Here is a 72,089-nt window from a genome sequence, read left to right as displayed (position 1 = left end):
CTAGAGGCACACAAACAGTGCACATTTAGCATGTTTCCCTTATCTGACCCATATATTTCTAGTCTTGGAGTCTATACTAACAAGCTAATGAGTTGATTCAGGTGTGATTGATTGGGAAGAGTTGGAAAATGTGTAGTGTTTCCCAAATGGGTTGGGAAACACTGGCCTAAGGTACAGTTCAAAAGTTAGGTCAGTAAGTTGTAATAAGAAATGTTTCTTGACACCAAATCAGCATATTATAATGATTTCTGATGGATCATGTGACACTGAAGACTGGAGTAATGATGCTTAAAATTCAGCTTTTCATCACAGGAATGAATTACATACTAAAGTAATTAATGAATACATTAAAATGTATTAAAATAGAACACATTTCACTATATTTCACAGTAATACTTTGTGCAATTTAAAAAACAAGTCACCCTCATATTTAATAATATGTAGTAGATATATACAATGTGTAGGAGGTTATAAAAAGTAAACAGAAAAAATGAATGATTATAAACAGTATATATAGCTCCCTCCATAATTATATTCACTTTTTATAACCCCCTGTTTTTCTTTATTATATTAAATTGCACTGACCTCCTTTAAAAAAAAAAATCTCTCTCTTTTGAATTAATATTTTAGTTTACTGTTGTAAAATCATGTGATTTTGAAGGTAATTTGATTCCCCTCCATGACTTAGTTCAGCTCTGTAATTTCATCCATGTAAGCGTTTATGTCCATCTAACAGCGTAATTTTTTTAAATGATCACTGATGATTACCTTTGTACAAAGCCTGATTGTACTTAAAGTTCCAAAAAACAAGTTTAATTCGTCCCCAGTGCGACCTAAATCAGGGAGATGGATTGATTTTGATGTTGCAGGTCACAAATGGATCTAAATTGCCTTGACTAAATCGGTTACATTTTCGAAACGGCGGACAGTTCCTGACAGATTGCGGGTCGTGCCGTGGGCAGCTGCGGTCCTCCAGATGTGCTTTCTGGGATGATGGGATCAAAGTTAAACACTAGCAGATGTTTCCGCGCCCTCCTGGACAGGCACAGCAGGAGGAAGGAAAGGTTGTCCTCCTACATCCACCCATTCCAGGGGGAGCGAGAAACATGGAACCCTGGACTGCGGTGTGGTTCTCATGTCAGCGTGCTCCCTAAACATTTAAATCACTTGCATTTTAAAATCCCTCTGAAAGCCGGAGAGATGGATGCGGAGAGAGTCGAGAGCAGGGTGAGATATGGGTTACTGCACTGGAGAAGAGGAGGAATAAAAGGAAATGAGAGGTATAAAAGCTGTGGAAAGAAAAGAAAAAGAGAGAGGCTCAGGGAAGGGAGAGATGGGCTGGGGTGAGATAGGGAATATGGAACAGAGAATGGAGAGAAAGAAAGGAGGGGAAACAGAAAGGCTTAGGTGAAGGATAGCATTTACCTTTTCTCCTGGAGAGATAATGGGTTCTCTGGGGCGCTATAAAAGTTTCATTCTGTCCCACCTCCTGGCAGCCAAGAGTAATGACAGTGGTGTTTGGGTCGACGGGGTCACGGCACTGAAAAGTTGCAGTGCTGTAACCACCAGAGAGAGCCGCTTGATGACGAATGTTTTGACAATGTTTTTACAATGTCCTCACAGAGTCCAGTGTGTATAAATTCACTGATAGCATGACTTGTGTTGGTAAAATCTCCCCTGGCACGAACCCTTCACCTATAGCAGAGACCACAGTCCGACACAGCAATCAAATGAGGGAAAGAATGAGTGAATGGTATGAAACCCCTTGAAATTAAGAATTACCTCACGTCTCAGAGCTCAGCTCATTTAAACTGCTGTCTATTTACTGTCAAGACTTTAAATAGAGAGGCATTCTAAAGAATGGGACAGTTTACTCAGAAATAAAAATGATGGCATCTTTTATGTATCCTCATGATGTACCAAACATGAGTGACTTTCTTTCTGAACACTCACTCACTCACTAAATTAAATGATGACAGGGGCTGTCAAGCTCCAAAAAAACAAAAAAACAAAACAAAAAAAAGTACTGTAAACATATCATAAAAGTGGCCGATATGGCTTGCGTTCCAAGCCATACAATAGTGTTATGTGAGGAAATGAGTTGTTAATCTTTTCAATAAATCAGTTGATGCAGTTTAAAATCTGCGATTACGACTCAGAAAGCAGAGGTTAAAAGCTTACTGGATTGAATAATTTTCTGTGAATAAATTAAAGTTCCAACTGGTCCTCACACTTAGGGGCTGTTTACACCTGGTCACTTCATGCGTTTTCTGTGATCGGATAGCTATCCGATCGTGAAAAGACCAGGTGTAAATGCCCTCCGAAACGCATTCGAGACGGATTTGAATCCGATCGCTCAAACCACTTCAGGAGGTGGTCTGGGCCGCATTCCAGACGAAACTTGACAAGTGTAAATGCATCTGGTTGTTGAAACCACATATGTAAATTGTACTCCTCCCAAAAATGCTACAAAAATAAACGTGTGAGAGCGTGTTATAGGCTATATGTAATGTTATAGCCAGATATGACGACGCTATGGAACACGCATCACCGCAGATGAGAAGCTGAGCATCTATTCATTAGGCCAACGTGCAAACTATCGCAAATCAAAGTGAAAGTAAGTCGCAGACGCTTAACACACAGTCATCATTAAAAGTAAAGAAACGAAATGATCTTACCAGGGCTGTTGCCGCTCCCTCTTATTGCGGTCTTTGATTTTGAAATTTTAGCTGATGATCAATAAAATGCAGCTCATATCTGTTGCTTTCGGTGACGTGCACTCCATTAAATCTGCATATAGCGCGGGAATTGAAGATCGGATTTAAATCCGTTTCGCAAAAACACATTTATGTGACCAGGTGTAAATGGAATCGTTTTGATAAATCAGATAGCTATCCGATCTAAGAAAATGCATGAAGTGGCCAGGTGTAAACAGCCCCATACTGTACGTTCACACCGCCGCCGACTTGAGCTTCCAAAGTTACCGGAAGTCATTCATTTTCAATGGAAGCTGGCTTCTCTCAGCTGCAAGGAGCGTCAAATCCATCGGCGTTGTGTTTTGGGCGTTTTGAGCGTTTTGAGCGTCAATCAGAAAGTTGAAAGTAGCTAAACTTTATGGTAATGAGCTATGACGCGGTTCAGCGGCAAGCAGCGGCAAAACGCCAGAAACCAATCAGAATATAGACGTCCTTCGCGCTGGCTGATTCCGGAGAAACATACGATGTAAACTTTCGTTCCTACCAAAAACCGAGAAAATGGAGGAGAAGCTGATCATCGCCGTTGCTGGGTTTCTTATCATTATCGGATTAATTGCACAGTTTAACCATAGAGTGAAAGTTTATCATTTGCATGTGTTTTTAAGTCCTGTCAGTTTAACAGGGCGCGCTTGACAGGGCATATGTAAGAACGAGCAGAGAGAGAGAGAGCCCCGGCCGCGCGCGCGCATGCACTCACTATTAATAATAATAATAGCTAATTATAATTTTTTCCCGACCAAATGTGAGCAAAACGGTTATAAAAATGCTGTCATTATAACATTTCATGGTGTGACACAGACTTCAGAGCGGCCAAAGCGTCAACAAGCTTCTCCGTACTTTTTGACAAGCGTCCTTGACAGGGCGGCCAGAGCTTCTTTGCAGCTCAAGTCGGCGGCGGTGAGAACGTACAGTAAGATATTGTATATGACGTATAAAACTGTGCAAGTCAAATAGGCCACTTATGGAATACATTTATAAATGTATAAATTTTCATTATATTTGCAGGTAAAAGAGTGACCAGCTTTGACCTTTAAAATGTCTTTGTGTGTGTGCGTGCGTGTGTGTGTGTGTGTGTGTGTGTGTGTGTGTGTGTGTGTGTGTGTGTGTGTGTGTGTGTGTGTGTGTGTGTGTGTGTGTGTGCGTGCGTGTGTGCGTGCATGCAATTGTTCATTGAAAGAAAGAAAGAAAGAAAGAAAGAAAGAAAGAAAGAAAGAAAGAAAGAAAGAAAGAAAGAAAGAAAGAAAGAAAGAAAGAAAGAAAGAAAGAAAGAAAGATGGCTTTACGATATAAGGGTGAGTAAATGAAGAGTATTCATTTGCATGTTCAAAACATCAACCAAAGGATTTTTTGCATGTCAGCTAGTCAGTGGATGTTTCATGCTGAGAAATGTCAGGTAGAACATTTTCATGATTCTATATTCTTTTGCACAGTTCTGTCTCTCTCTCTCTCTCTCTCTCTCTCTCTCTCTGAGGAAAAGAAACAATATCTATAAATAAATGTAATTAGACACAAACTCTCACATACCCGGTGCAAAAGTACTAGTGATCATTTTTACACATTATTAGAATGTCTGGCGAGAAGCTATTGATTTCTGTGGAAAACACTCTACAGTGTTACAAACAGAGCTCACAAAGCTCATGACTCTTAACGGCTCTGACAAGAGCTAAAATAGAGACACACAATAGCTGCTGCCAGTGAACATGCAGGTGGATACAATGAGTGTCACAAAGATCATCTATGACCCGACCGTTAAGTTCTGTTTGGAGTGGCCCGTTGAGGGCTTCTCTTCTTGATTGTCAATGCAAGTACTGTATGTTCAAAGAAGCTGTGAACGCTGTGGACCTTTTTGGGGAGGGAGAGGGAGAATGGTCTATTTAAAAATGAAATAAAAATGCATTACTCAAACTCATTGTGTAATAGAAAGCTGCACTGACCTAGATTATTTGTGTTCCTAATTTATAAACAGTAGATAATCCAAGCATCAAAAATAATAATAATAATAATAATAAGGCAATAGCTATTTGCACTAAGTGCAAATAATGATGTACACCAGGTGTAAATAACAACAAAAAGTATTTTCTTTTTGTAAATAGTTGTTAGATGATATTTATACTTAATGCAAATAGCGTCAGATACTATTTACACCTCAGTGTATTGTATATTATAAAACAGTGTGCAATAATAACAACATATTCAGTGTACATGATTATATTTATTAAAATCATAAACACATGCTGCCCGCAAAGCTGGCTATTTGCACTAGGTGAAAATATACCCTCCGTAATAGTTATACAAATAATAATAATTAGTAGTATTGTTTCTTAAAAATAAAATAACTTGTCAATTTTATTTTGTTAAGAAATTATTTGTTGATGTTTTTGTTTCTTAAAAATAAGATTTTCTTTTTTCACATATTCATTAGTAGGAACACAACGTTCTAGTAATTTTATTTATTTATTTATTATTTTAATTAATATGTATTCTAAGGATCATAGGTATACATAACAAACATTTAGAAAATCGATTTTTTTAATTTGTGAATCGATTCGAATCTGTAGAAGATAGAATCTTGATTTATATGTGAATCGATTTTTTCCCTCACCTTTAGTACACAAGTATCATGTAGTTGTTTGTTGTTGGCATGCTATGTGTCCTTCCATATTTTATATATCGTACACTCAAAAAAATGCTGGGTTGTTTCTGTAAACAAATTGTTGGGTTGATTGTGCTGGGTCAAAAAGTTGGGTTGTTTGGGGTACTGTAAACACATTATTGGGTTGCGTATGCTGGGTCAAATGAGTTGTAAGGGGGTCATTCACAAATGAACCGCTGGTTGGGTTATTTTAACCCAGCAACTGGTTACCTTTTTCATTCTTTGCGGAACTTTCTGGATTCTTCTTCACTTCTGACTCGAGGAGCACACCACTCGACTCGGAGCAGGCAGTGTTTTATGGTAAGTTAATATGAATGTTTACCTATATTTTTAATAAGTTGTGGTGGTAGCAGCAAGCTAATTTCACTGTTCAACATACAGTCTTTGATATGGAAGTGTGAGGGGTAACGTATTTATTCTGTGAAACATTAATTAGCCACAGCTAGCCGGTTAGAATTTTTGACAACATGCTGCATCGTTAAATCCTTAGTTGAAATTAAACCAGCTATATCAGCAGCCTTTTTGAAAATTTAAATTCTAAATTCATCATGTAATAATCGTAGGCCTATTCATTGTGGACGTTGCATATTTAAAAGTGAGAAAAGCGTTTTGTATGAAATCCCTACGCGCAGTTTCCCTCACAGGGCTCGCACGTAAAATCAGCGGGAAATGAGTCTCTATATAGGAGGATCTTTGTTGACATCTTTATACGCATGCGCGAGTGGTTGTGTGGCAACAAAACAAACAGTATTGCGGGCAGTAAAGACGCGACGAGCACTTTCAAGAGAGTTAGCGGGCGAAATCCACAATATAAGCACTTTAACATCTGAAGACCGGAGGAGGTTTGGAGAGAAGCTCAAAATTTGTATTGGTGACAAAATCGAAGTTATTCAAAGCCCATATGAGATCTGGGATGACAAAAAACGTTGGTCCGACTTGCCCGTGTCTTGGCCACCAATCTGCTGGGGAGACATTTATTCTTATTTAATAGAAACCCCTGGACCCTTCACTCATGAAAGATTAAAGGCTTTCAAAAGTCTGGAGGCCTATGATTATTTTGTTTTTTCAAAAAGTTGGGCCGATCTTTTCTGCCAAACAGAAAGCAGTGATCGTGCTAAAAGCAGAGGTTAGAACAGCCTTTTCTTTTGCTTTTAAGTTTTGAGATCCAGAATAGCCCATTTTGATGTGAGGAACATAGTCTGGGTGCTGTGGATCGCGGTTTGGGACACCTGAATCAGAACGCGAAAACATATGACTCGGTTGATTTGACTCAGTTTTATTATTTTTTTTATTCAATCTTCTATAAATACATAGTCACTAAGACTTAGGCCTACCATGAACAAAATGAGCCTCACAAACTCGATCAGTAACGTTAGCTGCAGGAATCCAGGCTTTCTTCGGAGCGTCCAGGTTCAATCGCCTAATTGCACGCAACCATTTCTTTCGTTTTTCGCGATCCTTTTCGGAGGGAATTCGAAAAAAACTTTTTATCAGGCCCCCAACGAGCCGTACTCGACCACACAGCAAGAGTGAACCATCCTCTTCTCTAAATCCTCCTCCAAACGTGCAAAACAATCAAATTAGAGGTATCTAGCGGTGTTTCCTGCCACACGATTCCCATGATGCAACGCGACAAACATAAACAATGACGTCACAAAAGATCCGCCTATAGGCTACGTTAGGCTAGCTAGTGAGTTGTGAGTGAAAAGTCTGCTGGCGTAGTTTTAGAAATACCCGTCTGAAGAAGTGACTGAGGTAAGTTCCAGCACAGTCTGCGTGTGTCTTCTGTAATGTCTCGAACCACCGTTTCTGCCAAAAAAAAAAGGCTTTCAAGAGCTTGATATAGCCTTTTTTTTTTAAGTAAATGTATGACTTTCAATCTTTATAAACATCGACTGAGGAAAGGAGAAATAAATGGACAGGCGCCAGTTTTGAGAAGAAAAGTATACCCGTAGTTGAACGAATGATCGCCAATATTTAAAACTTAGAAAATTGTAAACTTACATGATAGCCTACCCTACCACCATGCATGTCATCTTTCATTTTATTGTGTGCAAGTTAACATCTAAACGAGGCGATCATCAGCGCTGCCAGTCAGGAGATTAAGCAGCTTTGTGGGTTTGTGAGTTTTAATGTTAAAGACACTATATCAACATTACAGTAATATTTTACTTTTAATAATAATGTTTTATTTTAATGCCTTAATGTTGATAATATTTGTCCAAATTACTCTTTTATTACTATTACTATAATTCAGTTTGCAAATACTACACATTTTGTTTGTTTTTCACATTTGGTCATTTGGTAATGTTTGCAATAATTTTAATTGCATATTCAATAATAAATTGATACTTAACAAGAAAAAAAGCTTAACTTGCATGTCAGTTTTATAGCAAAACTCGAAGTGATTGTCCGGGAAGCAGACACACTCTGTCAGTTTAAATCTAGAAAAACGCATCTCTTTTACCTGGCATTCATATAGAACATTATACATTTCTATTATTCAAATCAGTTAAATGATTATTAGGCTGCATAGGCCAGCCGGAACCGGGGACACTTTCCTATAACACCTGATGTACTCATTATTTAATAAGAAAAATGGCCTCTATGCTAATGTATGTCTTTCTGTTCATTCTAAAGTTTACTGAAGTCAGCCGGATCCAGGCCGTATCCAGATCAGAAGGTGGACCTGCGCCTGGACCCATCCATGACGCATCCCTGAAGGGCCAACCTCATCAGCCCTGTGAAGGCCTCATCGACACGACTGATCCTCAACAAATTCGTCTCCATACCGGTGTGATGACTCCGACTTCCAACCAGATGGAACTGGATAAATATTCTGAATGTTCTGATCCAATCTGACCTCTGACCTGTAACGCTGCCTGGATCATAATCATACACTGTTCACTCGTTGGCCAGAGGAGAACTGAGCGACTGAGACTGGGTTCTCCCAAGGTTTTTTCCTCCATTCTGTCACTGATGGAGTTTTGAGGGGGACATGTCAGACCTTTGACATTGATTAACATTTGTATTTGATAAAGAAAAGTATTAAAGAAATGTATAAAATAAAAAATGAGATTGAAATCATACAGTGGCCTCTCTGGTTTATTGTATTACAGAGATAATAATTATTTTACATTCATAATATAACAAATATTTGTTAATGGTTCTAATTTTATTAAGGCAATGCAACAAAAAATAACCCAGCACATGAGTAAGACTTAACCCAGCAAGAGGGCTGATTTCACCCACTGGTTGAGTCAAATGAATGACCCAGAAATATGGGTTAAATGGTAAAACCCAGCACTTGGGTCAAACCAACCCAGCGCGTGTTCTGTCCAATAGTGACCCAGCGGCGTGGTTAAGGTTGGGTTATTTTTTAACCCAGCAGTTTTTAGAGTGTAGGATGACTTTATCAAAAATATTTTATCAAGTGTCATATGTTCTCACATACCTGTATACTAGTACCTGTGTTTTGTGCATTAAAGTTACTTGGTCAGACAGTGTCTGCTAAGAAAATGCAAACATTTCTTTGGCAAACAGATTATTATATATTTTTTTATATATATATATACATTTTTTTTTTTTCATGAGAGTTTATTTTGAGCTTTCCTGCACTCAGTCAGCAGCACAAGTTGGTGGTCCGGAAAAAATGTAGTGGATCATTTGATCTGCGCTTTAGGCCACAACTAAGATAAAGGATGCTGCCTTTATGGGGTTCACAATTTGTGTGCCGCTAGCAGTGTAATTAGGATGATAACTGCTTTTGTGGGATCATCTGTTGCCGTGATACAGTCTAATTAACCTATTTCTAGCTGGCCCGGTGCATTTATGGCCCTAATGAGCACTTCCAACGACAACAGAGGAAAAATCATTGACAAAGCCCAAATCCCTAGTGGCCTGATTTAACAGATATAGTGGGGTGATGTTTCATGCTCACTATCCACCATAAGAGAGAGAAGACAGCTAATGAGGAAATTTGGTCATTTCAGTACCACCTTCATCTCGTTATATGGTCCCAAATGCACACGGTTATTGTAACCTGCGATGTCTCCCAGAGCGAGTGCAGATTGAAAAAAAAGTGGATGTGTGACAGAAACAAAAGAGAAAAGTGCAACACACAGCAAATACACCGCTAATGAGACCACGAAGGCACCAGACAAAGCACGTGTTTGTGCTTGCAAAATATAGATTTGAGATTCTGTAGATTTAATGTATTTAGACATATGTGATGAATTTACACAATTTCTTTTTCTCAGTTTTGCCTGGACTGGTAAGCAAATTACTTAAGAGTTTTCCACTTTTAATGTTGTATTGATCTTCCTCTAATTGGCTCTTTTAATGAGAGGAGATATGGAAGTGATGTATTTTAAAGCAAAGCATTTGCTCAGCCACTGAGTCATTTTAATGAATGGAGACGAGGTCATCTATTTACTTTCTGACCATTTTTTTATTAATTGTTGAAATTAATTCGTAGTTACCGGTATTGGGCTTATTCAAACATTTATAGCAATGACATGTCACTGGGTTTCAGTTTAGCCATTTATGTATTAGTAATTTTGAACTCATAATATGACCTAGAATATAAAATGATGTCTGTGCAATACTGATATTCATTCTTTATGCACAAAGATGACTTTATGCTCTATCTATCTATCTATCTATCTATCTATCTATCTATCTATCTATCTATCTATCCGTCCGTCCGTCCGTCCGTCCGTCCGTCCGTCCGTCCGTCTAATCTGAAACAAGAAGTAACAAACAGAACTCACTCAACCTCATCATGTTAAAATATATTAGAAAATTTTAGTTGCCATTAAATAGTCTGTAAAATGACTTTGCTAAATCCAACGTTGTTTAAAATTTCTAAGAATTGCTGGAAAAAAAAAAGAATGTCCTCATTAATAAATAAAGGAGTAATGTCCTCATATTGAAAAATAACATAATTATAACATGAGCAGAGCCCTCTGTGGTTTATAAAGAGGCTACAACATTTGCAGACCATATTGTGAGCATAGTGATCAAGCAGCTATTAGAGGCATTGACCAACAAACAAGAACAAAGTAAACGGTGTACAAAAGAATAAGAGAAGCACAGATCTGTGTGAGCCAATGTAGACAAAGTGAAGCACAAATGTTTTTGTTTTTTTTCATCTGTTTAGATGGTCAAAATAGTCTGTCAGTTGCATTATTAAGGGACCAAAGCACTGCATTGTGTCTCTCCTGATTGTCCAGTCAGGGTTGTCATTTGGGTCAAATGGCTCTTTTTGTCCAGCTCACTGAAACGGCTTTATACTTGTGTCTGTTTCTGAAGCAAATAAATAGTGATGGTAATGAGGGTCTAAGCTCTCTGTTACAGATCTGCATGAATGAAGAAAATTGATGAACTTGTCTGTTGTATACTGTCATTATAGACAAAACCATCATCAACTAATGTGAGTGAGAGCAAAGGTGAGATATTTTAAAGCAATACTTCTCATTTCCTCTGTCACATCATGTTTACACTGACACCCTGAAACGACATTGTTAGGGAACAATTAGCTAATATGATCAACATTTCAACAAGAGCTACAAAGTATAATGTGTTTACACATTCTCACCCCAAATCGTCACTTTTTCGTCACTTTCAACCATGCTTCAATATCCGACGCACAAAGCACCCTTTAGCGTCCATATGTGACGCTTCGGTTATGGGTACTGTAGGTTTAGGCGTCATGTAACTGACGCTTTCGAAAGTTCGTCAATATCCGACGCACAAAGCACCCTTTAGCGTCCATATGTGAAGCTTCGGTTATGGGTAGGTTTAGGTATGTGGTAGGGTTATGCGTCTCATATGGACGCTAAAGGGTGCTTTGTGCGTCGGATATTGAAGCATGGTTGAAAGTGACGAAAAAGTGATGATTTGGGTATGAGAACGGGCTGGTTTAAAATGTATTTATTTATTGATCCTCAGAAATGATTGGATTTACAATATTTCAGTTATAGCTTATGGTTCATTTCTTGAAAAAAAAAATGCATAGTAACATTATGCATGTTTGTTTGTTTGTTTTAGCCAAATATCTTAATACTCACAAGCCTCGTAATTTCCATGTTTAATTCTAACTTTTTGTGATCTTGGATACAAAATAAAGGTATTTCTGTAACTTAATATTTTTTAGCTGCATGCATGCACAATTGTTAGCAGCATCTATTATTTATTTAAAAACGAATATCTACATCAAACAAAATGTGTTATATTATGAAAGATTTTATCATTTGTGAAGTGATTTAATGTGCCCATTTTTAAATAATCATAAAGCATTAGTTTAGGCATTGCAGTTGGTCACATAACGCTATACTTACATTACAGACTTTGCTCTAAAACTTATCTAAAGTCTCCCTTCTGTAGGGACTTGTTTGTTGTTTGTTGTTTTCCTCTATATGATAAACAGGCCCTGAAAGCTTTCAGGCAGCATCATTAACAATGTACGACGATGCTCATGCCCCTCAAACTGCACAAATTAATCATTTTAATCTAATCCTATCGTCCTAATCAAAGGCCCCGGCTTCTGTTTTATTTATTGCGCCCTTAACCTTAGTAATTAACTTATGCATGAATTTATTATTCAAGATTATCCCTGAATGGGCCTATTTAACCAGATGCAAATAATCATTTGGGCGTCAGATTTTGTGTTCGTTCAGTCTTGGGAGGCAGAGACTCCTTCTAGTGACACTTGAGGGTGACACTGTCTGAATTCATTCCTTTACATTTATAAAATAAAATAAAATAAAATAGCTAGAGGCATCTGTGTTCGTCTACATTATGCAGATATTAGTCTTCATGATTTTTTTTAACATTTGTTTACTTAAATACAGGCATATTAGTGAGAGCTTTACAGTAATACTAGAAAAGGATGGCTTATAAGCAGGAAAATTAATCAAGTTTGGGTAAAACCAAACAGATTGGCCCAGTTTAAGATTACCTGGTGAGCAAGATTTTTAATATGCATACCTTTGTCTGACTTTTTTCATTTATCTGTTATGTTTTTGTATATGAAATGTATATTGTATATCTGCATGTATTTATGTAATATTTAATTTACAAGGCCTTCAGTACACCTTTCACTTACATGTTTACTGTTCAAATGTTAAAAAAGGAAAAAACATTATCACATAATTAAAATTCGGCATACTGCAGTATCTATGCTGTAAAACCTTTGCCCTGCGGTTTTGATTATTGCATTTAATTTGCAGCATTTGCACAGTCAAACATTCATGTCTCATACATGTACAACAAACAAACACACACATTGAAAAAAAAAAGACTTAAAGCATGAAGATATATATTCTGTTTACTCTCATAACAAGCTGTATTTTACACTAAGTTCTGCATATTCTCCATAAAAATATAGCATAAATGCAGTTGGCACTGCCAACATATGACCAAAACATACTGGATATTGCTGTTACCACCACATGTCTCATATATACACAGTATTGTATAAACTTCGGCATTGCTTATTCTTTTTCGTTAACTGAGATGTTTGTGTTTGACCGCCAAATTCATTTCAGACTCAGAGACAGTTTTCCATGACTTGGACATTATTAACGTGGAACATTAATGAATATTCCCCCCAGTACCCATGCATTTTTGAAGATTTCATTATTATCAATACTACATTTTTTTCTGTTTGTCATTAAATGCGTACTTTTTTAAAGGTTTTAGCCCCCACTCCTCTCCGCATCTAAATTGGCTGAGAAAATGTCATCAGCAGTCAGCTGGGCTGAGCGCTGTCAGTCTGACGGGACAGTGTCACCCCGGGGCAGAATATGTCCTCTCTTCTGATAATAAAGGGGACTCTGGAATGTGAGCTGGCACTCAAGGGAAGAACTGCAGAGGGTCACTTAGAAATGACTTCAGCCTTTTCCTTATATCCGCACTATCTCTAGGAATGCTATTTATCGACAGCTCTCCATTATATCTTGCCTTAAAATAATGATTTTGTGAAACTATCTAAGGAAGGACTGGTATAATGAGATATGGTGCAATGATGTATTAGGTGTCTATGTAAGTGACGCTTGAAATTAATGGAATTGATATATGGAGTATAAACAGATCTTCACTTGTTTCTGTGATGTTAAGGTGGATGAACCGTATTGTGCTGCTGTGCTTTTCTAGGAATCTGTGCCTCAGTTAATCATTTGGTTGCTGCCCTTAGTGTAAAGAGCTTTTGTCTTCTACAAAGTTTGCGTTATTCACACATCTTGTGACTTACACAGCGCTCTGGAATACAGTACTTGATTCTTTTTGGTCAGTTGCAGCATTCTGTGGATAATAATTGTGTATAACGCTCTGCAAACTCAACATTTCACAGTTGTCCCTATCCTACCGTGCTAGCTTCATGACTCATACAACTAATAGACAGTATGAAATATTGACTAAATTTAAAAGATATACTACCGTTCAAAAGTTTGGGGGCAGTAAGATTTTTTTTTTATTATTAATAATTTTATTCAACAAGTATTCAGTTAATCAATTGTGACAGTAAAGACATTTGTAATGTTACTTTTTTTTTTTTAACTGTTCTTTTGAACTCTCTATTGATCAAATCCCCTGATAAAGAAGTATCACAGTTTCTGGAGTAATGGCTACTGAAAATTTTGAGATTTTTTCAATTGTAACCATTTTTCACAATATTATTTTTGTTCAAAGAAATGCAGCTTTGGTCGAGCATAAAAGACTACTTTTTAAAAACATTAAAAGATCTTCTCAAAGTTTTGAACGGTGGTGTATTTTCTTGAAAAGACAAATTATGATGATTTTTTTTGCAGTACATTTTGCAGTGATGTACATTCAGTCGGTCATTAAATCCACCCCTCTGTCTTGCAATGTATGATTTTTCTTTAGCTTTATATTGGCAAATCTGATAATCATGATATTTTTTGTTTTATTTCAAACATTGTCAACAGGTTTTAAATATACTGTAGTTTACCTAAGTTTTAAATCCACAATTAACTTGCTTTTGATTTCATCCAAATTTCTGTCTTCTTACTCAAGAGCTCTTGATCTTTGACTTCCCGTTCCTGATACACAAGCTCTCTCATCATTAAGCATTCAGGTGATGCTTTCTCTCCTCGGTGCAGCTTTGCGGCAAGAGGCTCTCACATTTAAAAGGCTTTTTGAAGTTGTTGGGAACTGCTGTCACTTCCTTTTAGTTGCTTTCCCAGAACAGTACACCTTGCTTTCCATCTAATAATAAGGCAATGCATTTGCTCCAAACACACTCTCCATGAATTAATTCAAAAGTGTTATGACCCTGAAGGACCGTTAAATCTGCTTTTGAATTTGCCCAGGCCCCCTCATAATGTACCGGCCCCCACTGTTTCTTCTCAGAGCGGCCATTTTCAATTAATCCCACTGCATAATGCATGACTACATTTAACAATCCAATGGACTGATATGGGTTCTTTGGCTGCAGAGGAACTCTGTTAATGGTTGTAAAATAGAGTTATACCACTCCGAATGAATTCATTAGTTTACTTAGTGACTCAGAAGGTATGATGCTTTTTGGGTCCGGGGCAGCTTTTGGCAGTCACTTGATAATGTTTATTTTGTTTTCTGTAGAGAATTATAATGAGGCCTGCATCTTTTGCTGCCACTTGTGGAAGGAACATCTGAGATAATTAGAGGATATTTTTAAAGCACACCATTAACCCTAATGATAGTGAGATATGGTTTTGGGGATATAGTCAACTTTATATATATATAAATTAAAGATAATTTACTCCAAATATAAGAAAATAGGAGACAAGAAAGAAAATCGTGGGACTTGGTTGAATGCTATTCAGTTAATTCTGGATGTGAAAGAATTATGTTGAGAATCATTTCAGCTTTCAGACAAATGATACACTCTAAACAAAAATGGTGCTAAATAGCACTGAAAGTGGTTCATTGGCTTGTAATCATAAGGGAACCACTTTAAGTGCCATATAGCACCTACCTTTGTCAAATGGTGCTATGTAGAACCATAAGAGGTGCCATATAGCACCTTAACCACCCCAAAGAACCGCTAAAGAACCGCTGAAGAACCAAACTGGGCTTAACAGGTTCTTTAAATGGTAGTGGTGCTATATAGCACCTTAACCACCGCAAAGAACCCCTGAAGAACCGCTGAAGAACCTTTTTTTTTTTAGTGTGTAGTGTGATATGGTTTGGGGATACAGTCAGTATTTTAAAATATCTACAAGCTCATTTACTCCTAAGAGAAATATGAAAGGAAAAAGAAAAATGTAGGATTGGTTCCCAATTACTGTAATTCCAAATGTGAATTAACTTAACAGTTTAAGCTTTAACAAATGATACTGAGATGTGGTTTGGGAAAAAATATCTAAATATAAGCTATTTTACTCATATTGCGAAATTAGGAATGTGTCATGAGTTTACCGGTCCTCCTTCACTGCTACACCTGCACTCATTCAGCCATCAGCTGCATCACTGATTATCACCTCATCAAGACACACACATAAGCACACACCTCGGCTACCCTTATCCTTATTACCCTACTCCTTGTCATATGTGTATACCTGCCTTCATCACAATATCTTCTCCTCAAGTCATTGTGTATACCCACAATACCAAGAACTCTAGTTGAGTCTGCCATCTTGCCTGCTATCCAGAGGTGTAAAATACTTGAGTAATTTTACTTGATTACTGTACTTAAGTATTATTTTGGGGGATTTTACTTTACTTTTTACTCCTTACAATTTTATTTATAGTCAAAAAGTAGTTCTTTTTTTGGAGATCACGTCATTCTATTTTCCCTTGCTATTACCAAACCAACTGAATTGCGCTGATGCCCAGTTTAATTTAAATGTCATTTGTTCTGCCAATGAGATTCGTTTTCACATTCCATGAAATTGGTCAGTAATGTTCATTGGTCCTTTGGAAGTGACGTCATGTCGCATCTATTACCACAATACACAGCACCTTGACCTGGAAATTAGAGAAATTATAACAGTCAGTAAGTGGAAGAAAATGTAGGAAGAACGTGATTCAGCTGCGAGCACAGTCCAAAATCAGCCACAGGATCAAGAGCAGCCGTGGCCGTACCATAGCGAATTTTCTTTTCTTTTAGTGGTAAAAGCATGTTTAGTGGATTGTTTAAAGCATGTTGCATACTGGCATTAGATAGTAGTCTTATAGTTTGATAATTAAATACAATTAAATACAAACAGTTCTAAAGCAGGATAAAACCTTGTATGTGGTTCATTCACTTCATGTTTTTAGAGATTAAAAGCTTAAACAAGAATCTCTAGGTTTCATTCTTGCTGTTACTTTTACTTCTTTAATACTCAAATACAATTTTAATGTGGTACTTTTTTACTTTTACTCAAGTACGATTCTGGCCAGATACTTTTACTTTTAATTGAGTAAAATTTTCCCTCAGTACTTGTACTTTCACTTGAGTAACATTTTTGAGTACTTTTTACACCTCTGCTGCTATCTGCTTTTTTCTGTTTAATAAACATCTGTCACCTGCATTCCTGTTGTCTGTACCTCTGTTACATGACAGAGTGAAGGATAAATGAAAATCGTGGGACTGGGTCGAACTCTTTCCAATTAATTCCGTATGAGAATGAATGACGTCAAGAACCGTTTTAGCTTTAACATAAAGGTTCTTGGGAGAAATTGATAGATAAATCTGGAGAGATGGAGAGCTGGTTCCTCTCCCCTCAGGCCATTAGAGTGACACACTTTTCAGGTCTTCTCTCTGCTCTCATTATTTTTCCTTCTCTCCACAGACTTTTCCCTAGCGCCAATAAAAGCCAATTTTGCGCTGCACCTGTCAAGAGAGCGTCTCTTCCCTACAGTCATGCAACTGCACACTAACTAAACACCTTCACTGGTGACTAAAGTATGACCACTGTAGATCTTCAGAGACCATTGTCTAACTCCACTGACTAGACGTGTGCAACACTGGGGCTTTTTCTTTCTCCATAGAATGTTAAACTGCTCCGCACCAAACCTGGAAAATGGTAGGAGAGGAAACGTTCCAGTTGAGTGTTCAGAAACCGGTGCCTGCACACGCACAAACTCGCCGCCTTATAGCTTACATATATTTCGCAAGCAGCCTGAGGGCATCAAAAGCTGCAGATCAGAGAGGTGAAACATGAGCAGCCCAGAAATGAGCAGGATTTGAGGTGAGATCGAATGGGAAAGGCAATTTCTCAAACTTTCGTGAAATGGACCCAAGTTCAGATGCAGGTCAAGTGTGCTGTACAATTTTGCTCCTCTTATAAATGTCCATCAGCAGATCATATAAGTCACAGTGTTTGGCAGGGTTTTACAGTGGATGCAGTGAAAACCAAGGTTTTCATTAGTATATATTACCAGCTGTATGTCGGCCAGCTAAGTGGATCTATTAATAAACTGAATCAGAGTGCACTCACCGGCTATGGAGAAGTAAGGTTTGATTTCAGCTGTGCTAGATGTCTGTTCACAGAGCGCACATCGCCATCATCTTTCCATTTTTAGTTCTACTTCCGGCTGAGCTGTCCATCATTTTAATGACCAGTCTGTATGTGTCAGAGCAATCCATCTTCAGTGACACGGTTAGACTTGCTTGCTTGGAGTTGATTCAAGTGCAGGAATAAGATAATGTTCTGACAGACATCCAGACCTGTTGTCAGGCCTGTCTTGATTTATGGTGTACTAAATAAGGGTGTATTTTGAGGTAAATTTTTGTAGTGCACTATATAATCATAACAAAAGAAAAAAGAATGCACTTAGCATGTTGATGATTTGAATTTCTTTTATTCTATTTTTGTTGGAATAGCACATTTGAAAGAAGCTGCCCGTCAGTCAGACAGTCCTTGACTACTCTGTACTACCGATACTGCAGATAGACTGGTACTGGTTTTTTTTCCCCGTTTTATTTGTATTTTTTATTATTGACTTTGTCGTAAAGAAACAATACTTATTGCATCCCTACTTGGAAGAAATAAGTTAAATTCTGGTAATTCAGCTTGATTAAAGGTGACATAGTATGCCCCTTTTCACAAGATGCAATACGAATTTGAAGTATAGTGTCCCCAGAATGTGTCTTAAAATACCCCCCAGATCATTCATTATCGCTGGTCAAATTTGCCCCATTTTGGGTGTGAGCAAAAATGCGCCATTTTTGTGTGTGTCCCTTTAAATGCAAATGAGCTGCAGCTGCCCGCCCCCGTTCAGAACAGGACCGATCCTTTACACGAGCTTCGGATACTCCGGCAATAACAAAACACACGAAATTAGTGAATCTCACTCATCCAAAATATCAGAAATAACCAGTAGCTGAGTGCAGCTTTACGGAGAGACTCTTTTAAACAACGTTTGAGACAACTTTTAGACTGCAACTGGACGTTAGTGGATACATTTATGTAGTTGTTGTGGGGTTACATTGATCTCATCGACTTGCATGTACTGTCATGTATAACTTTTACACAAGTTGACACAGTTCCCTGAGGTCTTTATAAGACAACTGTGACATTGTTTGGTCAAATAGTCGTACAAATACAAATAGTTGTAAGTCGCTTTGGACAAAAGCGTCTGCTAAATGACTAAATGTAAATAGTGTTCTGTGCTCGTCTGTGAAGCCAACGACAAAACAGTTTGCATGCTTTGCTCGAACTTTTGCCATTGCATTAGAACTGGTTACACTGTTGTCGCTTGCGAAAACCAAATGGTGGTGCTGCTGGGGGTGGAAACGTGCAGGTTAAGGGGCGGTAATATTATTTATATATTATTACTTTTGACATGCTTGCAGAGAAAGGCTTACCAAAACAAAGTTACTGGGCTGTCTCTTTTCACGTTTTCTGGTTTTGTAGATGCACTGGGGACCTGATTATAGCACTCAAACATGGAAAAAGTGTGTTTAAGTTCCTTTCCTTTTAGGAAAACTAAAATCACAGATGGTGTAAAGTACTCTATTTAAGTAAATATAATAATAATATAAATTAGTTACTGTACGTACGTATCTTTTTGGCTACTTTGTAGTTTTACTGAGTATCCAAGATATACAACTTCTACTCTCTATTTGACTACGTTTTTTAAGTATATGTACTCTTTACTCCAATATATTTGTAATGAGTAATGCAGTTACTCGTAAAATTTAGCATTGCACCTTTTTCTGCACCAGTTTATTTCCCCTACAAAAGAAGCGACATCGTCATACAGAGCATTGAAGGTACTATAACTCGTGCTCCTTTGCACTTGAGATTACCTGAGACTTGAGTGTTTGTAGACGTTTAAGAGTGTCAACCTTGATTTAGTGCAATTTTGAGGTGTTCAGTTTTATTTTAGAAAATAAATGTGATTGCTTTCCTCGCAAATCAGCTGTTTCTTCTTTTTCACTGGGATGTCTCTTAGGTGTTGAGGACTAGTGGATCTTTGAGCCTACATTCAGTATGAGTAAAATAGTTATACTGTTAAAATCAGATGCTCTAAGAATTTTGCTCAAGTTATATTGGAATTGGTCACTTGTAACTTGTAATAGAGTCATTTTCACTCTAAGGTATCTGTACTTTTACTCAAGTATGACTTTCAGGTTTGTCATGTCCTGAAACTCATAGCATTTAGCTGAAGTTACTTCACAGTGCTCTGTTATCCAGCAACTTACTGCTCATACTTGGCTCGTTCTCTTCTCGTACTCTTCCAAATGTGCTCATTATTCTTTTTAATCTGCTGTTATGCATGGCTTTCTCGGCAGAGAATACTTCCACCCAGACCGTGCACCTGGAATCTCCACAATCGACCTCCACCACACGATTAAGGATTCAATATTGTCGGTGACGCACCTTACACAGATGCCTTCTGCTATTGCATATTAATAATAATGATAACGTTAATAATGGAAGTCGCATTAAATGGCCCCAGAGGAGCCGTGTTTGATTGTCCTTAATGAATTCTGCTCTGCAGGCTTTTGTTCTAGCTAATGAAAGAGGGGGCGGCTATGGAGGGGCCAGAGTGCTGGAATAGATTAATAGATCGCACAGGATTGAACTCCATTGCTGTGGATATAATGAGGTGTCAGTTCACTGTTACAGAGGACGGGAGGAAGTTTTCGTTCCTGCTCAGACATTGTGAAAAAGGGAACCAAAAAGAAATCGAGAACAAGAGACAATGAGAGAGGGAAAAAAGACAGATTGTTATGCAGGTGGCAACAGAGGACAAGAGAGGCAGTGATGGGTATGAATAACCAGACAGAGTTCAAGAGCACTTCAAAGAGGGCAAAAAACATTTAAGACAGGATGTCTCTCAATTAAAGAAATATAATTGCTTTCGTCAGCACCAGGATATAGACACTTAACCTTACCACCCTCTATATGACATTAGACATCAGGGCCTTCCCTTGCACATCTATCATTAAAGCTCTTTAATTGTAAGATTTCTGTATGTCATTATTTTAGTAAGAACAATATAATATAATATAATATAATATAATATAATATAATATAATATAATATAATATAATATAATATAATTTATGGGGAAATAATTATTTGCAAATATGTAAATCTGAATATATAGATACAAATAAGATTATATATGGTTATAACTCTGAATATATAAATGTAAATTTGAATATATAGTTATAAGTCTGAATATATATAACTCTGAATATATAAATGTAAATCTGAATAGTTATTAGGTCAGAATATATATTTATAAATTCTAAATATATAGTTAATATTTATATCCCCAGAAAAATGTTACTGGAGTAGATGCCATTTCCTGTTGTAAGAACTGATTTTCCTGCTAAGACAAAAGCTGAGATAAAACGCACCCTGGACAGAAGATCGCACAGGACATTGTGAACAGGACGCATATGAACGGAGCAGTAGGCACGTCATCTGAAGACCTTTTGATTTCTGTCTATCACTGACTTGGCAAGTTGTACGGAAGTGGCTAAATAAACTACACTTTTTTGTATGAGTGAGCAGTAGGCATCCGACTTAAGAGGTATTAGCAAACCGTGCACCCTCTGACCAAGGATCAGACTGGCTAGGCTGTGTCTGTGAGATCCACGTAAACCCGGGGCGTGTGACTCTGTGTGGCATCGGGTCCCTTAATGAATGAATAATTGAAAATATGGGATTCCCAGAATAATCAAAGATCTAAATTACTTCATAATCAATATTTATGATTATTTTCTAATAAGAAACACAATCTAAATTTGATTATCATTTGAAATTGGAGTCAGATTAAGCGTAAAGCTAAAGTAATATTGAAACTAAATTCCAATAAATTAAGTGAACTTCACTGGAGCGCTGAAAAGACATACACGCATTATCCCTTCGCCCATACCGTTGGATTTCTGTCGTTGAGCCAATGGGTGGTTAAACCGTATTCTAGTACCTTTTAATTAAACAAGTAAGGAATAATCCACGGCTAGCTGTGCATTTAAAAAAATGTAATGCACAACGTGGATGCAAAGAATCGCCCGATACGAAGAGGAGGGTGGTTGCCTCCGCAAAGTGCATTAAAATCATTTAATGCACAGTTAGCCTTGGATTATTCCGTTTATACTATGGTAATTTGCCAGCATTGACAACTTAAAGCTGTTTGTTACAGAGGCAAGCTGGTTGAGAACCCAAACGCAACTTTAATACAAAACAATTAAAAAACAAGATCAAACATAAAACAAAAGCATGGCGTGGCATTAAACTAGAAAACAAGAAACTGGATCTGAGACATAGAACGTACTCGGTTACCTAATGTAACCTCGGTTCTCTCTAGAAGAGGGAACGAGTATTGCGTAAGTTGCTTACGCTACGGGTAAAGTTGTCTTTTCTCGAGATCTGAAGCCAAAAAATTATCCTTAATTTTGTATTTATTGTCAACGCAGTGCGACAGACAGCAGACCAAAGCAGGCTATAAGAGCGTGCTCATTGGCTGTCCTGCGGCAACTGCAGCAGCCTAGTGAGCCCTGCGTGACGTCACGCCCAATGAGGGCGCTTCGCGCCCTCCACGCGCCTGGCCCGCCAGAGTGGGTGTGGCTAGCGTGTATAAAAGAGGGGCTCACAGGCTGGAATTCTGGTTTTCATAGACTGAAGCGAATAAGCTCGTGGCGCGACACGGCAGGTTACGCAATACTCGTTCCCTCTTCTACAGAGAACCGAGGTTACATTAGGTAACCGAGTACGTTCTCTTACGAGAGGTTCTCTCGTATTGCGTAAGTTGCTTACGCTACGGGAACCCCTTGTCAACGCCGTGCGCGCCGAGCATCAGTGCATGAGTCCCAGGGAACCCGGGGAAGATAACATGCGAGAACAGGCGGCCAGCAACGCGGGCCAGCACATGTCATAAGCACTTCATAAGGGTACAGAGCGGCGCTGCCGGTCTGTGTATAAACCCGAGGTGAGTGCGGCCAGCAACGCGGGCCAGCACAGTACACAAGCACATCACAGGGAAAATATATATAGAGCGGCCTCGCCGGTCCATGTATGAAAAGTGTAAGCCCCAGCGCCACAAGTGAAGACTAGGCGGCCAGCAACGCGGGCCCGCACTAATACATCAGCGCATAATGGGGAAAAATACAGAGCGGAACCACCGGTCTGTATAAAGAGACTTTTATCCCTAGTGCAGCTTACCAGAAAAGCTAGTAATACACAGGAGTAGTCTGCGCATAATAGATGGGCAGAACATACATCCCGCTTAGACTGATAACAGTTTAGCCTGCAAGGCGGGGACTTCCAGATTATAAAATCTCACGAATGTGGAGGGGGAGGCCCAGCCTGCCGCCATACATATGTCGTGAATAGAAATCCCGCTAGACCAAGCCCACGAAGAGGCCATGCCTCTGGTGGAATGGGCTCTGATGCCCATAGGGCACTGCAGGTGTTTGGACGCATATGCAGCTGCGATTGAGTCCACTATCCATCTAGACAGACTCTGTTTCGAGGCGGCGAGACCCTTGGTGCGCCCACCAAACGAAACGAAAAGCTGCTCGGAACGCCTAAAGGCGGCGGAGTGTGTGATGTACACTCTCAGCGCCCTGACGGGGCATAGGAGGTTATCACTATCATCACTGTCGGATGCAGGCAGAGCCGACAGGGAGATGATCTGCGCCCTAAAGGGAGTGCCAATCGCTTTTGGGACGTAACCATGTCTCGGTTTGAGGATGACTTTCGAGTCATTAGGTCCAAACTCGAGACACGCAGGGCTGACAGACAGCGCGTGTAAATCCCCCACTCGTTTTACTGATGCCAGAGCTATCAGAAAAATGGTTTTAAGCGAAAGGTATTTCAAATCCACGGAATCTAACGGTTCAAAGGGAAAAGCTTTCAGGACCTCCAAGACCACAGAAAGATCCCAGATAGGAACCGAAGGGGGCCGCGGGGGGTTCATCCTCCTGGCTCCCCTAAGGAAGCGGATAATGAGCTCATTTCTTCCTATTGCATGGCTGCGCGTCGTCTCAGCGAACGCTGCGATAGCCGCAACATATACTTTGAGCGTGGAGGGGGACCTGCCCTTGTCCAACAGCTCTTGTAGGAAGGAGAGCACCCGCGAAACCTCGCATGTGCGTGGATCCAGGCTCCTAATGGCGCACCATTTAGTGAACACTGACCATTTAGACGCGTAGAGTCTTCTCGTGGAAGGGGCTCTAGACTGCGTGATCGTGTTTATGACCCCTTCTGCCAGTTCAACGGGTATCCGTTGATTACCCACGCGTGCAGAGACCAGCGCTCTGGGTGGGGATGCCATATCGATCCGCCGGCTTGAGAGAGGAGATCTCTCTTGACCGGGATCGGACAGGGGGGTGAGTGCGACAGCCTCACTAGCTCTGGGTACCAAATTTGGTTCTCCCATCGTGGGGCTATGAGGAGCAGTGGAGCGTTTCCCTGATCCTCTTTATTACCTGTGGTAACAGAGAGATCGGAGGGAAAGCATACAGCGGGCAGCTGGGCCAGGTTTGGGCCAGCGCGTCCTCGCTCTTTGAGAAAAACCTTGGGCAATGAGCGTTGTCTTTTGATGCAAATAGGTCGACTTCCGCCCTGCCGAACAGGTGCCACAGTAGCTGGACTGTCTGAGGGTGCAGGGACCATTCTCCCGGGGGAATGTTGTTCCTGGACAGTCTGTCTGGACCGACATTCATGTGGCCAGGCACGTGTGCGGCTCTCAGCGAGCGCAGCGCGCGGTGAGCCCACACTAGAAGGCGTTTCGCCAGATTGCAGAGATTTCTGGATCTGACACCGCCCTGTCGGTTCACGTAGGACACCACAGACATGTTGTCCGAACGGACTAGCACGTGGTGACCTCGTATATGTGGGAGGAAGTGCTTGAGCGCGTTCTCGACCGCTATCATCTCCAAACAGTTTATGTGGAGGCATTTTTCTTGGTCTGACCACAGGCCAAAGACCGGTTTGCCCTCGAACAGAGCGCCCCAACCTGAGTTGGATGCATCCGTCGAGATAACTTTGCGGTGTGAGACGGCTCCCATTATCACTCCCTGCTGGTACCAGTCGGCCGCTAACCAGGGTCTCAGCGCTGAAACGCAGCTCTGAGTCACTCTGATTCGAATGCCGCCGGAAGCCCAGGCTCTGCGAGGCACACGGGCGTTCAACCAGCGTTGTAGGGGGCGCATATGTAATAGACCCAGCTGAAGCACTGCTGCAGCTGAAGCCATATAACCCAGCATCCTCTGAAACGTTTTCAGGGGTGCGGCGCTGCCCAGCTGGAAAGATGCGGCCAGGCGCTGGATACGGCACGCGCCCTGTATCGACAGCCGAGCCGTCATTGCCACAGGGTCCAGTTCCAAGCCCAGAAAAGAGGTTGACTGACTGGGCAGTAATGAGCTCTTGGTCCAGTTTACCGCGAGACCCAAGCTTTCCAGGTGGCTGAGAAGCACTGTTCTGTGAGAGATGAGTTCTCTCTCTGACTGTGCTAGAATCAGCCAATCGTCCAGATAGTTCAAAATTCTCATGCCCTGACCTCTCAGGGGAGCGAGAGCCGTGTCCATGCACTTCGTGAACGTACGGGGTGCTAAAGACAGGCCGAACGGCAGGACGGTGTACTGATATACCTGACCGTCGAAGGCGAATCTCAAGAATGGCCTGTGACGGGGTATAATCTGGATCTGAAAGTAAGCGTCTTTCAGATCGAGGGAGATAACTGTAGATGACCTACATTCAACACTCGAGCGGCTTTTGTCCGCTTTATGAGAGTGGGCTCTGATAGAGACACGGGGTTTATAGTGCTTGTGTGTAGGGGTGAACACAGAAACGCGGGCACATTTCCCCGTGAGCCGAATAACCAGACATTGAGCTCTTTTTGAGATTTCTCTGAGTCGCCGTGAAAACGGCGGTTGAGTGCAGGCGAGAGGGTCGATTTACCGGCTCGTTGGCTGCTAGATAAGCGTCTGCAGTAGCCATGACGACGGGGACTGACAGCGCGTGAAGCTTTGACGGTGGTCCGGCCGCAGCGGGACTTAACCGTCTTTTCCTCTCTAGTGCTGCTAGGAGGACTTCGCTGGCTCGGGTTTCAGCGCGATCTTAGGCCGAGGTCCCCGTGAGGGAGGCGGCCTGTTGCGGCTGGTCGAGCGCGATCCAGGGCGGCCGCCCTGTCGTCGCTGCGAAGACGGAGGTCGAGCTGGACGCTGTGTGGAGCTTTGTGCAGGCTGGTCACGTGGACGGCGTGCGGCTGAGCTCGAGCGTCGAGGTAGGAAGAGGTTCATAGCCTGCGTGGTCTTTTGTACCGCCGAGAAGCGGTCAACGATCCCGTTAACCACTGGGCCGAAGAGGCCGGTGGGGGAGAGCGGGCGTTGAGGAACACATTGCGCTCAGCATCCCTCTGACGGTCAGCGAAGACATGCACCTTCCAAGAGCCTGGGCAGCGGATTTCGTGGCGCGAAGGGAAAGGTCCGTCGCGCTGCGTAGATCCGTTATGGAGACCGGGTCCGAGCCTTTCTCGTCCAAAACACGGAGGAGATCGGCTTGGAGGATCTGTAAAATCGCCATAGAATGCAGGGCTGATGCAGCTTGTCCGGCGGCAGTGAAAGCGCGGCCGACAAGGGCAGAGGTGGTCCTGCAGGCTTTAGACGGGAGGGCAGCCTTTGAACGCCATCCAGAGGGCGGGCAAAGGTGCGCTGCGACCGCCTCTTCCACGGGTGGAATGGCATTGTACCCCTTCTCGGCGGCGCCGTCAACCTGTGAGAGCGCCGCGGAGGTATGGGAGGAAACTCTCGCGGAGAATGGAGCGTTCCACGATTTAGAGAGTTCCGTGTGAAGCTCTGGAAGGAAAGGTGCAGTCCTTGAAGCGGGTGCTCGGCGGCGGCGGTGGAGAAAGCAGCCGTCGAGCCTGTTCGGCGCTAGATCCTCAGGCGGCGACCACTTGAGGCCAAGCTGGTCAACGGCCTTGGTGAGAAGGCGCAGAAGCTCCGCATCCTCGCCGGCTCGAGTACGGCCGGATTCCTGGACTGACGAGGAGGCGGTGGACCATTCCTCGCTGTCAGAGGCCAGGATAGAACAGCTGTCAGCGGCGGCGTCCTCGTCCAGTTCATCCGCCTCATCCCCTGAAGCGGCGGCGGCGCGGGCGAGTGCCGGCGGCTGCGCGGCCGAGAGGGGGGGCGGAGAGGGCGAAAGAGAAGCTCGAGGGAACGGATCCGGCTAGCTTCTCATTGCCGCGGGTGACTCCGGTGGTCTCTGGGAGCGGCGCTTCTTTCTGCGGAGTGACAGCTTCGTCGTTAAAAGCTCGAGCCCGCAGGGTCGACATTGAAAGCTCCTCGCACTCAGGGCAGCCGCCCGAAGAGAGTGCGGTGGCGGCGTGCTCGCGGCCCAGGCAGAGAGCGCAGATGACGTGGCGGTCTCCATGACTGAGCGGGGCTTTGCACGAGCCGCAGGAAATGCGAGGCATTTTGATAAAAACCCCTTGCGCTCTTTTAGAGAGAAAGCGTGTGTCGCGGGGCGAACACACACAGCAGTGAAAAGGATATGTCGCCGGATGGCGTAGCAGGCACGGAGGGCTGAAGGCGGCGAAGACGGCCGGCTTCCTCAGACGCTTCCTAGGCTTGCTGGTCGCTTGTTTCAACGGCGGCGGCTCTCAAGATCCAGCGATGCGAAGAGCTTCGCTGAAGACATGAAAAATCAGAATTCCAGCCTGTGAGCCCCTCTTTTATACACGCTAGCCACACCCACTCTGGCGGGCCAGGCGCGTGGAGGGCGCGAAGCACCCTCATTGGGCGTGACATCACGCAGGGCTCACTGGTAGGCTGCTGCAGTTGCCGCAGGACAGCCAATGAGCACGCTCTTATAGCCTGCTTTGGTCTGCTGTCTGCCGCACTGCGTTGACAATGAATACAAAATGAAGGATAATTTTTTGGCTTCAGATCTCGAGAAAAGACAACTTTACCCGTAGCGTAAGCAACTTACGCAATACGAGAGAGCCTCTCGTAAGAGAACAAACAATACTCGACAAGGACACAGGGCAAACATAAGGGCTTAAATACATAGACTAATTACAAGACAAGGAACACCTGTGAACAATGATCAGACAATTAACCAATGACAAGACACATGGCAGGATCACATGACAAACAGGGAATCACATGACAAGACACAGAAACATGGCAATGACAAGAAAAACCAAACCGTGACACAAGTAGTGCGTAAGATTACATTTATTTGAATGAACGAATTATAGCAATTATAGCTCTCTGTGTGCAAGTGACGTATGTGTGAGTGGCGCGCCTCAATGAAAACAGCGCATTAATATACAATGGTGATTAAACTGACTTGGAATTACCTGGACTCCAAGTGGAGTGAATTTGAGGAAGCAGAAGCGTGGAAAGTTAAATTTTTTAGGACATTCCTCAAGTGGAATGGAATTGACTGACAGCGCTCTGAAAGGTGAACAGACATATGCAAAATCGAAATATTTTATTACAAAATGTGAATTAAGTAATACAGAAATGAATATGTTGTTTAATTTTGTTCTCATCTTGTGATAAACCATTTATCGGTTTATCTGGGCTGACATACAGGTTGATAGCTTGAGGTACAGGAGCCCTTGTCTGGATTGAGCCCTTGAGCAAGGCACTTAACCCCAGGCTGCTCCCTGGTGGCCTCCTCTGCAACTGGCGTTAGTAGGAAAGAAAAGTACAAAAGAAAAATAAAGCCCTTCCTTCACCACCACTTTCTATCTAGGCCCTAGTCGTTTTGCTGTCAGCCTATTGCAACTTCCTTCTTTCCGGCTTACAAGCATCTGCTGAACATCCCCCTGAGCGCATCCAAAATGCTGCTGCTTGACTTGTTTTTAACGTCAGGAAATTCTCTCCCGTTAAACCTCTGCTCAGGTCTTACACTGGCTTCCTGCTTCAGTGAGTCATGGCTTACCTGCCAATGGCCTGACCCCTTAGTCCTGAATTACAAATTCAATACAAGAGCTTGATGTCTTTACAACTGTACGGACTCACCTGTAGCAATAGTGTACTCTGTACTGTAAGTTATTTGGTAAGACATTTTTACTATTATTATTGTATTATTATTATTATTATTATTATTATTAGAAGAGCATAAAATTAAAAATGTTCCAAACCAAAACTTTATTTTCAAAAGTAAATGATCTTCATACATTTGGTATAAATGTTATTAATGCACTGTTTTTGAGCAGTTGCTATGAATTGTGGTTGCTTTGAAGCATGATTAAATTTCTTCAGTTTCTAACTCTGTAACATGTATGCTCAATTTGGTTTAGTTTCATAGTGTTTTGGTTCTGTTTTCCCTGTTCCTGTTTGCCAGTTTGTTCCCTTGATTAATGAAGCCGTTCAACTGTTGTCCTATTAACTCATTAGTTCCTCTGTGTATTTAAGGCTACGTTTACACGGAAACGATCTGAAGAGAAAACGCAAAAGTGATCACTTTTTATTCTGCGTTTAGACGAGCGTTATGGGGGGGAAATCTGCGTGCATACGGTGACGCAAAAGTGTGTGAAATTCAATGTAGTATGCACTCCAGGCGGCTAGGTGGCAAGGTGAAGCACTGATCGGTGCCTTCACTGTCTAGCAGACTTTTGCGTTTTTACCGTTTAGACGGAAACGCGACGGTGGAGCGTTTTTAAGATTTCCACTCTGGAGGGTGGTTTCACTTTTTTGCGTTTTTAAGCCCCAAAAACGCCGTCGCCGTCTATAAAAAAGGGACATCTGATAAAATATTTTTACGTTTTCACCCGCGAGCGTTCTCGTGTAAACAGGGCGTAAGTCCTGTCAGTTCATTGTTCGGTGTCGTCAATGTTAAGTGGTTATGTTATCTCTCTATGAGACTCTATGACCTGTTATCTGATGGATTATTAAAGTAACTACTGTTTGTGTGTTTTGTTCCTGTGTTATGTGATTTATACAGACAACCGTGGCAATCCTTTTGTCTCTCAGAAAAAATAACAGCATACAGATTCTATTATGGTGAGTAAAAACTGGCATTTCATTTTTGAAATGAGTTTTCATTTTTTGGGTGAACCGTTCCTTTAAGCATTAACTAAGTAAATAGCATACACAGTTGTGCCAAGAGTTGCAAACAGTGATTATTTATCTTTCAGAGCTCTGTATATTTTTGCGTGGTCAAAAGGGTGAGTCAGACTGTCGGCATCTGTTTTAACTTCACAGTTTATAAATCTACATAAATGCCACGTCGTGAATGTGGAGGCAGGTTGCACACAAGAAATGTTCTTTTGATGAAAACATTTAGATTTTTAGCTCTGATTCAATTGATTTTGTTTTGCATATTTGTAATCAGCGTAGATTTTTAATCAGCTGACAAACAAACAACAACGTACAAAACAAATGCTTGAGTTGTAATTTAGTTTTGGTTAATCAGACGATCAAAGACCCTAACTGTAATTTAAAGTGGCCTAGATTAGATAGATTTGAGACATTTTTATCATTCATTTTGGATTGAGATGCAATCCTACTTATATGGATATCTAATCACACTCTCAGATGTAGATGCAAACTGGGTGCAGTCACCTGCAGGACCTTGTGGTATATTAAACCTGTGAAATCTGCAAAAAATTCTCAAAAATCTAACCATAGCATGCATTATCTTATGATAGATATAATTATATACAACATTAAAAGGCTTTTAAGGAGTCTGTAACCTTATTTTCATGTTCACTGCAAACCAAAACAATGATCTTAAAGACCTTTGTTTCTGAGATTAAAACTGCCTGAAGTTTTTGATTAAAGCCTTTTCCAAGGACATAATATGCTTTTATTTACTCTCCGCTCAGACATCTGTTTGTAAACAGCATGTAAATCCAGGCATGTGTTCTCCTGCATTTTGGCCTGGTTTGTCATAAAACGGCCAATTAACACTGGCAGAGGGAGATTAACGCACTGTGCTCAGATGGGGTTTACTTATGCCCCCAATTACTATCTGGCAGGATTTAGGGAAAGGACTCGCATTTAGAAGCCTTCTGCATTATCTACTACTGACAAAAATAAAATAATAGAAGACACCTGCACATAAAAAAGGAGAAATTCCCAAACCATTGAACACTTGTTTCTTTCACATCATATGCATTGTTGTGTCTCTTCAATCTGGTATGTCTCTTTCCTTAAGGATTGTTTGTTTCATTACTTTTTCTGTGAATTTCTAAGCAATATAATTGATGCTATATTTGGCCACATATACTGTAAGAGGAAGGGTCATGAACTCTGTTTAGACTTTATATTACATTGAGATTAGATTTTAGACTACTTTTTTAAAACTAACTTGAGCTAGACTGATGTAGATTAACATGCCAATGTATCGTTCAAGTATATAGCAGTTTGTATTCATGGCCGTAGCATTTATTCTAAATCAGGTACAAAGTGTTTTTTGTTTGCCTTTAATCTCACAATGTAACAGGAACATAAGTAGCAAAAGATCTTTCCTTCTGTATTGTACATCCAAGTGAAATTAATTATGGAAAGCAAGAAGAAAATGTAGGACAGGCACTTGGTTCTATTAGTTGTTGAATGGATGAAACACTTGCATGGAAGAATCGTTCACAATGACATCAATAACTGTGTTATAAAATACATAGGGTGAATTTCTATTTCATGCCAACTTGCCAACAAGTTGCAGCTTAATAATAAGTATTAAAATTCTACTGATGGCCTCTGAGTAATTTTGGACACTGACTGATTTGAATGAAATTACGCCTCACGGTCTTTGAAGATGTAGTGCTAATGAATGTTATTTATGTCTTAATAGTCAAATTATCATGCAAGATTTGCACCCAACAACCAACAATAAATAAATAAATAAATAAATAAATGAATGAATGACATAAGCAGGGGGAAAAGAACAAAATGAGAATGAATAAGACAATAGTGGGAAGCACTTAATTTGTTATTTGTGATTCAGTGTACATGGGTTGGTTCAAGAGAGGCCAGCATAATATTGGTTTCGACTCATCTGTTTTTTATGTTTTCCACTGTGCTATGTTAACATAATTACACACAAAGAATAAGTATGACACCATTTTAGATTCATTGTTGAATGCATACTATAATTTTATGCAGACCTGCTATCCAAAGCATTTTTTATAACTTAATTGTGCAATAGATGCAATTGTAGAATCAGTGGTTGTAGCTTCTTTTTGTTGTTTGCAGAAACATAATACTGCTACAAATTTTGTTTTCCTATTTATCACAGAAATTAATCCAATTAGTCACGCACAAGACCTTGTGTTTAATGACTGATAATAGATCCCCATTGAATTGTAAGTAATCATTAGGCAGACCCTAATGAGGATTATGGGACGTTTGTGAGCACGAGCTGCAGGGGTGGAGAGCACAGTGCCGCTGCTGCTTGACTGCCATTACTCAGCACAGCAGGGGGATTCTGCAAGGGCTTTGATAGAAAAATATTATTTCCTGGGTTAATTTATCGAATGGCCAGTTTCATTGAACTAAATCTCATCTCAAGAACTTTGTTTCATTCATCAAAGCACAGTAAGCCCTTGCTTAAAGAATGTCCTTGGAAAACATTAAGCTAGAAATCTTTAAAAATATGTCCCTTAGATACTAATCTATGTAGTACCGTTCTATGAAGAAAAATAAAAGAGAATTGCTTACATGAAAGTCTGACTGTTGGAATGACAAGTAGTTAGGGATGGTTTACCGACGGAGTCTTTGCAAAGTACATTTTTATGCACATTTCTCACCTCCTTATTTTTAGCAGCACTAAAACTTGACCTTTAACCCTCACGCAAGGGTTTCAATTTTAATTGCTCTGTAAAGAATTCTGACAAGGAGGACCCAGATGCAGAATAATCAAGGGGTGTTATTTATTGACAACAAGTAACTGCACAAGATAGGTGAGGTAGGAATAGTCCAAACAATAGGGTAGGGTATACACAACTGAAGAGTAGGTAGGTCGATGATGAGACTGCAAAGGCGTGAGGGCCAAAGATGGAGACAAGGCAAGCGGCTCTGGGAATGAGGCTTGACAGTTGGTGATGAGACTGGACGTAGCACCAGGCTTGCTGTCAGACCAGGAGAGTCAACGACCAGGGTGCAACAGGATGCAGGGCAGGAACCAACATGAGACCAGACTGAAAAGGCCAAGACAACAAGTAATAAAAAAGCTAAATAAAACTGAAAATGAGGCAAGAAAGATAAAGAAACAAAATACTGAAGAAAAACAGGATCTAGCTAAATATAAACTAAAGATCTATATATATATAACTGAAACTTGCAAAAAGATAAAACAAGACAGCAACCTTGTAAGGAACTAAAGAGAAAATAAATAAAAGATCAGTTAATAATAAAAAACTAAAAAAAGGGAGAAACCAAAAATAAAACTTGTAAGAACTAGATCAAGATAAAGACTAGAACTTGACCAGACTTAAAATCAGAAACAAAGAAAAAAACTAAAAAACTAAAATCTAAACACAAAGCTAGAACTAACAGAGAAACTAAATCTAGAACTGACAAAGAAACTAAATCTAGAACCGACAAAGAAACTAAATCTAGAACTGACAGAGAAACTAAATCTAGCACGGACTGACAAGAAGCGAGAAAGCATACACACAATGAATGCAAACAACGCATAAAACAAACCAGCCAAGACATGAGGGAAAGAGGCACAATATAAAGGGACCAGAACACATGAGGATCAGGTGAGCACAATTAGTGAAATGAGGACTAGACATGGGCTGAGTCCCAATTCGCATACTATCCGTCCTAAATAGTATGCGAAACGTCTCGGTTACGTATGTAACCCTAGTTCCCTGAATAGGGAACGAGACACTGCGTCGAAACGCTACGGGAATGCCTCTGCGTGATTGCGTCATGAAGCACGTATGAAATCAGTCCAATGGCGTGATGGAACGTCAAGTGACATAATCGACCAGGAAACTATAAAGCACACCTGGACCAAACAGCATCAGCTTCTGATAGGCTGAAGCAAGTCGATCACGGGCATGCCGGGAGTATGGCAGGGCAACGCAGCGTCTCGTTCCCTCTTCAGGGAACTAGGGTTACATACGTAACCGAGACGTTCCCTTTCAAGGGAACTCGAGCTGCATCGAAACGCTACGGGAACGCTAATACCCACGTCGCCATGCGAGCAAGTGACCGTCCGTGTGAAATCAGAGCGCACATTCGGACAAAAGCACCTGCGCCCCTGGAGTGGAGCTGAGGTCAAGATCATAAAACCTGATGAACATGTGCGGTGAGGACCAGCCTGCCGCATCACAGACATCACGAAGTGAAACTCCTGACAGTAAAGCTTTAGAAGCGGCCATACAGCCAAAGGTGAAGGCTGACCAGCTGACTCGTAAGCAAGTAAGATAGCCTCGACCACCCACTTGCTCATCCTCTGCTTAGATGCAGGACACCCCTTTCTGAGTGACCCAAAACAAACGAACAACTGTTCAGACTTCCTCCACAGGGCAGCTCTGTGGACGTAAGCATCTAGAGCCCTAACTGGGCAGAGCAGATTTAGTTTCTCTTGGTCCGACGTCTGGAAAGGAGGAGGACAGAAAGCCTGCAGTACAATAGACCCAACAACATTAGTTGGAACCTTAGGAACATAGCCTGGCCTGAGATAGAGAAAAGCCTTTACCATACCTGGCGAAAATTCCAAGCACGAGGGGGAAACCGAGAGAGCTTGAATGTCTCCAATCCTCTTGAGAGACGAAATAGCAAGCAAAAAGATAGTTTTAAAAGTGAGAAACTTCTCAGAAACCTCTTCAATAGGCTCAAACGGAGCTAGGGAAAGGCCTTCCAAAACAATGGCCAGATCCCAAGTCGGTACCCTCGTGCGGACTGCTGGCCTCAACCTCAAAGTGCCACGAAGAAAGCGTGTTATAAGCGGGTGTCTCCCCAAAGAAACTCCACTCAAAGGGACATGGTAAGCCGCTAGTGCCACCACATACACCTTCAGTGTGGAGGGGGATAGCCCTGCGGAGAATCGCTCCTGCAGGAACTCCAGCACTGCACCCCCCGGGCAGTTAACCGGGTCCAACTGGTGTTCTCTGCACCAGGAAGTAAATAGTTTCCACTTCAAGGCATATAACTTCCTCGTGGACGGAGCTCTGGAGTGGAGAATGGTCTCAACAACCTCAGTTGAGAGACCAGAACTTATGAGCTGGGCCCCCTCAGAGGCCAAGCCCACAGTTTCCACAGTTCTGGGCGGGGGTGAAGGATCGACCCACTCGCCTGAGAGAGTAGGTCCCTCCTGATCGGAATCTCCAGAGGAGAGCCGTCGAGGAGAGACACTAGGTCCGCGAACCACACTCGGGCCGGCCAAAACGGGGCTAACAACAGTAGACTGACCCCGTCCCGACGGACCCTTTCCAGAACTCCTGGGAGCAGAGCAATCGGGGGAAATGCGTACAGACGTGACCTCGGCCACACCTGCACCATGGCATCCAACCCCAGAGGGGCTGGATAGCTCAGGGAGAACCACAGTGGACAGTGTGATGTCTCCCTGGAAGCGAACAGGTCTACCTCGGCACGACCGAAATTCTTCCAAAGGAGCTCCACCACCTCGGGGTGGAGTCTCCATTCCCCGGGCCTCGGCCCCTGCCTCGACAGGATGTCTGCCCCCTGATTTAAATACCCCGGGATATACATAGCCCTCAATAAAAGGAGTTTCCCCTGGGCCCACAGAAGGATCTGGCGAGCCAGCTTGTACAAGGGGCGCGAACGCAGACTCCCCTTATGGTTTATATAAGAGACCACCGATGTGTTGTCTGACCGGACGAGCACATGGTGACCCCTGAGGTCTGGGAGGAAGTGTTTCAGAGCCTGAAACACCGCCAACATTTCTAGACAATTTATGTGCCATAAGAGATGATGGTCCTGCCACAGACCTTGGGCTGAGCGACCACTCATGATCGCTCCCCAGCCCGTGAGGGAGGCATCTGTCGTTAGCGTGACGCGACGACAAAGAGCTCCCAACACGGGCCCTTGGGAAAGAAACCAAGGTTCTTTCCACATAACCAGGGCACGAAGACATCGTCGCGTGACCCTGATCATGCGGAGTGGGTTTCCCCTCGGGGAGAACCCCTTGGTTCTGAGCCACCACTGCAACGGTCTCATGTACAACAGGCCGCAAGGTATAACGTTGGACGCTGCTGCCATCAGACCTAATATTCTTTGAAACTGTTTTACATTGAGTGACTGGCCTAGCTTTGCTTGTTACACCGCTGAGAGAATCGAGGTGATACGAGCAGGAGACAGACGTGCCTGCATCGTCCTCGAGTCCCAAACTACGCCGAGAAAAGTGGTCCTCTGTAATGGAGATAGCACACTTTTCTTGACGTTTAGCCTCAAACCCAATCTCTTGATATGGGCGAGAACAACATCTCGATGCCGAACCGCTTGTTGCTCCGATTGGGCTAGGATCAACCAATCGTCGATATAATTTAAAATGCGGATGCCCTGGAGTCGCAGCGGAGCCAGAGCTGCATCCATACATTTCGTGAATGTGCGGGGAGACAGAGCTAGGCCAAACGGAAGAACCCGATATTGGTATGCTTCGCCCCCGAAAGCAAACCTCAGGAACTTCCTGTGTTGTGGAAGGATGGAAACATGGAAGTAGGCGTCTTTTAGATCTATCGTGACAAACCAGTCCTCGGATCTGATTTGTGACACGATCTGCTAGAGAATATGCCTCTTGAATTTGAGCTTCCCTACTGTGCGATTTAATAGGCGCATATCTAAAATTGGACGCAACCCCCCATCCTTCTTCGGGACTATGAAGTATCGGCTGTAATAACCTGACTCCCTGCTGGGAGGAGAGACCCGTTCTATAGCTTCCTTTTGCAGCAGAGTCTTTACCTCCTGTTCCATTACCAGAGCCTGCTCGGGGCCCATCACTGTGGGCAGGACCCCTCTGAATCGTTTTCGATCGTCTGCAGGACCCACTGAGATATATTTGGAAGAGTTTTCCACTCTGCCAGAAAATCTACTAGGGTACCAGCCTCTCGAGGCTGGCCTCTGGAATATGTCGAGCTGCAGACACAGTGCCCTGTAATGGCGCACCGGCAGGGAACAACTGGTCTAACTGCTCTAGACTCCTCCTCGGAGGGAGCGAGCGCCCCTCGAGAAACACTCGCTGGGACCGTCTACGCCCCTGCATGAAGGCGGGGTTGGCAGACCGGCCACCTGAGGGCACCGAGTGGAGACGGGCACCATATAATGAGGTGGAAACCGTCTTCCCACGGTGGGGTGTATTTTGAACAGCAGGCACAGTGCCCTGAAATGGCACACCGGCAGAGAACAACTGGCCTGACTACTCTAGAGCCCTCCTCGGAGGGAGCGAGCAACCCTCGGGTAAAAACTCGCTGGGACCTTCTGCGCCCTGGCATGAAGGCGGGGTTGGCAGAACGGACCCCCTGAGGGCACCGAGGGGAGATGGGCACCATAATATAAGGTGGGAACCATCTTCCCCAAGGAGGGGTGTACCCTCAGAAGCCCGACACTACTGGCGTCAGGGCTCCTTGGCCTACTTAGAGATAATAACGATCCTCAGATCCGTTTTATCATAAGTACTGATATTAGAAAGGCCACGAAGCACTCGGCACGTGCCCTTACCATAAGCATGGATTTTAGAAAGTGCATAGTATTTTATGCAGTTAAAAGGCCAGAAAGATATTTCATTTAATTTCTCAAAATTAAATAAAACCATAAACATAGATTTTAGAAAGGGCACGAAGCTCTCGGCGCGTCCCCTTACCATAAACATGGATTTTAGAAAGTGCATAGTATTTTATACAGCTTCTTTAAATTTCTCAAATTTAAATACAGCCAGTAACAAAGTATTTCATAGTCTGAATTACAGGCTGACTATTCATATTTGAAAACAGAAAGAATCATAGCTTGAAAACACACATTTTAGTTGTGATAATAGGAATAAAAGAGAAAGGGAAACTCCTTGAGCTCAATTTCCTCCACTTTATAAATATATTGCGGATCTATGCGTTGCCTCGACAACGCGAGATCCAAGCCGTTGATTCTTTGTTGCTATCTACGCGCTGCCTCAGCAAGCGCGAGATCTGAGCGAGTTAAGACTCAACAGGGGCGGTGCTAAAATGTGCGTGTGTTTTTCTACACATAAGGAACATTTTTATGAATGAAACTGTCAGCCCACACTGACGTGCATACACCGCCCCCAAACAAACACTTTAACCGCGTGTTTTGCTTACATTGAAGTGGCGAGTCTATTTCGATAACTACAACATTCAGCTCCTCAGAACTGGATAATTGCAGTACCGATGCCTCATTCGGGGTGGAAGTAACCGCAAACTTAAAGCGTGCTTCCGACCCCGAGATGAGACACTGGACCTGGCAGGTGAAGGCAGAGAAAGGGCGAAGCCCGTCTCTAAACCCCTCTGCCAGATCCATTTGCGAACCTCGTGACTCGAGCCGCCGTCAGAAGCGGGACGCGAGCCGTGAGGAACGCGAGCCGAGGCGCCCTCCTCAAAGAGCGACCGGCGGGAGCACAGCGTTCTCACAACAATGCTTATTCAGTCCCCTCGAGGGCTGATTGAGCGTGCTGCGCTCCCAAACGAACAGCACACAATATGTGTATCCCCATCCGTGATTTGTAGATAGGTAGGGATGAACACACTATTGAAATGCTGTTCGCTCGCCATTATAAAGTTTTTTATATATATATATTTATGGGTGAAAACTCCTGCCTAGCAAATTATAAGACAGACAAAAAACACCAAGGACATAGATTCACATAGAGCGCTTGTTGAAGACAGAAGCTGACGCTGTTTGGTCCAGGTGTGCTTTATAGTTTCCTGGTCGATGATGTCACTTGACGTTCCGTCACGCCATTGGACTGATTTCATACGTGCTTCATGACGCAATCACGCAGAGGCGTTCCCGTAGCGTTTCGACGCAGCTCGAGTTCCCTTGATAGGGAACTAGAATTAGTACGTCCCAAATCGTAGTATGTTGAAATGAGTATTCCAAAGATACCCGGATGGTCTACTATTTCCGGTTAGAATTCGAAGTGCAGATCAATGCACACTCTAACGGCTAATATTGCCCACAACCCATTGCGTGCGGGAGGGAGGAGCTTTGTGGTGATGTAAACATGGCAGCCGGATGCAGCGGAGATGCGCCCTCAGTTTTTAAGTGTAAGAATTCAAATGTTTAACCCTAATTATACTACAGGGCCGTTGAATGCTTGAATCTGATTGGTTGACGAACGTTCTAAGGTGTGCATTATTTTCAGGGAAACGCACGGCTAAAGTAGTTCCAGGCAGGAACTTTACAAACTTCTTGAAATACATAATCTGAAAATGTTTCGAGGTGTGGTAACCGTAGTATAAGCGGAATAATTGACTTCAGGCCGTTGAATTATTAGAAAAATCCGCTTCGCGTCGTGACCGCATTACCACCTCGGGTGTGCATTATTTTTCTAATAATTCAACGGCCTGTAGTCAATTATTCCTTACTTAAAGTTATATTTAACCACACTGACTTATTTGTTGTAATACTGTGGCTGTACAAATGTTAACTTTATCAGTCCAACCAAAGAAACATGGTTACTACACTTTTACTATAGTAAAATCATGGTTCATTTTCATCGGGGTATTTTTGAGTATTAACGTTATACATAAGTATAAAATTAAGTATAAAATACGTTAAACAATAGTTATACTATAAACTTTAAATATTTTAACTCATTTTTAAAATAAGTAGCTTTCGTTACACACATGGCACACATTGCACATGAACGTCAGAACCAGCCGCCTCACAAACGACCTGCGTTTGGTTGATCTACGACGACGCCCTGATTCACTCCTCAATTTGGTAGAACACATTGTAAATGTATTGTGGAAAAACGATGAGTAAAAAAAGATGGGAATAGTAAATAAAATTATATTGGACATATAAGAATGAATGAAATGTAAAATGTTTTGTTAACAGTCGCGGTGTGCGTAACTAGGCAACCACGTTCTCGTTCTCGTTCTCGTTCACGTTACATGACGTCATCGAAGTATGTCCCAGAACGTGCATACTCTTTTGCTACACACTCCAAAGTATGTACTTTTTCCTCACAAAAAAAGTACATACTTTTAGGTCGTAGTATAAGTAGGCGAATTGGGACTCAGCCTTGGACTAAACAAGGGGGCGTGGTAACTGGAACATAGAAACATGAAACAAAGACAACACAGACAAGGCTGCCAAGGCAGAACCCTGACATCCTCAATCCTTATTTAAAGGCACAATATGTTTTTTTTTTTATTTAAAAATATAAAAAATCACTATATCTATGTTATATATTTTTTAAAGTTGTGTATTTACATTATCCCGACAGTTCCAATTAACTTCTAAATCCAGAGAAATTAATATTTTAATTCGAAGACACGGACCGTGTCTTTATTTCCGTTTTGTCGCCGTCAATGGCGTCATATCCGTGTTGTCTCTGGTTTCCGCTCGTGCTGCCATGGCAACCAGAGCTATGAACGAGCCCTCTGATAGTAACCAAACTGACGCGGACAACTGTGTAGTTCGCAATGTCTATTTGCACGCTGTTGTTGTTTCGTTCAAACATTATGGACCATGGCAAGCAGACTTTGGATAAAAAAGGAGAACTAAACCGAGAATCAATATCAGCGCGGTGTTTTCGAGATGTCGAGAGCTCCCATGGACACTATATAAACGAGAGCTCCACGTCCGAGACTTCGACAACTCCTACATGTACTTTATTAAACAGGTGAGAACATTTACATAAAACTAATCAAGGTTATATAGTTCAACAATGATAAAATGTTAGAATATGATCTGTATGTTATTCTAATGTTGATCTAGCTAGCTTACTGCTAGTCTCATACAGACAAACTAACGTTAACACATACATTTCAACACATTCAAATGCAGTTTAGTGTGATAGTGTAATGTTAGACCGAGTGAAACAGCGCTGCGTTACCTCTCAAGTTTAATTTGTCTAATAAACTGACCTGTGAGTAGTAATTCTGCGTGTAGTTCGGTAGAATGAAATGTCCATATTCCTATTATATCCGCGGGACTCGCGTCGCGTGTGGAGCTGATAGCTGTCTCTTAGCAATCCCGAACTGCTTCATATCACAGTCATGATAAAAGCATCGATGTATTCAGTCATCCATATACATTATTAGATCGGTCGGCTTGACGTTGACGACAAAATCCATAATTCATAGCAAATGTTGCGTCATCAATCTACGCCTTTTTTATTGTAAATAGGTTAGCGACCCCTAGTGGAGAAAAAATCCCATATTGTGCCTTTAAGGGGATAGTTCTTTCAAAAAAACAAAAAAAAAGTAATTTACTCACCCTCATGCCATTCCAAGCTCGTATGGCTTTCTTTTAATTACAGAACACAGAAGAAGATATTTTGCAGAACGTTGGTGTCTGATGAACATCAAATCCTATTGACTTATTGTATGAAAAACACTGACATTTCTACAATATATTTTTGTTCCACTAAGAGGGTGCTTCTCAAACGGAAGGCTGCATCCTAGTGAGGCTACGTTGTTTGTAGTTCAGTCCTTTGGAGGCTTCTAGGCTAGAGTCCTCCTCAGAATTAAACACTAATGAGATGGTCTAGTAAGTGTGCATGGCTACGTCACACATGTTCCCACCCCCACAGTCATGGCACAAAAATATTAAAACTCAATTTTGGAAAAATAATTTTGTATTAAAAATCTTCATATTAACTGGCTTTCTATTAACGCAATGCAGTGAATGACAACCGTCTGTGGTCTCCCAGTAGTTTACATTATTGGAAGTTTAGTGTTAAGTGATTCATTTACACCAGAACAAAAGATAACATGTATGACTTCATCTCCGGAAACATAATTTTTCTCTTACATTTCATTATGAATTCAGACAAGCTCAGTGTCGACTCGTTTTCCGGCTGTTCTTTTTCTTGAATTGGAATGTGTGCAATGGATTGCGGGTGACTGAAGGATACGAAGGATACACTTGATGCATCCTTCAAAATTATAATTATACTATACTTATAATATACTAATATCAATGTACTAGTAGTAAACTTGTAAGTGTACTTTTTCAATGCTGCTTGGGACAAAATTGGTCCACTTTTTAGTATATAAAAGTATACCTTTGGGTGTACTATAAGATTAACAGTAGTAAACTATGTTTCTCATATGTACTGCATCTGTACAAGTTAACTTATAGGTATACTCAAGTCAAGTAAAGTCACATTGGCAGGATGGGGAAAAAAAACCTTGGGAGAAACCAGGCTCAGTCGGGGCCAGATCTCATCTGATAGTTTACTAGTCTAATATTTGTAGTACATTTATGATTTATTAGTTCATGAAAGTACACTTCTCAGCAAACTAGTTTAGTAGAGTTATACTGCAAGTATGTAAGTTTTCTTTAAGTAAAAATAACATCATATAGTTTACTATTTATATATTATTTTTGCACTTTAAGTTAGGTATTATTTTTTTATGCTTGAAATATACCTTTAACTGTACTTTAACTATTTCCATAAAAAAAAAAAAAAAAAATTTTATTCTAGCTTCATTCATCCATTTTTATCAACACTTGAGAGTGTGAGAGTTTCATAAACAAAATGATCAAAACATAGAGAGAGTAGTAGATCAAGTCCATCAACACCCCCCAGATCATCACAGTCGTTTCCTCTTCATGGGTTCGACATTTCATTTGGTTGGGCAGTTTTGATGTAGATGCTGTTTAATGTTTGATTATCGTATTGTTTTACATTTGTGCAATCTATCACGTTTCTGCTTCTTCTTCACCTGTGTTTTGATCTGCAGATTCTGAACTCTTTCATAAGATGTCTAATAGTGCAAAGTATTTAATAGTATTTAAAAGTATTTAAACTGCAATCCAAGTATACTTAGAATACTTAATTATACTTGTAAGTACTGTATATCTCAATCAAAAGATTGAGTATAGTCTAAATATACTTAGACCTTTCTGTCAGTATGTCATATTAAGTGCAATTTTAAGTATATTTCTGAGAAGTAAATTTCTGAGAAGTACATAAAAAGTAGACTGAAAGTATACTTTCTTATTTTTAGTTTAAAAGAAGTATACTAATAGCACACTTAAACTTCGTATAAGGGACATGAGGGTGAATGAATGATGACTGAATAAAATATTTATAGGGCACTATCCGTTAAACATTAAAGTATTACGTTGACACTTCAGGACTTTATTAATCTAATGAGAAATTATTTAAAAAACGTTTTTTTGTTTTTTTTTTACTTGATAACATGCTCCAACTGTCCAATTAGTATTTCTTATTGGGGTGTCAAGTCAATCTGAATGGAATATGAAGGTCAAGACAACTTTAAACTGAATTTCACTGACACCAATGCTGGTCCAAACCAAACATGGTGGTTAAAATCACTGGGCCGGATGGAGTGAATTTACAGGGAACAGGTGAGCAATCTCTCTCTGGGCATCCCAAAACTGACACACATAAGCCCCTTTCACACAGCGCATTGAACCCGGGAAATTGCCGGCAAATTGCCGGAACGCCTTCTGTGTGAACGCAAACATGACCCGGGTTTAATGCCGGGATCGATGCCGGGTTGGGGACCTAGTAACATTGCCGTGTTCAGTCCCGGAACGCGCGCTGTGTGAACAAAAGCCGTAATAATGCCGTGTCGTAGTGATGACGCTGAAGCCGGGATCGTTCGCCAGCTGTGAAACGGTACGAAATGCGCAATTTTATGATCGAATCAGAGAAATAAATGCACAAGCGTGGTTTCGCAGCTCATAAGCAAACTGAAGACGCTGCTGAGACATTACAAGTCACATCGATGTCACGTGTCTTTCCGGGACATACACGGGTTGTGTGTGAACGCGCTCTCTGATTCCGGAAAATCACTGGCAGTGTGAATGAACCAAAATCAAATGAACCCGGGTCAAATCCCGGGTCACTTTATCCGTGTATTTTCCGGAATCTCTGTGTGAAAGGGGCTATACTCATACATCTTGTTAGAACTGACTTCCATGTCTTTTTGCAACATATAGGGACATTTTTAGATTGCAGGAAGTCACTCACGGGTAGTCTATTTCCCCTACACAGCGTGTTTATATTATATAATGTACTTGCCAGACATCGTGTCATTAACAAACAAAGTTATTTGACATTCATTTCCTGTGCCTGTGCGAATGACGTGTCGATTGTACTCTTTGACATTCTACAATCAATGACTGTTCCTCCAGTGACATAACTTCAGAGTGTGATATGACGAACCACTAAATGTGATATAGTGAAGCAGAGCTGTGAGTTCTAACATGTTGGTTCTTTTTTTTTCCTTTTTTTTTTTTGGGCCGCTGCTGCTGTCATACAGTCTGTCACACCCACTGAGGATCCAGGGTTTCAGGAACAAAACAACAGTTACCACACATCCTCTACCCAAGACAAAGCCCAGGAAGCACATATTATGCTTAAAATGTAGGTATAATTATCTAGGATGGGTAAATTTTCTTGTCTCTATTTCAGTATTAGTCGCAGGAAGATGTGAACATTGTGGAGTGGAAGCAGAGCTGCATGATTTTTTGCCATGTGTCTAGCTCCAAGATTACTCTGATACCATTCCATCATGAGCATAACACAATCACATGCAACTGCATGCCAGCAAGAATTCACCATGTGGAACAGTGTTAATAATAGATACAGTGTTAATAGACTGTTAGCAGTCAGAATAAAAAAAAATAATAAAAATGTATCTAAATATTATTGAAAAACCAGTCATCAATATATAAACATATAATAAAAACTGTCCTAAGCATACAATGCCACTGTTTTTTAACACAAAAATTGTTGGCGACCTAGTTTGTCCATTTACATTTACATTTACAGCATTTTAACATCAAACAAAGAATACTGTTTTGATAAAAATGATTGCTATAATTTAAAACAACTGCATTGTTTTGATCAATAATGAAAATCACACAATGTTGTTAGATGTTAAATTGACAAACTAAGCTGTGAAGACATACTTTTTCCCAACTTAATGTTTTTAAAGTGGGTTATACTGTACTAAGTGTTATTTCAACAGCTTTATGCATACTTTGGCAAATTAGTTTGAAATGTTGTAAATATAACAGATGTCTTTACGTTATTAATGGAGACATTCGGGCGGTGATGGTGTTGACTCATGGCGCACATATGAGTGAGGATGCAACAGCATTTAACATGGATGAATAACACAATCCCGTAGGAGTGCAAGCCTACATAACATCCTTCAATTAACGCTCTGAATGCTGCAACATGGATGAGTAATATCAGAGCAGAGATATTGATGTTGACAAGTCCCCAGGATTCTGCTGTTTACGTCAACAAAATGATACAGTGTGATACTTGTTAAATTAGAAAGATAACACGCTGGAGTTTAATCATCAAAGCAAGATACTGTGATCATGACAATAATCAGTGATGATTATCTGACAAACTTTTAAGCTTTAGAACTATTTGCTTTGTCTATTTTCATATTGTTAAAGGAATAGTTTACCAAAAAATATGAACATTTTGACTTTCTTATTCCCTGGAACACAAAAAGAAGACATTTTAAAGTACAATTATACTCCATGGGAACCATCTGGGTTTTGTGAACTTGATCAACTGATTTATTGAAAATCACATTATGTTACTCGTAACAGCAGTTTCTTTCAGTTTTTCCCCTCCGTTTGGCCTGAAACACTGTATTCGTGATCATACAGTTTGAAATATAGACTACAAACACAGATTTTCCGTCTTGGCATTCTCTCTGTATGTTTACAGTTCTTTGCAGTCTTCACTACTACTCTTTGAATTCTTGCACCCGGGAACAAATCGACACCATCATGACTAAAAGTTTGCTTAGAAGAATTTCCGGTAACACTTTAGAATACTGTATCTTACTTACTGCATAACTAATAAGGAATTATTGAAGAACTAGTAGGTAATTCTTCATTAACTACTTCTTCACTACTGTTAACTACTAAGGAAATATGTGTTAACTACTCAGTATGTAATATAAGTTTATGATTGTGTTAAGTAACAGTTAGTTAATCAATAACTAATGAATTATGTCATACCTCCTGAAGAACTACTACTAATTATCTATTAATTAAGGTTCAAGAAAAATAACTATGAAGTAACTACTAATGAACAGTCATACACAGTAGTCACTACAATAATCCGTTTTTTTATTTTTTTTAGCAGTGGAGTGGTGGATGAAGTACACAAATCAAGTGCTTGAGTAAAAGTATACCCCAATAAAATATTACTCCAGCAAAATTATAATTAGGCCATTTTCAAAATTATCTTAGTAAAAGTACAAAGGTGATTATTTTTTGAAGTACTTAAAAGGTAAAAAGCATATGATTATACTTAGTGCTTATACATTTTAAACTTCTTTTGCACCATTCAAGTTTCGGTAATATCACGGTAGCCTACATTTTACAGTGATTTGGTGATACAAGAGCGTGGGCATTTGCATACTCTTCTGGAGGGTTCTCAGCGCCGCCGATTTGGTGCATTTCTTCGGCGAAATACAGGTTTGTGTACGTTTTATTTAATCTATAAAATCATTACTGTGCTATAAATCATTTTATTTTATGCAAGGCAACATACAAGGACGCGATGTCAGTTAGCCTACCTAGCTAATGAGGTTTAGCTATTTTTTGCATGATGGAAACGCCTGATCCCTTGCATAAAACAAATTATTTTATTCATAAAGATACTAAATCTATTTACATCAGAAGTTAAAATATGTTCTTAGAGCTGTGCACTGTTTGTTTATGGGCAGGTTATGGAGTCAGTCGCAGCATATTTCGGCTATGAGTCGCAGGGCGGCGGTCTGAAGTTAAAGCAATTTCCCCGCCGAACACGAGCACAGCTCCAGCAAGAGATCCGGCACCACTACAGTGAACACGAGCCCAGCTCCAGCAAGAGATCCAGCCCCACTACCATGAAAACGAGACCAGCTGATTACTTGAATTGCTTTTAAAGGTTTAACTTTTGATTTTAAAATGTTTGTTAAACGAGTTTAAATGTAGGCAGTATTGTACATGTTAAAACAAAATATCATCTGAAATAAAGGAAGATATCATGTAGCCTAAACGAGTCATTGTCGTGTATTTTACAAAGGTTTAGATGATTACGTTAATAGTGTTTTTTTTACAGTAAGTTTTATTTGAGTCAGAAGTATGTGGTAATTCTTTATTAATTACTAATGGGTTCCCTATATTTTCACTTTAGAATACTATTTCAGGTTCTAAGTAATTTCTGAAGAATTATCTGATAATTCTTTATTAATAACGAATAAGTTCCCTATATTTTCACTGTAAAATACTGTTTCAGGTTATAAGAAGCCTAATTCCTGGATAATTATTTGATAATTCTTTATTAATTACTAATGGGTTCCCTATATTTTCACTTTAGAATACTGTTTCAGGTTCTAAGTAATTCCTGAAGAATTATCTAATAATTCTTTATTAATTACTAATAAGTTCCCTATATTTTCACTTTAGAATACTGTTTCAGGTTATAAGTAGCCTAATTCCTGGATAATTATTTGATAAATCTTTATTAATTACTCATGGGTTCCCTATATTTTCACTTTAGAATACTGTTTCAGGTTCTAAGTAGTTCCTGAAGAATTATTTAATAATTCTTTATTAATTACTAATAAGTTCCCTATATTTTCAGTTCCCATCAATTGTTGCCTCAAATACATGAATTTACTCAATGGCATTCTATGCTGAGGAATACACACACACACAGTACTGTATATACAATATAAAAACTAATCTGAGGTTAGTTTTGTATGACTGTTCATTAGTTACTTCTTATTTTTAGAAGTTAACCTTAATTAGTAGATAATTAGTGGTAGTTCTTCAGGAGGTATGGCAGAATTCATTAGTTATTGATTAACTAACTGTTACTTAACTCAATCATACAATTACAATACATACTGATTAGTTAACACATCTTCCTTAGTAGTTAACAGTAGTGAAGAAGTAGTTAATGAAGAATTACCTACTAGTTCTTCAATAATTCCTTATTAGTTATGCAGTAAGTAGATACAGTATTCTAAAGTGTTACCGAATTTCCTACTAAAGAAGGGGTGTCCAATCCTGCTCCTGGAGGACCACTGTCCTGCAGAGTTTAGCTGCAACCCCAATTAAACACCTGAACCAGCTAATCAAGCTCTTAATAGGCATAGGCTGCATCCGAAAACGTAGGCAGCCGACTTGTTGCCCCGCTGCCCTATCTGTCACGTACAATGAAGACGGAAGCAAAGATGCAAGTAAAACTCTTTTAATGGAAGAAATGATGGAAGTACAAAGTCTCTAGCAGGCTGGTGACGCAGGGACAAGATGGTCAGCAATCCGGTGGTGAGGTGACGTGACGATGAAACAGTGAGGTAATCCAGGTGACGAACGAAAACCAGTAGAACACGAAACAGGAAATGAAGACACGAACTGAACTGAACTGAACCTCCGACTGGGACTGGATACACACACACACTGGAGACATCAAACAACGATCTGACAAAGAGAGACAATTGCAATGAGTATTTAAAGGTGATTGAATTGACTGCAGCTGGTGAGGAGAGTGAGATCAGCTGGATTGCTGATACTCTGAGTAGAGCGGTAACGCCCACTCGCTCACACCCACACACACATAACAACAAGCACACGAGACAAGAAGGAAACAGTGAATTCATGAACCGTGACACTATCAGGCAATGACTTTCCAGGCAGTGTTTGCACACGAAGGTTCCTCACAAAACTGATTTCAGACAGACTTCTGAGGCAGTCTTACGGTTTAATGATCTACATCAAAATAGAGCAAGCTTTGGTGAAAACTCAGTGAATATTTAATGACTACAACAGTAATTTCTCACAAGAAATGAAATCATAAGTGCAAAAACATTGATACAAATTTACATTTACACACAAACTGATGACCAGCCGCAACTTTCAGACACCATCTTTATGTTTCTAGCTCAACTGTCACAGAATGGATAGCACAGGATTGTGGGATATCATAGGCAGCAAAGGATACATCTATGCTGCCTTCAAAAATGTATCAGATGAAGGTATCTCAGCAGACAGGAAGTGAAGCTAACATAGTATTCGGACCTGCCTTGATGCCTTCCGACCTTGGAATGCATCCTTCGAAGGCAGCATTCATCAGTTTTCAGACGCAGCCATACTTCCAGGCAGGTGTGTTCAGGCAAGTTGGAGCAAAACTCTGCAGGACATTGGCCCTCCAGGACAGAGTTTGGAAACCCCTGTACTAAAGCAAGGCAGTATTTGACTCTTGTAAGCGTATCCATAGCAGACAGGTGGGAGTGGCCTTGGACGGCAATATGCTCAGTGCATTATGGGTGTTGAAGATTTCCTACCTATTTGCCAAAAGGTAAGACAACAGTCTTTTTCTCTGTTTTCTCTAGTCAGGTAGCACCGATTTGACTTTTCTCTGTACTCTGTAGGCAGCCAAGTTTTATTGAAAGCCCATTTTGCCAGCAGTGAAGAAAGAACAACTCACTGACTTAATTTGGTTGCAGTGGTTAACAGCTCACTGGAAGGGAACGGTTATCATCAGTATAGTGACTTCAACTTTGATCTGTTTCTCACACCAGCTAATGTAAAGCTTCAGAAGATTTGGAATATTGTGTAAAGATGCGGTCACATTTGACATTGGAGAATGTTCACTGGTAAATTCCAGTCTAGTCCATTCAATCAGGAATTTTGTGTGAGGGGGAAAGATTTCACAATGAGTTTGCCACTTTGACCAACAGAAAGCTGCTTTGAAATTGACATCTATGAGCTTTGCTTCATACACACATTTGCGTAGTACACTAGACAATGGATAGCTTTTGAGATAATTATTCCTTTTTGAGTCGCTTTCTAAAGCCAATTAATTGGGGAATAATTTAATGAAAAAGAGCAAATTCTTCAAAATCCACAGAGGGAAATTGTTCCGCAGAGGGAAAAAAGTCATGCAGGTTTGGAACAACATGAGGTAAATATGAGTAGTGTACTCATATGTGTATTTAATTTAATTTACCTGCTGTTACTGTAGATCCAAATTTTCTAATTCTTCATTAAGGATACATTTATTCCCAAAGTGTAGCTTGAATATAGTCTGATCATAGGTTGTTTGTACTTACAGAACACCTAATTACTGGTTAATTAAGGATCAGGTAGTTTTTTGAAAGTGTGACAGAGATGCATTGGGACATGACAGCTTGACAGATGCAAAACTGCAGGATACCACAAAATTAGTGTGATATAAAGTCAAATCAACAATATATATATATGAAGAGTTCAGATGCAAAAGCCTCTAAATGCCATTTGAAATTTTCTTATAGAATGATCATTTTTATCAAGCTCGTATATTTAAATTCAATAATTTCACTTAAATGGCCATGAAGATTACCTATTAATTATAATTTAAGTGAAATTACTGAACTTAAATATACAAGCTTAATAAAAATGATCATTCTATAAGAAAATTTCAAATGGCATTTAGAGGCTTTTGCATCTGAACTCTTCATATATATATATATATATATATATATATATATTCTTTTTTTTATTTAGGTTTCAGTCTTTGTAAGCATATAACTTAATAAACAGAGTATAGATGTTGCATTTATTACATTTATTATTACCGTAGTCTTTACGCTGAAATTCCAGTAAAATGTTTGGTAACACTTTACAATAAGGTCCCCTTCATTAGCATTAGTTATTTGCATTAGTTAACTTGAGCTAACAATGAGCAATATTATATTTTTACAGCATTTATTCATATTAGTTAATAAAAATACAATATTACCAAATGTTTATTCTAATGAGTTTCTTCCAGAAACTCATTCCCCCTGCTCTTTTACTCAAATATCTCTGCTGATTGTAGTTAAAATAAAATACAAATATAAAAACATAGATATTGAAAATACCCAAGGCTCTGATGTCTGCACTTCTTGTGACACTAGTCTGTTCTTGATCCAGTGCCCTCTAGGACCCTCTTTGAGTTTCAGAAATACTGAGAGAATCCATTACCATCTTACGCTTGCCTCGGGGTCTCACATTACTCACATAGTTTCACTGGCACGCACATAAACAAACACTGGCATACACACACAGCATAATACCAATAGCTTACCATGCCCGGTGTTCAGTCAGCTGGACCACAGACAGGGTTTTCAGCGGGTTAGTGTCTCTGCACATCCGATCAGCGGTGTCTTTGGCCCTGAGGCTTCGCTTTTTTTAACAGGAGCTTTACCGGAGTTAACAGACCTCTCATCGCGCCCACTGACTGCAAAGACACCGCACTGGCCTTAAAGATGAATTCTCAGTCTGTCTGCGTGTATCATCTGAATCAACATCTGAAGGATGGGGAGGTTCAGAGAGACATTTGCTTAGAGCTTCCATCTGCTATCAGCCACTCCAGGCTGTTTAAGATTATGATACAGACTGAAAATCACTAAAACAATCATGAGCCATATTAATAGTTCAACAGATGTTTTCACAATCCATTAACTGTTGCAGACTTTTAGAAGTTTTACATTACAGTGAGCTAAGATTTGTAGAATCAAATATATATATAATATATATATAAACTGCTAAATCAATAGATAAAAAAATTAAATAAAAAATAAATCTTCTGTGAAAAACATTAGGTATGCAGCCCGGGTTGGTTTACACACACACATATTTTCAATCCAAATGAATCCAATCTGATTTCAGATTCTGAAAGTTTTGTTTATATGAACCCTAAAATTTGCAATGCGATTCACACATTCCTTTACATGTGCATTACATGTATTGCAAACAAAACTTGAGCGTGCATGCAGTGCCCAGTCACCACATTCAGAACCGGAGAAAACTGCCAAGCATAATGCCGCTGAGTCATAATGGCGTTTTTGCTTTGATGACATACTTAAAATGAAAGCTGATATGTCAGAAGAGACATATGGTTGGCAAAGATTTAGTAAATAGTGAATCCACTTAAAAATCCACTGACCAGTTCGTATAAAGTAAGTAAATAAACATCTGCACATTCATTAGATGTGAAACATGCAAACATACATACACATCACAGCACTTTACATGTATTGGTAAACATACACATCATGACATTTTGCATATATTTGCAAGGTATTTTTGAGTGAGAAAATAGTTGGATTCAAGTGTTTACATAATTTAATTTTACACAAGAACTTTCAATCGGATGTAAATTTTATTCGGATTGAGCTCAGTTATATGGATTGAGGTGTTAACATGAAGGCTTTTCAGTCTGATTGAGCCACCAATCCGATTATAAACTGATAATTTGGGTATTTTGAAGAAAGTCATACAGGTTTGAAATGACACGAGGATGAGTAAATGATGTATGATGATGAAATACATTTCATTTTTGAATTATCCCTTTAAGAGTCCAAAAAAGCGACCTATACAAGCTAGTTAAAACCCTTTCGCACGTACGATCACACCGGTGTGATCAGTCTAAGCTGGTCCCTGGAGCGTACGATCACACCGGTGTGATTAGAACGGTCAGTGCATGACGTGATCAACTGCTAAATTCAAATGGGCTTTGGCGCGTTGGCTGGCGCTGAGCCAAAGACAGGCGCGCTCAGAGCTGTCATATATCACAACTTTTCAGTGTTTTCAACCACATAATGTTTATTTTAGGTTTCAGACATATAAGTACTAATAACAACAATACATTTAGAGTTTATAAAATACACACTGATGTCAAAGGAAGAGGCAATAATAATCCTTTCCATTATAATTAGTTTTATTCATCAGATACACATTGTGTAAGTAACTTTAAGTTTACACTATTCTTCTCCCAGTTCACCTGCCACTTACTTGTTTTATGTATTTCGGGAGAAGTGGATGAATTCACGTGTTGTAAATCCAACAGATCCGATTCTCTGAACTGCGTCTGCGGCACAAACTAAGATGGCGGCGCCCATCGCGAATACAGCTGAACTAACGCGATCGTTATAAAGGTGTTTAAACAACAAAATACTTCCACTTGCATATATTTGACAATCGGAATATCAGATATTTCATGTCATATCTAACAAATTTGTGAATATTTTGAATAAAAAAGGAAAAATGACATAAAAGCAGATCGTCATTCATTCAGCTCTGTTGTTGCTGCGGTGTGTCACGTGACAAGCGGTTTAGAGGTCTTTAGAATCGCGTGGAAAGACAGTATGTCACGTTATAAAAAGGCCCTAAAAGCGGCCAGGGCTGAGCACCTCCGCAAACTAATAGAAAACAACCAAAACAATCCAAGGTTTTTATTTAACACCGTGGCTAGACTAACAAATAAACAGACGTCACCCGAACAAAATATCCCGTTACAGTTCAGTAGTAATGATTTCATGAACTTCTTCACTGAGAAAATAGAAAGCATCAGAACGTAATCGGTTACTAACGTAACCTCGGTTCTCTCTAGAAGAGGGAACGAGTATTGCGTAAGTTAGCTTACGGTACGGGAAAGTCATCTTTTCTCGAGATCTGAAGCCAAAAAATGATCCTTAATTTTTATAATTTTGTCAACGCAGTGCAGCAGCACGCAGACCTAGGGCAGGCTTACTAGCGTGCCCATTGGCTGCCCTGCGGCAACTGCAGCAGCCTATCGCTGAGCCTTAGACGTGACGTCACTTCCAATGAGCGCGCTTGGCGCGCCTCATGCGTCACAGCCCGCGAAAGAGGGAGTGTGGCTTAGCGTATACAAGCGAGGCTCAGAGGCTGCTTCACTGGTTTCTGTCGCTGAAGCGAATGAGCTTGTGGCGCGAGCACGGCGGGTTACGCAATACTCGTTCCCTCTTCTAGAGAGAACCGAGGTTACGTTAGTAACCGATTACGTTCTCTTACGAGAGGTTCTCCCGTATTGCGTAAGTTAGCTTACGCAACGGGAACTCCCTTGTCAACGCCGTGCGCGCCCAGCATCCACTAAATGAGTCCCAGGGGAAGTCTGGGGAACACGATGAGTGGGAACCGGGCGGCCAATAGAATGGCTAGCGCAGTACATAAGCACACACTAGGGCGCTCAGAGCGGCACGACCGGTCTGAGCTGATAAACCCTTGTATAATGCAGCTCAACCAGGAGAGCTAAATCAACCACAGTAGCCCACACACAGACAGTGGGCCGGCCTACGCGTGACTTAGACTGATAAAACTTTCGCCTGCAAGGCAGGAACTTCCAGGTTGTAAAACCTAACAAATGTCGAGGGGGAGGCCCAGCCCGCCGCCGTACAAATGTCATGAATGGAAATTCCGCTGGACCAAGCCCACGAAGAGGCCATGCCTCTGGTGGAGGGAGCCCTGATGCCCAGAGGGCACTGCAGGTTTTTAGATGCATAAGCAGCTGCGATAGCGTCCACTATCCATCTGGACAGGCTGTGTTTCGAGGCGGCGAGACCTTTGGTGCGCCCACCAAACGAAACGACAAGCTGCTCCGAGCGCCTGATAGCGGCCGAGCGTGTGACGTAATTTCTCAGCGCTCTGACCGGGCAGAGGAAATTAGCATCGACCTCGCTGCCGGAAGGCGGCAGGGCTGAGAGAGAAATGACCTGTGCTCTGAAGGGAGTGCCCAATATTTTGGGGACGTAACCATGCCTCGGTTTAAGAATGACTTTCGAGTCATTAGGTCCGAACTCGAGGCACACGGCGTTAACGGATAACGCGTGAAGGTCTCCCACACGTTTGACTGAAGACAGAGCTATCAGAAAAACGGTTATGAGCGTGAGGTATTTCATATCCACAGTTTCTATGGGTTCAAAGGGATGCGCTTTCAGGGCCTCTAGGACCAGCGAAAGATCCCACATAGGAACCGAGGGGGGTCGCGGGGGGTTCATCCTCCTGGCTCCCCTAAGGAAGCGGGTGACGAACTCGTTCCTTCCTAATGCTAGCGAAATGCCGGCAAAAGCTGAGATGGCCGCAACATAGACTTTGAGCGTGGAAGGGGACCTGCCCGTGTCCAGCAGCTCTTGAAGGAAAACCATTACCTGCGATACCCCACATGCTTGTGGATCCAGCCCCTTGGCAGTGCACCACTTTTAAAACACAGACCATTTAGACGTGTAGAGCCGCCTCGTAGAGGGGGCTCTAGACTGGGTGATCGTGTTCACAACCCCTTCTGGCAGGTCAACGGGTATCCGTTGAGTCTCCATGCATGCAGAGACCAGCGCTCTGGATGGGGATGCCAGATCGAGCCGCGGCCTTGAGAGAGAAGGTCTCTTCTCGCCGGAATCGGCCAGGGGACTGTGTCTGCCAGCTGTATTAGCTCCGGGAACCAAGTCTGGTTCTCCCAGTACGGGGCTATGAGGAGCACTGTGTGGCGCACTTCCCTGATTCTCCTGATGACTTGTGGCAACAGAGAGACCGGCGGGAAGGCATATAGTGGGCCGCTGGGCCAGGTCTGGGCCAGCGCGTCCTCGTTCTTCGTAAAGAACTTTGGGCAGTGAGCGTTGTCTTTTGACGCAAAGAGGTCGACTTTCGCTTTGCCGAAACGGCGCCACAGTGACTGGACTGTTTGGGGATGCAAGGACCACTCCCCAGGGGGAACATTGTCCCTGGACAGTCTGTCGGGACCCTCGTTCAGGTGCCCAGGCACATGCGCGGCTCTCAGCGAGCGCAGTGAGTGCTGAGCCCACACGAGGAGGCGTTCCGCCAGGGTGCAGAGCATTTTGGATCTGACGCCGCCCTGGCGGTTCACGTAGGCCTCTACTGATGTATTGTCCGTGCGGACTAGAACATGGTGACCTTGGAGGACTGGGAGGAAGTGCCTGAGCGCTTTCTCGACCGCGAGCATCTCTAGACAGTTTATGTGAAGGAGATTATCCTGGTCTGACCTGGTCCCCAACCTTGGTTGGAAGCGTCTGTCGAGACAACCTTCCGGTGCGAGATCGCTTCCATCGTCACTCCCGTGCAATACCATTCGGCTGCCAGCCAGGGCTGTAGGGCTGAATTGTAGCCTTGATTCACCCTGACTCGCGAGTCGCCGGCCGCCCAGGCTCGGTGAGGCACGCGCGCTTTCAGCCAGCGTTGAAGCGGGCGCATGCGCAGTAAGCCCAGCACTGCTGCAGCTGAGGCCATATGCCCCAGGATTCGCTGGAATGTCCTCAGCGGAGCCTGGCTGCCCACCTGGAAGGATGCGGCGAGATGACGGATGCGGCGCGTGCGCTGCTCCGATAATCTGGCCGTCATAGCCACCGAGTCCAGTTCTATCCCAAGAAGGAGATTGACTGGCGGGGCGATAATGAGCTCTTGGTCCAGTTAACCGAGAGACCCAGGTTTTCCAAGTGGCTGAGAAGCACTGTTCTGTGAGACACAAGCTCTGTCTCTGACTGCGCCAGAATAAGCCAGTCGTCCAGATAGTTCAGTATACGCATTCCCCCGTCCTCTGAGGGGAGCGAGAGCCGTGTCCATGCACTTCGTAATGTACGGGGTGCCAAAGACAGGCCAAACGGCAGGACTGTGTATTGATATACCCGACCGTCGAAGGCGAATCTCAAGAATGGCCTGTGACGGGGTGTTATCTGGATCTGAAAGTACGCGTCCTTCAGATCGAGAGAGATAAACCAGTCTCCTGGGCGAATTTGCACGAGGATTTGTCTGGTTGTGATCATTTTGAACGGCCGTCTCATGAGGGCTTTGTTCAAATGTCTCAGATCTAAAATAGGTCTTAGCGCTCCGTCCTTCTTGGGTACGAGGAAGCAACGGCTGTAAAAGCCCGACTCGCTCAGAGAAGGATGGACCTGTTCTATAGCCCCTTTGTGCAGCATCTTTGCTATTTTCTGCATAAAGCAGATGCGCTGCTTCTGAGTTCACTCTTGTCTCCGTCCGTGCTAAAAAGCGCGGGGGACGGCGAGCGAATTGAAGCGAATAGCCGTGTTCTATAGTGTTCAGCACCCATTCTGACATGCCCTGGATAGCTTCCCATGCTTCCGCACGCATAGCTAGGGGTCGAATGGTCTCTGGGTTCAGATCGCCGCACTGCGCGAGATGGGGAACCTGTATCAGAGAAGATGGGGCAGCGCACGCGCCGCCAGTGCTTGAACACGGGGGCTGGTAGACAGTAGTGACTGGCTGTACAGCGTATGACGGCTCGATCTTTATGGATGGGGCACATTTCGCTGTTAAAAACCCGTGTCGCGAGAGCGGCATGAGGGGTATCGTGTTTGTTAGTAAGTGCGCGCACTCGTGAGCGGGCGCAGGGCTTACATTTGTCACACGGCCAGTGTTTGAGCGCTTTAGAGGGTCTGCAACCCGGGGTAACTGTGTGGCAGAGCGGGCAGTGGGTAGGTGTGGGCACAGAGTCATGGACACATTCTCTACGCTTATCACTCGAGCGGCGCGTGCCCGCTTTATGAGAGTGCACTCTGAGCGCGTTACCAGGGGAACCGTGTTTGTGTGTAGCAGTGAGCACGAGGGTGTGGGGACATTTTCTACACTTATGACACCTTCGGCGTGTGCCGGACAGCCCGAATTTATACTCTTTATGAGATTTATCTGGGCTGCCTTAAAAACGGCGTTTGTGTGCAGGCGAGCGAGTTGTGTTACTGGCTCGTTGGCTGCGATGTAAACTGCTGCAGTAGCCTCTTGTAAGGGGACTGACAGAGCTGGGCGCTTTGATGGCTCATAAATACTCAAGCACCATCCTTGTGAGCGGGAGGGTGTGAGATGCGGGTTCGCTTTCTGTATGTAAGAAAGCTGGCCGCGAGCTCGGAGAAGCAAACAGAAAAAAAACAAAAAAAAAAAAAAAAAAAATGTTGATCTGCTGCCAGGGCCGGATTTGAACTCGGGTCTCTGGCGCGAAAGTCTAATGTTCTGCCACTGAGCCACAGGTTAGCGCGAGCATATGACAGAGCGTCGCTCGTGACGTCCGCTCTGATATCCCTTGAGAACGGCGCAGTTGCGCGGCTCGAACAAAGGGAGAGAGAGCGGGAAGATGTCATCATGTGCTGTGACATCGTTTGTTTGCAGGCGTGCGTGTATTAAAAACAGGCTTGTTTACTGCAATATTGATATTTCTAGTCGCCTGAGCTTAGGAGGGGACTGAGAAATGTGTAAGAAATGGAGGTGAGTGACGCGCGCGACCGAGACGCGGGGTAGCTTTCTTATAACGTAAAGGAAGCTAGCCCGTGACCGTCCACTTCTGACATCCCTTGTGAGCGGCGCCTGTTTGCGCGGCTCGAACAGAGAGGGAGAGCGCGGGAAGGAGCGAGCGTCATTATGTTTTGCGTCAGCGTTTGTTTGCAGGCGTGCGTGTATAAAAAACAGGCTTGTTTACTGCAATATATGTATTTCCAGTCGCCTGAGCTTAGGAGGGGACTGAGAAATCTGTGAGAATGGAGGTTAGTCCGACCTGGGTGGGGCTAAACACTCGTCTCTCCTTTCGCCAGTGACGGGGGGGGGGGGGGGGGGGGGGGGGGTAGCTTTCTTGTAACGTAAAGGAAGCTATAGCCCGAGACCGTCCGTTTCTGACATCCCTTGTGAGCGGCGCCGTTTGCGCGGCTTGACAGAGGGGGGTAAGCAGCTGTCTATGATAGCAGCGTTGTCTGCTTCATCCCCTGAGGCGACGGCAGTGCGGGCGAAAGCCGGCCGCTGCGCGTCGGGAGGTGGGGGGAAGAAGGAGATAGCGAGGCTCGCGGGAGGGGCTCCGGCGAGCGCTCAGCTAATGCATCCGGGTCCGGAGGCAGGAGGAGGGTCCAACAAGGCGAGTCGAGCCCGCAGGGTCGACATCGGCATCTCCTCGGAGGGGGAGCGAGGCATTTGCAACAACGCCTCGCGCTCTTTTAGATGCAGTGTGTCGCGGGGCGAACACACAAACACACACAACACAGAGCAAAGAAGGATATAATCCGCCGGATAGCGGAGCAGGCAGGGAAGGCTGAAGGCGGCGAAGACGGCCGGCTTCCTCAGGCTGATATCCTCGGCGTGCTGGTCGCTTGTTTCAACGGCGGCGGCTTCCTCAGAGTCCAGCGATGCGGAGAGCGTCGCTGAAGAGACAGAAATCAGTGAAGCAGCCTCTGAGCCTCGCTTGTATACGCTAAGCCACACCCCCTCTTTCGCGGGCTGTGACGCATGAGGCGCGCCAAGCGCGCTCATTGGACGTGACGTCACGTCTAAGGCTCAGCGATAGGCTGCTGCAGTTGCCGCAGGGCAGCCAATGGGCACGCTAGTAAGCCTGCCCTAGGTCTGCGTGCTGCTGCACTGCGTTGACAAAATTATAAAAATTAAGGATCATTTTTTGGCTTCAGATCTCAAGAAAAGATGACTTTCCCGTAGCGTAAGCTAACTTACGCAATACGAGAGAACCTCTCGTAAGAGAACCACAATTGTAAACGTTCAATCTTCAATTGCGCCTTATAATTCAGCTTCAATTATCACCCCGCAAGAACAATTACAGTGCTTTACAACTATAGAACAAAAAGAGTTAAATAAACGTATCACTTCATCTAAAACAACAACATGTTTATTAGATCCTATACCAACTAAACTACTGAAAGAAGTGTTACCTGTAGTGGAAGAGCCTCTCCTCAATATTATTAACTCGTCTTTATCTTTAGGTCATGTTCCAAGAACATTTAAACTGGCAGTTATAAAACCTCTCATTAAGAAACCACAATTAGATCATAATAATCTAGCAAATTATAGACCCATTTCAAATCTTCCATTTATGTCTAAAATATTAGAAAAAGTGGTGTCCGCTCAACTGGGCTCTTTCTTGCAACAAAATGATATCTATGAAAAGTTTCAGTCTGGATTCAGACCGCATCATAGCACTGAAACTGCGCTCGTTAAAATCACAAATGATTTACTTTTAGCTTCTGACCAAGGCTGTATCTCAATACTAGTTTTACTTGATCTTAGTGCTGCGTTCGATACTATAGATCACACATTACTCTTAGATCGACTACAAAATTATACTGGTGTTCAAGGACAAGCATTAAGCTGGTTCAAATCATACCTATCTGACCGCTTCCATTTTGTCTATTTAAATGGAGAAAAATCTATCATAACTCCAGTAAACTATGGAGTGCCGCAGGGATCTGTGTTAGGCCCTCTGTTATTCTCAATATATATGATGCCACTTGGAAATATTATAAGGAAACATGGAATTAGTTTCCATTGTTATGCTGATGACACTCAAATATATATTTCATCACGGCCGGATGAAACCGCTAAATTTTCCAAATTGACAGTGTGTTAAAGATATAAAAGATTGGATGACGCGTAATTTTCTTTTATTAAATCCAGACAAGACAGAGGTAATACTTATCGGTTCAAAAAACCGCCCACAAAACCTCGCACAATACAACTTTAACATCATAGGATGTCCTGTTACTTTATCCTCTACAGTAAAAGACCTGGGTGTTATACTCGATTGCAACCTGTCTTTTGAAAATCATATTTCATATGTTACAAAAACAGCCTTTTTCCACCTTAGAAACATTGCTAAGCTACGTAATATGCTATCAGTTTCTGATGCAGAAAAGTTAGTTCATGCATTCATGACCTCGAGACTGGATTACTGTAATGCTTTATTAGCTGGTTGTCCTGCATCCTCAATAAACAAACTACAGTTAGTCCAAAATGCCGCCGCTAGAGTTCTTACGAGATCAAGAAAATATGATCATATAACACAGATTTTATCATCACTGCATTGGTTACCTATAAAGTTCCGTATTAATTACAAGGTATTGCTACTGACTTATAAAGCCCTAAATGGCTTAGCTCCAGTCTATTTAACGGATCTTCTATCGCCCTATAATCCATCGCGCTCTTTAAGATCACTAAATTCAAGGCTTTTGGTCATACCTAGGATATCCAGAACCACCAAAGGAGGGAGAGCATTTTCACATTTGGCTCCAAAACTCTGGAATAGTCTTCCTGATACTGTTCGTTGCTCAGACTCGCTCTCCCAGTTTAAAACTAGATTAAAGTCGCATTTCTTCAGCCAGGCATTCATATAATCCTATAGTTCGAACTACAATCCGGCCTCTAGCTCATAAATGCCAGAGGAGAACTGGCCCCCGACTGAGCCTGGGTTCTCCCAAGGTTTTTTTTCTCCATTAGGTCACCTGATGGAGTTTTATGACACCATTAGGTCACTTGATGGAGTTTTTCGGTTCCTTGCCACTGTTGCCTTTGGCTTGCTCAGTTGGGGATATTTTGGGGATATTTAATTTAATTTTATCAATCAATAAATTCCTCTTGAAACAAACTTTGTTGTATTATTTAAATGTAATACTGTGAAGCTGCTTTGATACAATCTGTATTGTGAAAAGCGCTATACAAATAAACTTGACTTGACTTGACTTGACTTGACAAGCAATGACGCGTCACCATGGAAACCATAAAGTGACACATTCTAAATAACGGTCGCCTTGAAAAACTCACGCTGGGGGATATTTTAAACTTATGTGTGAAAGGGTTAAGTCATGTCAAGGCATCTTTAATTAGATAGCACTTTATACCATTCAGATTGTTTCAAAGCAGCTAAATAATTATGTTGTTCAATGCCGCTGTAAAGCAGCTCTAAAAAAAGACAATAGCAAACAGTCAATATTCAGTTGAAATCAGTACAAAGTTAATTAAGTTTGGTTCAATAACTATGGAATGTTAATTAATTATGGAATTAGTTCAATTTATCTATAAAGCCGCTCTGGAGAAAAGAGTAATGCCATCATTCAGCTCAGCTCAGCTCTCATCCGAAAGTGTCAGTGCAGGTAAATCAATCAATATTGCAGAATATTGAGTGTCCCCAACTAAGCAAGCCAAAAGGTGACAGTGACACGAAACCTAAACTCAATCGGTGACGGAAATGGAGAGGAAACAAAACCTCGGGATTAACCAGGCTCAGTCCTCTGGCCAGACGAACGAACATGGAGTGATTTAATTCCAGGCTGCATCACCATTCAGATTGTAGATTAATCATTCAGAAAATGTTCTGATGGTTTGCTCATTTGGCCAGACCCAAGTGTAAATGTGTCAATCTCTAGAAAAGAAAGAACAGTGTTCATTTCAGGCCACAAAATTAGCACAGGATCAACACTTCGGCCCTGAGGAACCCCTTTTGATGTCCCTTTGATTTTGAGCTCAGACTGTTATCTAGGCCATTGTGCCCGTTACAGTCCTTTGCTTTGGTCTCCAAAGGCTCTATGGCTTTGTTCCTGAGACATGATTAGAAATAGGATACTTCCATGTTTACAGATTTTTCACAATCAGCAAATAACCAAATTTTATTGTATTGTATTATAAATTGTACTTTAACAAATATATTTTTAATTAATAAATGTTATACATATATATGATACATATCAGCTCTATTTAATACTTTATGAATTACATTAGTCTTACTCATTCAGTTTGTGCATGATGAATATTGAGAGAGCACTTGAAGATGCAGGGTCACCAGTTGTTTTGATTTATACCCTCTATTGCAAATCAAACATAATCTGAGAGACGGATTGATGCCTAAATATTTTTAATTTTTTTAATTTATTTTTTGAGTCTTCAAGCTGTAACAATTATTACAGCTCCTTTTGATTTACGTGGTTTAGTTTTTAGCTTAAAGAGAATCTATTGAATGTTAAACAGTGAGAGCTTAATTACCTGTGTTCATCGAGAGGCAAAGAGGTAAAAGTGAGGCCAAAATGCCATGGTTCATATGGCATAGCTTATATAAGAATAGAGAAGACAGTCAAAGGATAGAAATGCTGATTTTTTTTTTTGCCAGTAGTAAATGTACTCCCAGTTGACATAGCACTGTGTCTCCAGAAAGTAATTCAGACCACATGTGCATTAATAAAAATGACAGATGTAGGAACATCATGGACCGTTACCTTCCCTGCATTATAAACTGCAACATCAAAGACACATGTTTTTAAACTTCTGATGAATTTCAGCTTTTGGCAGCAGACAGAAGAATGGATTAAGCACGTTCTCCAGTTCATGCAGGCTTTATTTAATACTGGTGCATTTCCACAATAACCACATTGTTCTGGGTCACAGTGAAAGGGCTTGAGAGCTGTCTCATCTAAAAACCTGAATTAGTTTCAATAAATTCTGAATTCTGAATTTTCAGCAAGTTTCAATGAGAAAACAAGAACAATTTGTAATAAACCTTAGTCAGGGTAGTGCCATATTGACAGGAATGGAAACTAAGGCTCACGAAGGCTTTGAGGAATACAGTGGAGTACAGTGTGTTCAATGGATTTCCTAGTGAAAAATAAATTTACTAAAATGTCAAGTCAAGTCAAGTCAAGTATATTTGTATAGCGCTTTTCACAATACAGATTGCATCAAAGCAGCTTCACAGTATTAAATTAAAATAATACAACAAAGTTTGTTTCAAGAGGAATTTATTGATTGATAAAATTAAATTAAATATCCCCAAAATATCCCCAACTGAGCAAGCCAAAGGCAACAGTGGCAAGGAACCGAAAAACTCCATCAAGTGACCTAATGGTGTCCTAAAACTCCATCAGGTGCCTTAATGGAGAAAAAAAAAAAACCTTGGGAGAACCCAGGCTCAGTCGGGGGCCAGTTCTCCTCTGGCATTGGATAGAGGCCGGATTGTAGTTTGAACTGTAGGATTATATGAATGCCTGGCTGAAGAGATGCGACTTTAATCTAGTTTTAAACTGGGAGAGCGAGTCTGAGCAACGAACAGTATCAGGAAGACTATTCCAGAGTTTTGGAGCCAAATGTGAAAATGCTCTCCCTCCTTTGGTGGTTCTGGATATCCTAGGTATGACCAAAAGCCTTGAATTTAGTGATCTCAAAGAGCGCGATGGATTATAGGGCGATAGAAGATCCGTTAAATAGACTGGAGCTAAGCCGTTTAGGGCTTTATAAGTCAGTAGCAATACCTTGTAATTAATACGGAACTTTATAGGTAACCAATGCAGTGATGATAAAATCGGTGTTATATGATCATATTTTCTTGATCTCGTAAGAACTCTAGCGGCGGCATTTTGGACTAACTGTAGCTTGTTTATTGAGGATGCAGGACAACCAGCTAATAAAGCATTACAGTAATCCAGTCTCGAGGTCATGAATGCATGAACTAACTTTTCTGCATCAGAAACTGATAGCATATTACGTAGCTTAGCAATGTTTCTAAGGTGGAAAAAGGCTGTTTTTGTAACATATGAAATATGATTTGCAAAAGACAGGTTGCAATCGAGTATAACACCCAGGTCTTTTACTGTAGCGGATAAAGTAACAGGACATCCTATGATGTTAAAGTTGTATTGTGCGAGGTTTTGTGGGCGGTTTTTTGAACCGATAAGTATTACCTCTGTCTTGTCTGGATTTAATAAAAGAAAATTACGCGTCATCCAATCTTTTATATCTTTAACACACTCTGTCAATTTGGAAAATGTAGCGTTTTCATCCGGCCGTGATGAAATATATATTTGAGTGTCATCAGCATAACAATGGAAACTAATTCCATGTTTCCTTATAATATTTCCAAGTGGCATCATATATATTGAAAATAACAGGGGGCCTAATACAGATCCCTGCGGCACTCCATAGTTTACTGGAGTTATGATCGATTTTTCTCCATTTAAATAGACAAAATGGTAGCGGTCAGATAGGTATGATTTGAACCAGCTTAGTGCTTGTCCTTGAACACCAGTATAATTTTGTAGTCGATCTAAGAGTATTGTGTGATCTATAGTATCGAACGCAGCACTAAGATCAAGTAAAACTAGTATTGAGATACAGCCTTGGTCAGAAGCTAAAAGTAAATCATTTGTGATTTTAACGAGCGCAGTTTCAGTGCTATGATGCGGTCTGAATCCAGACTGAAACTTTTCATAGATATCATTTTGTTGCAAGAAAGAGCCCAGTTGAGCGGACACCACTTTTTCTAATATTTTAGACATAAATGGAAGATTTGAAATGGGTCTATAATTTGCTAGATTATTATGATCTAATTGTGGTTTCTTAATGAGAGGTTTTATAACTGCCAGTTTAAATGTTCTTGGAACATGACCTAAAGATAAAGACGAGTTAATAATATTGAGGAGAGGCTCTTCCACTACAGATAACACTTCTTTCAGTAGTTTAGTTGGTATAGGATCTAATAAACATGTTGTTGTTTTAGATGAAGTGATAAGTTTATTTAACTCTTTTTGTTCTATAGTTGTAAAGCACTGTAATTGTTCTTTCGGGGTGATAATTGAAGCTGAATTGTAAGGCGCGATTGAAGATTGAACGTTTATAATTGTGGTTCTGATGCTTTCTATTTTCTCAGTGAAGTAGTTCATGAAATCATTACTACTGAACTGTAACGGGATATTTTGTTCGGGTGACGTCTGTTTATTTGTTAGTCTAGCCACGGTGTTAAATAGAAACCTTGGATTGTTTTGGTTGTTTTCTATTAGTTTGCGGAGGTGCTCAGCCCTGGCAGCTTTTAGGGCCTTTTTATAACGTGACATACTGTCTTTCCACGCGATTCTAAAGACCTCTAAATTAGTTTGTTTCCATTTACGCTCTAAAATACGGGTTTCTCTCTTTAAAACATGCGTAGTATTGTTATACCATGGTGCTTTATTTTTCTCTCTGACCTTTTTTAATTTAATAGGTGCAACCACATCCAATGTTCTAGAGAGAATGGTGCTCATAGTGCTAGTTAGTTCTTCTAGTTCATCTGTTTGTTTGGGTTCAGGCAGCAGCTGAGACAGATTAGATAAGCAATTTGAGAAATTATCTATGGTGGATGGGAGGATTGTTCTGCCTGGTTGATAACGCGACGCCGCATGACATATTACAGCAGTACGTAATATGTAAGTTACCATGTAGTGATCAGTGACTTCATCACTTTGTGGAATGATATCTATATCGGTTGGATCGGTTCCGTGTGATATAATTAAATCGAGTGTATGATTAAGACGATGAGTTGGTCCGGTGACGTTTTGCTTGACCCCAAATGAATTTAATAAATCTGTAAACGCAGCTCCTAACGCATCATTTGGATTATCTACGTGTATGTTAAAATCTCCAACAATTAATGCTTTATCGACATTGACTAATAGGTCTGAGAGAAAATCTGCAAACTCTTTTAGGAAATCAGCGTAAGGCCCTGGCGGTCTATATACGGTAGCCAAGGCTAGAGATAATAGGGATGTTTTTCTAACATCTAAGAGCGTAACATTTAGTACAAGTACTTCAAATGAAATAAACGTATAACCCGTTTTCTGAGTAACATTTAGAATATCTTTATAAATGGTTGCAACACCTCCGCCACGGCCAATCAGACGGGGCTCATGCTTATAACAGTATCCAGGAGGAGTAGACTCATTAATACCGAAATAATCATTTGGTTTAAGCCAGGTTTCAGTAAGGCAAAGTACATCGAAGCTATTATCTGTGACTATTTCATTTACAATAACTGCCTTAGGTGTGAGTGATCTAATGTTTAGAAGACCTAGCTTTAGAAATAGTTTTTGTTTACTAATAGCAACATTTTCTGTTTTAATAACAATTAGATTTTTCCTAGATCCTGCATTAGATTTATTATTTGATCTCACTAAACGAGGAATAGACACGGTTTCTATGCAATGTTCTACACTAGTATTTATATCAGTTGAATTGGTGCAGCAGAGACTATGATTTGGACTTTTGGTTACTAGTCAAAGGGTATTTAACATTTTGGAGATGTTATCTGACAGAAGATCCGCTCCGAATCTGCTTGGGTGTAAGCCATCAGCACGGAAAAGCCTAGGACGCTCCCAAAACAGATTCCAATTATTTACAAAGAGCAGTTTCTGCTCATTGCACCATGACATTAACCATTCATTTAGCGCAAATAATCTGCTGAATTTTTCATGCCCTAGTCGGTACGTGGGAAGCGGTCCTGACACAATGATCGTTGTTTCAGGCGATGTGCTGCGTACCGTATCGATTAGATTCCTGAAGTCTTTCTTCAGAATCTCCGTCTGGCGCAGCCTGATGTCGTTCACTCCCGCGTGCAGGACCACAGTTCCGACGCGCTCGTCACCGTTCAGGATCTCGGGAACGCGAGCAGCGATTTCAGAAACACGAGCACCAGGGAAGCAGTGACTTTGCACCTTACTTGTACCTAACGTAGCGTGTACGTGCCGAACGATGGAATCGCCGATGATCACAGCATCGCGTTCTGTTTCGCGTAGAGGGGAGAAGCGGTTTTGTGTCGATAACTCGAAAACCGGGAGGGTCGGAGAAAGTCTTGGTCTAAACCTGACTCGCGTCTTCCGCTGCGGAACCACCCAGGCTTCGTGGTGGCGTGTTGGAGCCGGAGTGAACGAGACCATGGCTGATTGCGACCGATGCTGAGGAACGCACGGAGTAGACGCGGTCGGAGTCAGCGGGTTAGTAACGTTAAACACTGATTTGTGTGCGTCGGCGCGTGATGTTTCAAGAGCCAAACACCGGTCTCTCAGCTCGGCCTGTCTCAATAAAAGGTTGTGGATCTGTTTCTCAACAGCTTCCAGCTCAGACTGCAGTGCGTGAAGCTCAAATGTGTCCTCACCTGCACCAAGCGGTAGACTACTTACATCTGATATATTCGCCATTTTAACAGATGGACAGTGAGTTAGCAACGAAGCTACCAGTGATGCTATCAATATTAATACTAATTTATATTATAAGTTTGTTTGTAAATGAGTGTGGAGAAGACGCGTTCAGCCGTGATCCACGGACGTAACCTTTAAGAGTATGCAGCGTTGGATCACTAATAGGCTTGAGACGCGTCTGCTCAACAGTCCGCGTTGTAACTATGAGGTTTTTTAGTGGTAGGGGTGTAGAGTAGACGCACGATAGGCGAAAAAAAAGTGTTTGTTTATAAGTGAGTGTGGAGAAGACTCGTTCAGCCGTGATCCACGGACGTAACCTTTAAGAGTATGCAGCGTTGGATCACTAATAGGCTTGAGACGCGTCTGCTCAACAGTCCGCGTTGTAACAATGAGGTTTGAGCAGTAGTGCTTCTCAGTGAGGAAGAGTAGAAAATGTTCGTTGTAAGCGGGTTTAAAGAGAAAAATCAAGAATTATAAATCAAATCGATAGAGCTCCAAAAACAACAACGCATTCAGACGCAACGCATGATAATGACAGGACAAGACATTATTCACCGTGTTTGTTGAGTGTTTCTTATTCACCTGAGCTTTTATGAACTCAAAGGCGCGAGAGAAAATAAATAAATAAAAATAGCTGAGCGCAAGGGTGGCGCGTTAACAGGCTAGCGAATTACTAGCGTGTTATGCGTCAGGGTTGGGTAAGCTGTATTTAGTAGTAATATAAACAACTAGAAATTGTAGTAAATGATGGTTCAAAACAAGGAAATACGAGGCTAAGACGGAGCTTACAGCTCCGAAGCAAACACACTCACAGCAGGCAGCGAGAAAAATCAAGAATTATAAATCAAATCGATAGAGCTCCAAAAACAACAACGCATTCAGACGCGACGCATGATAATAACAGGACAAGACATTACTCACCGTGTTTGTTGAGTGATTCTTACTCACCTGAGCTTTTATGAACTCAAAGGCGCGAGCGCGCGAGAGACAAATAAATAAATAAAAATAGCTGAGCGCACGGGTGGCGCGTTAGCAGGCTAGCGAATTACTACCGTGTTGTGCTAGTAGCAACGGAAGCCAGCGATGTTGGGCAAGCCGTATTTAGTAGTAGTATAAACAACTAGAAATTGTAGTAAATTCTGGTTCAAAACAAGGAAATACGAGACTAAGACGGAGCTTACAGCACCGAAGCAAAAACACTCACGGCAGACAGGAGCAATCGAGCAATCGAGATTTTTCTCAAAAAAAGGTTTGATAAGGTAGATAAGATGTATTTATCTGGATTCTAAATACATTTATTTTATGCCAAGTATACTACAAATGCATTTACATATTTATGTGCTTAATATAAATACCCTGCAATAGTACTTTTTTGTTATATAATTATAATTATATAACTAGTATATTTTAGGTACACTTTAAATATCTTGCATTTAAAGACTTATATTATACAGAGATCATACTATCCTTACTAATAGTGACATTAAAACGCATGTTAGGCTTAATATAAGAAATGTGCATTGTGCAATAAAGAAGTACTCCAAATAAAGTTTAATTATAATTTTTATGTGTCTGTCTCAAGCGATATGTCACTAAATATTTTAATGTATTTGTAGTTTACTGTTGTATAACATCAATTAAATGCAATTAACCTACCACCTTGTCTATTGTAGAAACCTTTTTGTTACACATATTTGGCCAATGTACTGAATGTAATGCATTGTTAACAATATTGTTATTTATTTTGTTTCTAAGAAATGCCTTATACGGTATTGGCAGAGATGTACAGTAATTGTTAGTTATTTGTGTGTGTGCCTATGAGACAGAGGAGCAGAAGTGTGTGTTTAAACAACAGCAGTATAAAAGCTAAGGACTAGAAACCCCAAGCTGAGGACAATAAACCCCGAGCTGAAGACAAGAAGCCCAGAGCTGAAGACAAGAAATCCCAAGCTGAAGACAAGAAACCCCAAGCTGAAGACAAGAAACCCAGAGCTGAGGACATGAAACCCCGTGCTGAAGACAAGAAGCCCAGAGCTGAGGACAAGAAATCCCAAGCTGAAGACAAGAAGCCCAGAGCTGAGGACATGAAACCCCGTTCTGAAGACAAGAAGCCCAGAGCTGAGGACAAGAAATCCCAAGCTGAAGACAAGAAACCCCAAGCTGAAGACAAGAAGCCCAGAGCTGAGGACATGAAACCCTGTGCTGAAGACAAGAATCCCAGCGCTGAGGACATGAAACCCTGTGCTGAAGGCAAGTAGCCCAGAGCTGAGGACAAGAAGCCCAGAGCTGAGGACAAGATGCCCAGAGCTGAGGACAAGATGCCCAGAGCTGAGGACAAGAAACCCCAAGCTTAGGACAAGAAACCCCAAGCTGAAGACAAGAAACCCCAAGCTGAGGACAAAAAGACCAGAGCTGAGGACAAAAAGACCAGAGCTGAGGACAAGAAACCCCAAGCTGAGGACAAGAAACCCCAAGCTGAGGACAAAAAGACCAGAGCTGAGGACAAGAAACCCCAAACTGAGGACAAGAAGCCCAGAGCTGAGGACAAGAAACCCCAAGGTGAATACAAGAAGCTCAGAGCTGAGGACAAGAAACCCCAAGCTGAAGACAAGAAACCCCAAGCTGAGGACAAAAAGACCAGAGCTGAGGACAAGAAACCCCAAGCTGAGGACAAGAAACCCCAAGCTGAAGACAAGAAACCCCAAGACAAAAAGACCAGAGCTGAGGACAAGAAACCCCAAGCTGAGGACAAAAAGACCAGAGCTGAGGACATGAAACCCTGTGCTGAAGACAAGAAGCCCAGAGCTGAGGACATGAAACCCCATGCTGAAGACAAGAAGCCCAGAGCTGAGGACAAGAAACCCCAAGCTGAAGACAAGAAGCCCCAGAGCTGAGGACAAGAAGCCCAGAGCTGAGGACAAGAAACCCAAAGCTGAGGACAAGAAACCCAAAGCTGAAGACAAGAAACCCCAAGCTGAGGACAAAAAGACCAGAGCTAAGGACAAGAAACCCCAAGCTGAGGACAAGAAACCCCAAGCTGAAGACAAGAAACCCCAAGCTGAGGACAAAAAGACCAGAGCTGAGAACAAGAAGCCCAGAGCTGAGGACAAGAAACCCCAAGGTGAATACAAGAAGCTCAGAGCTGAGGACAAAAGTAAACCCAAGCTGAGGACCAGAAACCCCAAGCTGAGGACAAAAAGCCCAGAGCTGAGGGAAAGAAACCCCAAGTGGAAGACAAAAAAAAAAAAAAAAACAGAGATGAGGACAAGAAGCCCAGAGCCTAGGACAAGAAACCCCAAGTGGAAGACAAGAAACCCAGAGCTGAGGACAAGAAACCCCAAGTGGAAGACAAGAAACCCAGAGCTGAGGACAAGAAACCCCAAGGTGAATACAAGAAGCAAAGAGGTGAGGACAAGAAAACCCAAGCTGAGGACAAGAAACCCCAAGCTGAGGACAAGAAGCCCAGAGCTGAGGACAAGAAACCCCATGTGGAAGACAAGAAACCTTGAGCTGAGGACAAGAAACCCCAAGCTGAAGACAATAAGCCCAGACCTGAGGACATGAAACCCTGTGCTGAAGACAAGAAGCCCAGAGCTGAGGACATGAAACCCCATGCTGAAGACAAGAAGCCCAGAGCTGAGGACAAGAAGCCCAGAGCTGAGGACAAGAAGCCCAGAGCTGAGGACAAGAAACCCCAAGCTGAGGACAAGAAACCCCAAGCTGAAGACAAGAAACCCCAAGCTGAGGACAAAAAGACCAGAGCTGAGGACAAGAAACCCCAAGCTGAAGACAAGAAACCCCAAGCTGAGGACAAAAAGACCAGAGCTGAGGACAAGAAACCCCAAGTGGAAGACAAGAAGCCCAGAGCTGAGGACAAGAAACCCCAAGCTGAGGACAAGAAGCCCAGAGCTGAGGACAAGAAACCCCATGTGGAAGACAAGAAACCTTGAGCTGAGGACAAGAAACCCCAAGGTGAATACAAGAAGCTCAGAGCTGAGGACAAAAGTAAACCCAAGCTGAGGACAAGAAACCCCAAGCTGAGGACAAAAAGCCCAGAGCTGAGGGAAAGAAACCCCAAGTGGAAGACAAGAAACCCAGAGCTGAGGACAAGAAACCCCAAGGTGAATACAAGAAGCAAAGAGGTGAGGACAAGAAAACCCAAGCTGAGGACAAGAAGCCCAGAGCTGAGGACAAGAAACCCCAAGCTGAGGACAAGAAGCCCAGAGCTGAGGACAAGAAACCCCAAGCTGAGGACAAGAAGCCCAGAGCTGAGGACAAGAAACCCCATGTGGAAGACAAGAAACCTTGAGCTGAGGACAAGAAACCCCAAGCTGAAGACAATAAGCCCAGAGCTGAGGACATGAAACCCTGTGCTGAAGACAAGAAGCCCAGAGCTGAGGACATGAAACCCCATGCTGAAGACAAGAAGCCCAGAGCTGAGGACAATAAGCCCAGAGCTGAGGACAAGAAACCCCCAAGCTGAGGACAAGAAACCCCAAGCTGAAGACAAGAAACCCCAAGCTGAAGACAAGAAACCCCAAGCTGAGGACAAGAAGCCCAGAGCTGAGGAAAAGAAACCCCAAGCTGAGGACAAGAAGCCCAGAGCTGAGGACAAGAAACCCCATGTGGAAGAC

The 72,089-nt window shown here is 41.8% G+C and overlaps 1 protein-coding gene across 1 annotated transcript; it reads right to left on the bottom strand.

Annotated features, from left to right (window-relative positions):
• Nucleotides 1–65,247: 65,247 nt before the first annotated feature.
• On the bottom strand, nt 65,248–68,459 carry LOC309502519 (uncharacterized protein). Its single transcript, XM_082174920.1, has 2 exons — nt 68,404–68,459; nt 65,248–68,052 (listed from the first exon to the last, which is right to left on the bottom strand). The coding sequence occupies exon 2, from the start codon at nt 67,453–67,455 to the stop codon at nt 66,535–66,537; it is 921 nt and encodes a 306-aa protein (XP_082031046.1). The 5' UTR covers nt 67,456–68,052; nt 68,404–68,459; the 3' UTR covers nt 65,248–66,534.
• Nucleotides 68,460–72,089: the final 3,630 nt, after the last annotated feature.

The sequence above is a fragment of the Leuciscus leuciscus genome, assembly GCF_965113295.1.
Source record: "Leuciscus leuciscus genome assembly, chromosome: 7".
In the NCBI taxonomy this organism is placed as follows: Eukaryota; Metazoa; Chordata; class Actinopteri; order Cypriniformes; family Leuciscidae; genus Leuciscus; species Leuciscus leuciscus.
This window is presented reverse-complemented; position numbering and strand designations above follow the sequence as displayed.

Excerpts from the sequence above, each read along its gene's own strand:
- LOC309502519 (XM_082174920.1), bottom strand. The coding sequence starts at position 67,455 with ATGGCGAATATATCAGATGTAAGTAGTCTACCGCTTGGTGCAGGTGAG.